General features: G+C 46.1%; 2 protein-coding genes, 1 long non-coding RNA gene and 1 pseudogene across 4 annotated transcripts; 1 reads left to right on the top strand and 3 right to left on the bottom strand.

Moving 5' to 3' along the window:
* Nucleotides 1-2553: 2553 nt before the first annotated feature.
* Nucleotides 2554-3476, top strand: LOC125541539 (small ribosomal subunit protein uS2-like; annotated as a pseudogene). The gene is made up of 3 exons (XR_015611271.1): nt 2554-2698; nt 2950-3210; nt 3321-3476. The product of XR_015611271.1 is annotated as a small ribosomal subunit protein uS2-like (transcript).
* A 29227-nt stretch (nt 3477-32703) lies between these two features.
* LOC147960984 (uncharacterized) lies at nt 32704-33361 on the bottom strand. Its single transcript, XR_015610214.1, has 3 exons — nt 33263-33361; nt 33044-33148; nt 32704-32906 (listed from the first exon to the last, which is right to left on the bottom strand). It is a non-coding gene; the product is annotated as an uncharacterized LOC147960984 (long non-coding RNA).
* Nucleotides 33362-45640: 12279 nt separating this feature from the next.
* On the bottom strand, nt 45641-46330 carry LOC147960983 (uncharacterized). Its single transcript, XM_087533614.1, has one exon. The coding sequence runs from the start codon at nt 46328-46330 to the stop codon at nt 45641-45643; it is 690 nt and encodes a 229-aa protein (XP_087389740.1).
* An 891-nt stretch (nt 46331-47221) lies between these two features.
* LOC147960982 (uncharacterized) lies at nt 47222-48280 on the bottom strand. The gene has a single exon (XM_087533613.1). The coding sequence runs from the start codon at nt 48278-48280 to the stop codon at nt 47222-47224; it is 1059 nt and encodes a 352-aa protein (XP_087389739.1).
* Nucleotides 48281-72089: the final 23809 nt, after the last annotated feature.

The following is a 72089-nucleotide window of genomic DNA, read 5'->3' as shown; positions in this document are numbered from 1 at the left end:
GTTTGTCATTCCAAGATGCACCTTTGTACACAATATGAGATCATTTGAACAAACTATGCCATGAATGTGGCCACAAGATTGACCATTTGGCTTGAAAGCCATGAATCTTCACACGTGATAGCTCATTTCTGAGAACACTTTTTTACAATAATCATCGTATTACAAGTTTATTATTTTTTCTGGTAACTTGGTCACATGTAATGACACAATGCGAAGGTTTTCCATTTTTTTTGAATTTTTTATGCCTGTTTCAAAATGCGGTCAAAACGGCGGGCTTGACCGTTCCTAGCTATTGGTTGAATCTTGGAAAACTTTTGATGTTTCTCTGATGAAGTAGATACTTATGTAACTATAAATGATTTTTGGAAAAAAATAAAGAGCAAACTACAAGGCAGCTGCAGTTCAAATTTGACCCACTTCGAGCTAAGTCGGCATAAATTTGTCTTTTTCATGAGATGTGGATCAAAACTTTTTACACCCAACCATTTGGTCAATTGTGCATTAAATATGGCCTAGTATTTTAGAAAAATGATTTGGTCCAATTTTGTAACAAATATATGGTAGGTCCTTCACAAAAAAAACTCATTCCGGGCACTAAGAAAATGGAAAATGAAATTTCTGTGCAAAGAAAATGAAAACTCCCTTAGGCAACATTGTTTGGAATTCCAAGATGCACCCTTGTGCACAATATGAGATCATTTGAACAAACTATTCCATGAATGTGGCCATAAGATTGATCATTTGGCTTGAAAGCCATGAATCTTCAGAGATGATAGCTCAATTCTGAGAATACTTTTTTAAAATAATTGCCATAATACATGTTTATTTTTTTATGGCAACTTGGTCACATATAATGACACAATGCAAACGTTTTCCCTTTTTTGATCATTTTTGAATTTTTTATGCCCGTTTCAAAATGCGGTTAAAACGGCGGGCTTGACCGTTCCTAGCTAGTGGTTGAATCTTGGAAACTTTTGATGTTTCTCTGATTAAATAGATACTTATGTACCTGTAAATGATTTTTAGAAAAAAATAAAGAGCAAATTACAAGGCAGCTGCAGTTCAAATTTGACCTGCTTCCAACTGAATCGGCAGAAATTTGTCTTTTTCACGAGATGTGGATCAAAACTTATAACGCCCAACCATTTGGTCAATTATGCATTAAATATGGCCTAGTATTTTAGAAAAATGATTTGGTCCAATTTTGTAACAAATATATGGTAGGTCATTCACAAAAAAAACTCATTTCACACACTCCAAAAATGGAAAATGAAATTTCCGTGCAAATAAAATGAAAACTCCCATAGGCAACATTGTTTGTAATTCCAAGATGCACCCTTGTGCACAATATGAGATTATTTGAACAAACTATGCCATGAATGTGGCCATAAGATTGATCATTTGGCTTGAAAGCCATGAATCTTCAGAGATGATAGCTCATTTCTGAGAACACTTTTTAAAAATAATTGTCATATTACAAGTTTATTATTTTTCCTGGTAATTACTTAGCCACATATAATGACACAATGTGAAGGTTTGCCAATTTTTTAATTTTTTTTTGAATTTTTCATGCACGTTTCAAAACGACAGGCATGACCGTTCATAGCTAATTGTTGAAACTTGAAAAAATTTTGTTGTTTTTGTGATTAAATAGATACTTATGTATCTATAAATGAATTTTCGAAAAAATAAAGAGCAAACTATGAGGGAGTTGCAGTTCAAATTTCACCCGCTTCCTGTTGAATCGGCGGAAATTTGTCTGTTTCACCAGTGGTGGATCAAAACTTTTGACACCCAACCATTTGGTCAATTGTGCATTAAATATGGCCTAGTATTTTAGAAAATTGATTTGCTCCAATTTTGCAAGAAATATATGGTAGGTCCTTCACAAAAAAACTCATTTTGGCACTCGAAAAATGAAAATTGTTTTTTCCTGCAAAGAAAATAAAAAACCCTTCGTCGATATTGTTTACCAATCCAAGATGTAAACTTGTGCAAAGTATGAGATCATTTTTTTGAATTTTTCATGTGAAAAATAGAAGAAAAACAAAAAACACAATTATATGTGCTCTATTCTCATTGGTGGAATTCGTAGTCACACGAATCAATGACATGGCGCCCATCCATCCATCCATCTCTCCATCCCACATCCATACATCCATCCATCTACAGAAATGAAAAAAATGAAAACGAAAAACCCACCCGCAACCACCTACCCAAACCCTAACTCAGATCCTCGACCCCCCTCCTCCCATCGCACTCCTCCTCCTCCCCCCATCTCCTCGCCGTCGCCACCGACGGCGCCCGACTCCAAGCCACCGATCCACCACCGTCGTCCCTCAGATCTGTCGCTGTCCGCCTTCGCACGGCCTCCACCTCCAGCCTCCGCGCGCACCTCCACCTCCAGCCCCACCCTCTCCTTCCACTCCCCCGCGTCGTAGCTCGCCCTCCGCGGTCGACTTCGACTCTGCCCCAACCTCAACTCCGGCGGCCCCTTCGCTCTCTTCCTATGCCGACTTGAGCTGCTCATGTCGTGGCCAGATCCGACCAGTCATGGCGGCAGCGGCTGGAGAGGCCCCGCGGGCGCTGTCCCAGAAGGAGCAGGACATACAGATGACACTTGCCGCCGACGTCCACCTCGGCACCAAGAACCGCGACTTCCAGATGGAGCGCTACGCCTACAAGCGCCGCTCCGACGGTACGTCCACGCTCAACCCCTCTTTTCCTACCAAGCGCTTGTCCTCCTCATGGATCTAGCTTTACCTGTGTGCCCCCAATCTGCCGTTGGACAGTAGAACTGCCTCGACATCACGCGCCTGTGCTGGTCAGAGTTGATCTGCTGCGGATCGTGATGCTTGCTGGTGTAGTTCTCGCAGGTGTTCATGCTTCTATACTTCTTTGAGATGGACTGTGCAATGTGATGCATTCTTTCTGGTTTGTGATTCCTAGGCATCTACATCATCAATCTTGGCAAGACGTGGTAGAAGCTCCAGCTCGCGGCGAGGCATCGTGGCCATCGAGAACCCCCAGGACATCATCGTCCAGTCCACTCGCCCCTATGGCCAGCGCGCTGTCCTCAAGTTTGCGCAGCACACCGGTGCCAACGCCATCGCCAGGAGGCACACCCCTGGTACCTTCCCCAACCAGATGCAGACCTCCTTCAGCGAGCCCCGCTTTCTCATCCTCACTAACCCAAGCACCGACCACAAGGTGAATCTCTTTGCCATGCCAAACTACTGCAGTAGTAGGATATACTAGTAGTGTGCGTTAGATACAGCTATGTTGATGACGGAGTCATTAATCTGGTGTGTTATGTGCATCCCATCAAGGAGTCTGCTCTAGGGAACATCCGTACCATTGCCTTCTGTGACACTGACTCTCCCATGCGATACGTCGATATCGGCATCCCAGCAAACAACAAGGGGAGGAACAACATTGGCTACCTCTACTGGCTCATGGCCAGGATGGTTCTGTAGATGCCCGGAGATCGACCATCCTTGCATGATGTATGGTTCTGTTAGTTGATATTTGAACTTCTTCTTGCTGTGTTTTGCTGCAGATGAATGGAGCTACTGCTTGGGACATTGCGTCTCAGCATTTGTTCAGTGGGTTTGACGCATAGTTTCAGTCAGTCCAAAGTGATTAGCTGATTCTCTAATGCAAAGCTTGTAGGGTTACCTTGTACTGCTATCCTATTCCTCCCAGCATAGAAGTGAAGTGTGTAGGATTGTTATTATGCCCCTGTATTATTTTTTCAGTCCTAACCAAGCTCATATTTATTTGACCCTTGCATCTGGTTACTATTGATTGCTCAGAACTAGCTGTTGTAGTTGACCAAGTTACTTAAAGTCAGCTGATTGAGCATGCCAAATGATATTTCTACAATAAATTTCTTGGGACAAATCATGACAGACTGTGAGTGTACTCTTTGATGATGCTTTCTTCAGAAAAAGAAATCATGGATAGATAGAGTAGGCAAACAGTGGGCTTCCTTTCAAGTTAAATTAACTAATCATCATTTGGCTCATCAATTTTTTATTTCTTTTGTGACATTTCTACCCTGTTAATAAGCATCTGTTCCCTTCTATTATGAATTGATTGCACATGATTGGGCTGTGCTTCCTTTGTTACATTCAGAATAGTTTGATGTTAACGGTGATTGCTCAGTTTAATAAAGTATAACTGGCAGAACTTCTACAATTGCACTCAAGGTTTACTACTACTAATAGTAGAATGTATGTGATTGCTCTGTGTTGTTAATATCAAAGACTCTCATTTTGACATAGTGTCTTTTTTTGTTTAAACATGCTTGCTAAGTTGTTTACTAATGTTGCTAAGTTGTTTAAACATGCTTGCTGCTAGCTTTGAAGTTGATCTGAAGAACCATTCATGCATTCACACATTCATGCCCTGGCCCGACCCCTCGCTCGTCTCCCAACTCGTTTCGTTCCCTTGGTGGCTGCTATTGTTTCGTGTCGGATTTTGATTCTGTTTGGTTTGATGGTTTTGTTTCTGTTGTGGCGGCACAGGCTCACGGTGAAGAAGGGCAAGGCCAAGCGCCTTCATCGTCTTCATGTGAGTTCCCCGATTCCATTCGTGGTTTGTCTTCATGTGTTGATAGTTTGTGTGCTCTGACTAGTAAATGTTAGATCTTGCGTGTTGAATGGATCGCCGTCGTAGTAGAATGATATTGTTCTTTTAGCACAATGTGTTGAAGTTAAGTTGCAGGACATGCAATTGTGCCATGCATATCCATATTATGTCTGTTGTCTTGTATGAATACCTCATTTTAACATGTACTAGTTGAAATGTGTTTATCATTCTATAAAGAATTGTCCTTTATCGCTTTACTCCTTTTTTGAATGGAATGTTCATAATATATTGGCTCCAGTTTTTCTAATTATTCTAAGCTGATTCATGTAACAGGGTGATCATGGAAGGCATGCAGTTGTTCTGTTAACCCAGTCCTGGCTATGGCCGTCCGATGAGTCCAACATTTGATCTCTATTGAAGGAGCACGCTCCGTGCTGAAGAAGAAAACACTTGTAAAGCTTGTAACATTACTTGGAGAGCTTGTAAAGTACTATAGAGCTTTGCATTTATAGAGCTTGTGAAGCACTGTATATGTTAGAGCTTGTATTAGGTGTCATTTGTAGAGCTTGTACTGAATCTGGCTATTGTTATTTGATTTATTATGTGTGTTTTCTGCTTGCCTATTTAAATATTGGTTATTTTCTTACTATCAAATTCAAATATGATGTAAAATTGAAATATGAAGAATCTGAGCCTAATACCTGGGACCCACTTATCAGAACCTGACAAGTGGGACCTGTTTGACTAATGGACCCATTTTATAAAAAAGAAAACTAAAACCGTTGGTGCAAAAAGGCCATGTCCCAGAAAATAAAAAGGCTGAATTGCTGGGCTCGGCCCATGTAGCTAGCGAAAATTGACAAGAAATATATATATATATATATTATAGACACCTAATCGGACCGGGCTGATTCTTATCCACGTCAGACTGCCACGTTGGATCCTACGTGGCTTGGGGAGGCTGCTAGTGACCAAAATTTTGGTCGAAGAACCAACGACCTTTTACAGAAGGTCGTTAATTTCAGTTTACGACCGCCAGGTTTTGACCTTCTGTTTTTGGTCAAAAAAAAGGTCGCAAATGAAAAACTATGACCTTTCAGCGGCCAATAGTGAGGGTCACAAGTTGACATATTTCTTGTAGTGGGTGGTCTTGTTAACATTCTGTTGCCAATTGGGCTTGTACTCTACCCGAGTCTGCTGCCAGGTACGAGCCTTCTGCACTGGTTGCCCATCCTTCTTTGGCTCAAACTTACGCTTGTTGTCGTTGTTAGCAGGCGTATTATCTGGTATAAGCTTGTGCTCTCGTTCAGCAATGAAAGCCTTGTTCACGAGAGATTGGAAATCTGTGAAATCAAACATACTCAGAGTACACCGGAGTTGCGGATTTTAGCCTTCAAGAAATCTGTCAATCTTCCTTTCTTCGGTGGCCATGTCATAAAGGGAGTAACGGGCCAGATGATTAAAATTTTGAAAATATTCACCCACCGACTAACTTCCTTGGATGAGTGCAAGAAATTCACGCTGCTTAATCTTCATGACTCTAGTAGGGATATGATATTTCCGGAACTGATCCTTAAATTTTCCCAGGTGATTTCTTCATCAACATGCCACATGGCTTTTGCATTTTCCCACCATATCGCAGCAGCGCCATCAAGGTAATGAGTTGAAAATGGAACTTTATCATTTTCTTTAGTACGAGCAATCTCAAGATTTTTCTCAATGGTACGCAACCAATTGTCTGCATCCAATGGGTCAACAATCTGTCTGGAACTGGGTGGTTTGGTCCTTTGAAAATCTAACAGCTTTGAGTAATGACCGTTCTGATTTCCATTCTGTCGAACCATAGCTTGCACACTTCTTAATATTTCAATCAGATCATTGTTCCTTCTTTCCTCAAACATACGCAGAATTTGTTCGGTGGAGGGCGCATTTGGCAGTGGAGGCGGTGGCGGAACATACGGCTCGGGAGAATGTCCTGCCTGTCGTGCAGAACGACGAGCAAGAGTTTCCTCATGAACGTTGCTACCGCTGCCTCCCCGCGTCATCCTATTGTGGATTTTTTCCAAGACAACGCAGTCGAGATGAGATCCAAGAATAAATTTGGGGAAAAGCCAGCAACAAATCCCGGAAGAAAACAAAAGAGCGAAGAAACTACGGCGAATAAAGTCCCAACATAATTATACATAGACTCATACATGAAAGATAAACAACATGCCAGGTTCAACTACTCTCATACAGGCAACGAAACATCATGACGCGTGCGAATACATCTATACATCATCTGGACGACTGCGAATACTCAGAGGTACTACTGCTCTGCTGGTGCTGCGGTGTCCTCCCCTGAAGCGGACTCGGATCCTGAACTGACGAGGTTAGCGGAAACCTCCGGGTTAAAGGTAACACGACGAAGCTGCCTCGAGGGATCTCCCTCAAGGGTAGGGGTAGGATGAAGCATCGGGGCTACAGGAGTAGTGAGAAGTGAAACCCACTCGGCAGGAGTACTGAGAGGGTTCACCGTCGACGTGCCCGAGCTACTCGGGAGAGTAACCGGTGAAACAGGGGAACTAGAACTAGCTGGAATATAAGGAGTAAATCCCAGAGTGGATGGAGAAGTGGCAGATCTAGTAGTGACCAAAGCAGCGGCTAAAGCAGTACGGGCACGAGTCAGCTCTCGAGCCAGCTCTCGAGCAGTGACATAGCGAGCAAGGTGGCTAGCAACACTATCAGACTCCGGATCAATGATAGGGAAACAGACATGAACATTGTCGTGCAGAAAAGGGTAGTAATAGAAACCTGGGTGGTTCTGCATTCCGACCTGGTTGTAGCGAAGCACGACAAGGACGTCGAATGCAGCAAACTGGACAGCCTGAGAAGTGATAGAGGCATAACCGCTCCAAGAAGTACGAGTGTAAGAGCTGGAATCGGAACTAGTGCACAGAGTAACCACTTCGTGATACTCATACACTGAATCAGCTAGACGCTCCCGGTACACACGATAGACTGGATCGTCTCCGAGGGGGTATAGCCGACGCCACATGTTGCGAATGAGGTGTGTTGACATGTACGACATCAGCTGCAACTGGCACGGATACGGCACCGGAGCCATCTACACTCACAACCATTAGCAGGTTAGCATAAAAAATATAAATCAGGTGCATGCAATGCAACAACCAGCTCCAAATGTTACCGGCACTCAACTTAAACTCGTGCCTAGCGTCCAGTTAACACGTCATAGTCTAGCGTGGCCTACAGTCAGCGCGGCTCTGACACCAAGCGTCGTGGCACCCCGGCTCAGAGCGCCCGGTTTACCATGCATTGCCAGCACAAACACCATGTCTTCTGGCAACACACAACATCTTGGTATAGAAAATAACCGCTTTTATTGATGCTAGCGGATCAGAGTTTATATTACAACAGGGGTCGAGGCCAAACGGCACACACGGTCCGGCTGAACAATACGTACATTATTTAGTGAACATAAAGGGGCCTCGATCATAACAACTATGCGGTAGCGGAACAACGTCGTAGCGGAAACTCCATAGCACAGGGACACCAATGTGGACACGATCTAGACTCGAGCAACACTCCTTTCCAATGAGACTTTCCTTAAATCTGGCATGACATGCCAGGTCAGTACATTGAATGTACTTGCAAGCTCACAACAGGAATAATCATAATGATAAACAATATAATGATAATTAACCAATTAATAATGCAATAATGTTCCAACATGCTGTGATCATGCTCTTGTGATAAACGTCCCTCGGGACCGACTTACCAACCGTGATCGTTCTCGGATCACAAACAAACCACCATCGTGGCCTTGACAAGAGTAACTCGCGATCCTTACGGCGATCACACCCACGACCAATATTTGGTCTCGAACATCTCGATGGCCTTTCCGCCATCATCAACAGTGCAAAGTTCATAACTTAGTATGCAAATTTATTAAACGTTGACTCATGGTGGGACCTACTATGAGGCGTCCGTGACCGTGGACTCGGCTATCGATAGATTATACATTCTACAGAGGTAGCACACTATACCCACACCACGGAACCCATGGCCTCGCACTCCCATTCGGGTGGACCAACGGCATTCCGACGAAACCCCTCCATTACCATGACACTCTCCTGGCCACTCCGACCCAATCCCCAACGGGCTAGTCCTGGGTGGCCCTGTGTCTACCAAAGACACAACGACCACCATCGTGACCAAAACAATCCCACTTGGGGACCCGGTACCATAATCTCAACAACGGTCACACAAGGTTATCCCTGCTTACCGGGCCAGGGTAAGCATGCCCATAACCTTCCCTAGTTGGAGGCACCGACTAGAGGCATGTCAATGGACCGAAGCAAGGCCTTCCCACAAAGGCAAATGTGGTTGCACTGGGAAAAACTCGATTCAGCGGCACCATGACCCAGTCAACGATATATTCAAGTTGAGTTATAGTCAGTTTCAACGTCAAATGAAAATGACTGGTGTCATAGCATGCCATGAAATGCAATACTACACATGCATCACATATTAACGAAAATGACTGATGTTAACCGTATTCACACTAAGCATAAACATCAACAACTTCTATTACTTTCCTGGTCAGGGTAACTCTCACTTTAACAAGATATTTTGTAGCAAGTTTTATTATTTTTCTCATGCAAGAAAATAACTTCGATTAATTTCCCATATGCATAGCAAAAATTATACTATCATCACCACAAGAAAATCCTAATTTCTTTACCAACCAAGTTAGGTTCAAACATTCTGTAAATCAAGCAAAGTGGCTAAACAAGCACTTAACAGCAAAATTTACTATTTTATTTGTTCAAGAAAATAACTATAAGTAATTACTCATATGCCTAACAAATCATTTTATCATTACCACAAGTAGATCTTAGCTTTTGTTACCAACTAAACTAGTTTCAAACATTTTGTAGATCAAGCATAATAACTAACAAACACTTAACAGAATATAAATAACATAATAGTTATTTAAATGCATGGATTAATCATTTCATTCAAGTAAGAAAATCATAAATATTGAAATGACACCATGAAAATGTTGTCGTGGCTTGCCTTAGTGCAGATGAGGTTCACAAGCCTTCTGGTGATCCTCAAGACAAGCCTCACCCTCTGAAAATAATTTTAAGCACAAGAAGAAAAATATCAAGAACACTTCTGAAAATCACCAGAAATTCTAGACGGCTCAGAAAAATCTCATTTTTGGTGAGCTGCTAGATTTCTTTGCAAAGAACATAATGCAAAAAGAATCAATTCATTTGGACTTATGGTTGAAGAGTTATAGCTGTTTGAAGCTCTCTGGAAATTAGTTGAATTTGAATTTAAATAAAACAGACTAGGGTGGTGACGTCGAAGGCGTAAAGCCTAAGGGCACCACCACTCGTACCGCTTCGCGTGCGTACAGAATGGCTGACTAGCGGGCCCCGCTAGTCAGGTGAGGTTGAGGGGGAGAAGGAAACAGAGGGGGTTGTGGCTTCGATGGAGCTCTCGCCAGCGACAAGGGCTCCTTGGCCAAAACGAGAGGCAGGGATCAAGAGAGGGGATGGAGGCGCACCTTCCCGTACCCGTAACGTAGCTAGGGGTGGTCGGACGGCGTCGGAATCGACCTCGCAAGCGGAGGTAGAGAGCGGTGGTCGCCGGAGATGAGGAAGACGGCGAGCAGAGGCAACTTCAGGGGCTCCAGGGGGACGGAACGGCTTCAACGGTGAGAGGCGGAGGCCCTGGAAGGATCGCCCGGGCCTGGGAGGGGCTGGAGCTACCGCGACGACCTAAGGGGGTCGCCGGTGAGCTCGAGCTCGGGGACGGCGGCCCGCGGCCTGCCCGGCCGGGCTACGGCTATCTACACGTTTGTGGAGTGTGTGGGAGTGGAGGATGGTGCTCGAGGAGCCTGGGGTGGCTCCTTTTATAGGCGAGCGTCGGGGGTGGATCGGGGCTGCGCCGGCGACACCTGGATGCTGCGCTCGGCGATGAGCGGCGTCAGTGAGAGGTGGAGAAGGCAACGCAGCTCACGCGGGGACTGTGTGCGAACGGGGACGAGCACAGGATTAAGAGGAAGGCGACGCGCACAGTGCAGAGCACACTGCGGCGTTGGCCGGACTGTGCCCGTGCGCGCTGCGGTGAGCTTCGGCGTCGGTGAGCGCCAGGGGGAAGTTAATGGCGTTGAGACGAGGATGGTGGCAAAGTTTGGCACGCTCGGGCAAACGGGGGAAGCGAGCATGCGCGAACAGAGCGCTCGGCGGCACTCAGAGCGCGTCGACAAGCATGCTGGCATCATGGACACGCGTGGCCACCGTGTGAACTCTTCCCTCAGGCCGACCAACGTGCAAAGATCATGTCTGGCTTGTTGTTCGTGGTAGTTTTGAAGATTACCACGCTTTGGTTTGGCTCCAGATGCAGTAGAGAAGATTTTACAAACCATGTAAGTTTCTGATCAGCAATTTGAGATGTTACCAAGGTCAAATGGCTGGGAGTTGGGGGCTTTGCTTTGGAGGCTAGCCATCATCTACTAAGGTGATGATGCACAAGAAAATTCAGGCACAATGGAGCAAGTATAATGGTAGTTGCTGTAGAAACCACCATTTCTGTCCAGAACAGAAAATATTTTCTGTAGCAAAAATATTCCAAAAAGTGATGAAATATTTTTGCTTAGGAAGGTGCCCTAGGGTTTAAACAATATTTGTGAATTTTCTCAGATTTTAGTGGGCAAGAAAAATTAGGGTTGCTTTGGAGCTCATTGAACTAGCTAGGGTTTTAGAGAGGAAAAATGAATATTTTTCATTTAAGAAAAATATTCCCAAGATTATTCTGAGGTGGATCAGAAGGGGAATGATGATTAGAGAGGGGAATGATGCACTTGGGAGAAAGCCAAGGGTACCCAAGTGTTTAAGTCCATATGAAAAGATTCAAAAACTCCAAATTTCAAACTAAAGCCAAATGAAAATCAGGCAAATAAGAGAGGGCAAAAATCAGGATGTTACAAAGAGCGACGCAAGCAACCAAATAACGTGCTGACTAGTTCTCCCCTCATGCATGGAGCCTAATGCAGGCAACCAAACTACTTGCAGATGTTGGTTTTCACCCTGTATTTGCCCAACTAGGCCCAACTGAGACAAGTATTCAAAATGCCCTAAAACAGAGATGTGAACCAAACGCGTCCTAAATGAATTTAGAAAAACTGAGCATCATTGGAGGGTGAAAAGAGATGTAGTTTGAGATGACCGAGTTCTACCAAACTACCATGCTATTTATGGATAGCCAAACGAGAATGAATGAAGCGCCATGCCTAGATTCGCGGTTCTGTAAATGCAGTTCACTGTTATTGTCATCTTAAAATTCGTTCGACAACAATTGTAAGAGAATAATCAACTAAAATGCATTCTTCATTTTGTAGGGACAAAAGTGTACATAAGACCATCTACAACCGGCCGCCCCAAACCCTTCTCAAATGCCCGGGCGGCTCGCCCGGTCACGATATTTTGACCCAAATGGATGCCTCAAACGGGCCTCAACAGCCCAGGCTGACCGGCATCCCTCATATTCAACCCAAATATGGGGTGGCCAGGCGTGCCTGGGCACGCCCGCCACGTCGGACCCGGTCCATACTGACCCACCCAACCCCACATATATTCGTCTCCGTCCGCTCGGCGGAGCAAACCCTAACCACCTCTCTCCACTCCCCTCCGCCACCCGAGTTCACCTTCATCGGTTTTATGCCTTCTCCGGCATTCCAAGCAGTGGATCGGACTTCGACCAGTCCAGATCCGTCGACTGGGGTGTCATCCCGTGCGGGTTGCAGGAGGCAATGGCAATCCGCATTTCACTCCACCGCTCCCGAGAGGATAATGCCCGACCGACGGACGGATCTGTGTGCTGCGACTCCTTAATGTCAGCTCACCGAACGCCCGGGTCCTCTGGTCCTAGATCCTCGCCGTCCCGACAGCCGGAACACCTCTCCTTCCCTATCACCGGTCGGGCAGACTATGAGTCCGACTGGGATTGGGCGACCCGCCGTGGGAAGGAGAGGATAAGGGCTGCCGAGGCCTATATCACGGCGAAAATGGCGGTGGCGGAGGCAGCTGATGCGGCGGCGTTGGCGGACGCAGAGGAAGAAGCCATCCACGCCCGCATTGTGAAGAAATGGTAGCAGAGGAGCACGTGCGCCCTCGCCCGGTGGCAGAATCGGGCGGTCCGTGCCATGGCCGGACTGCTACCGACGGAGGAAAAGGCAAACAGTGACGGCGAGGACAGCTTCGGCGACGAGTAGATCCGGCTCGATCCGTACTGCGTCTTCGACCGGTACTTCCGTGAGAAGGACGGCAAGGGCGCCGGGAAGGGCAAGGGCAGCCGTGGATGAACTCCACCATAGCCAAACACGCCAAATTTTGGTAATCTGTTGGCATGTTTAGTTTGTAGTGATGTAGTAGTTGGCCAATGTGTGTGCATCGACGTAGTTGCATGAGTTTGTATGGATTTCAGATATGATAATTGAGGTGTCCGGATGTGGAAGACATTATTTGAGGGGTGTCTGGTCAACGCGTCCGCGGGCGTTTGAGGAGCCGAATTTGTCAAATCCGGTTGTAGATGCTCTAACATATTTGAATATGTGGTTGTCAGTTGTATTCCCTTACTACATGAGCAATGGAGTTTTAGCACTTCCCATAAAATATATGATTTTTTAAAGAAAAATATACCTATGAATTTGAGGTTGCTACAATGAAGTGTGGTTTTTAGGCTGACTACGGTGCAATTTGAGATGATCAGAGGTTTACCGGAATTTCAATCTATACTACTGTTCGCAGACGAACACGTCACCGTGTACCCTCGAAGCCGGGGGTGATGCACCGCAGCTCGCGTCAAAGGAGGTTCGACCGGCAGCGCGATACGCAGGACAACCGGCAGACGCTTTTGTAGACCCGAAGCCCGCTTACCCGGGAGGGACCCGTCAGGGCTCGCGACGGCTATGGGCTGCTCCAGGTCGATTTGCTCGCCCCTAGAGCCTCGTGATTCCGCAGCCCTCCGTCATTAAGAACTAGCGAAGAACGAGAAGAAAGATACAAGGGAGAGATAAAAAGTAGATGAACACGAAAAAGTAGTAGATGTGTTTATTCGATTGGTGTTGTTCAATCGGCCATCACCCGCAACATATATAAGAGGCGGCTGGACATCCCGTACAAGCAAATGATTCATCTAGGCTTTCCTTACAAAAAATTACATCAATTCACGTCCTAGAGTCCTAGTTCTACTCCAACTGAGATTCAGTCTGAATCTGGCCCAACTTCTGTCTTCCTCTTTGCGCGGGCCGCCGAGCTTGCATATGACCTCCGATCAAGATGGCCCAAGTATGAAACTTGTGCGCCTCGACGAGACGAACAATTCTTATGTTGAGCACTTTTCCAAATAAGACCATCTTGAATATTCCGCGAAGTCATCTTTAATATCCAGTCGGACTCGGTCATGTAACGGACTGGATTGTCCGAGTCTCGTAGTGAACTTACAGGCCGTATACTATCTCATATGATAATGACTCCAAAATCAAAGTTCACCATTTTGACGATGCGCACAACTTCCGTGTTGATCACTTTTCCATCCGAGGTCATCTGGATTACCTTTCGGGCACATCTTCAGTTTCACTCGGATCCGAACTCATCCACTCGGATATTAGAGTTTTCCGTCCGACTGGACCTTTTCACTCGGATGTTAGAGTCTTTCACTCGGAAGACAATTTTTCACTCGGATTACTATAATTTCACTCGGAAGACAATCTTTCATTCGGATGACTATATTTCGCTCAGAAGGTAATATCTTACTCGATCGTCAAGTTTTCATTCCGACGGTAATCTTTTCACTCGGAATAACTTCACTCAAATGATAATTTCACTCGGATTACTATATTTTCACTTGGAAGCCAATCTTTTACTCGATCGATAAGTTTTTCACTCGACCTTTTACTCGATCGGTAGGTTTTCACTCGGATGGTAAACTTTTCACTCGGATTTCCCGACTGAAAACACAGCCTCATCTTGATTTGCCTTTCCAGGTTGCATACGACCTCGGATTGAGACAAATTTTATATGAAAAATGATCGTCTCAACGAGACAAAACTTTTTCGTGTTGAAGGTTTTTCGATTCAAGGCCGTCTTGATGGCCGAATTACTCGCGCAACCTATCAGACAAGTGTCTGGCACCTCGCGCCATATTTCCGTTGAGGTTCGGTCTGCAGTGTATTGCCTCTAACTTTTGCATATGAACTCGGATTGAGATGATTTATATATCAAAATCGATTGCCTCGATGAGACGAAGACAATCCTTAAGAGTGCTCCTTCATCCGAGGTCATCTTGAAGACGTGATTGGCCAAAAACCACTCGGAACATTGAATTATGCCACTCGGAGTATAGTTTCGGTCCGTAAGATAAAGTCGAATGAATATAACCGAAACATCAAAGTGGTTCCACTCGGCGACGTGAATATTTTCATGCTGAAAACCTGTTCACTCGAGACCATCTTCATTGCAATCTGTATCTTGCCAAAATCAGGTGTCAACACATGCCCCCCTGTTTTCTGGCAGAGCTTGCGTGCCAGAAAATACCTTGCTTAGGGTAATGTTTAAGCACGATGTCAACACTCCATCGGCCGTGCATGTTGAGTATGATAATTTTAATCGTCCATATGCTCATGTTTGTTGCTCCTTTGGTAGACCATCTTGGATAATAGTTGTCTGAAAACAATAATTGGATGTCACAAAGGCTTCCACGTAAGTTTCTTATGTCAATCCGGACCTTGCATTTGTCTAGGCATTCCCTGGGAATATTAGAACCCTTCAACGAAGACGGTTGCCGAACGATTATGACCATGCACCTCAAAGTAATACCGTCAACTGTTCGGTGACTCAACTCGTTATCAAAGTACACCATCAAGCCTCTGCCGAACAACGTCTGTCTCCTAACTTGGATCCTGCAAATAGATAACATTTGGAGTCGGGGCTATTTTATGCACTAGACCCTTGATTGGTGGTCGACTCAATAATTAAGTCGGCCTTGCCGGTATTGGCAAACACTGAGCATCGGCTATGCGAGTAGGAAATCAACCATGGTGAACACAGTTAGCCAGATGCCGGGTTTGCCAACACAATGAATTCTGAGGGCGATATGCAAATATCGGCCATGCGTTCTTATCTCAAAAGTGCTCGGGAGTTCGTCCACCAAAGTGTGAATAGCCGAAATAAGTCAGATGTTTCGGCTGAGGATAAATTCCATAGCGTTGATTTTGATGGTACGATTGAAGAATATGGATGAGACGCCTCCTGGAGTCTCCTATATGAAAATTGTCGTCCTCGCCTATGGGCTTTACACTTGTACTTCCTTATTTCTGCTGGCTTCGCAACAGGAGATGTGATGCCGCTCTTGACTCGAGGATTTCCCTTAGGAACCCGGGCCATGTTCTTCTTCTCCAGCTCTTTGGCCCTAAGCTGTTTTAGCTTCTTCTGTTGCGAATATGGTAAGCCGAGTGGGCGTCCCGGCTGGGACTTTGGTTTATGCACTGGCAAATTCTTCCTGACTATTGGATCCTTGAAATTTACTTGCTTCACTTTCTTGTCCTTAGCAGCCAACATAGGCTCGGCTGGCTTTTTGTCATTTGGAGTCGGATCTGAAATTGCACTCTTGCGGCCATCCTTTTCGTTCTTTTCTTTTTAACACTTGTTGCAATAGAAGGTCGGACATCATTTCTATTTTGACTGCTCCTCTTGGGAACCCATGCCATATTCCTCTTCTCCAACTCTTTGGCCCTGTGCCGCTTCAGCTTTCTTTCTTTCCAATGTGATAAGCCGAGTGAGCATCCCGGCTGTGATTTTGTTTTGTGCACTAGAAACTCTTTCCTGACCTTTGGCACTTCCAGCTTGGCCTGTCCAGACTCGATGATTGGGTCCTTGAAAGTTACCCGCTTCACTTCCTTTCCATTAGTTGCCAACGTAGACCCGGCTGGCTTTTTGTCGTCCGAAGTCGGATCTGAAACAACACACTTGCAGCCATCCTTTTTTACTCGGTACACTTGCTTGACCACGTCCATCTTCTTTGCTGACCCCCAGACCGATTCTTTTTGGTTGAGTCGGTCTTTCACATGTGGTTGTTGAAAAAATGATGATCCTCTCGGAGATGCATAATTTTGGTGATGTGGTTTAGAATATGATGGACGGTGTGCCCTTGATTTATACTTGTTCCATGATTGATCTGAATAATAGACAACATGGGGAGGTATCCATGACATCGGCATTGGTGGCCCAAAAGGAGGATATGGAGTCTGTTTGCTCAACTTCTTCCTTCGCCAATCCCGGGCCTCAAATTTATGCCTTAGGGGTGACTTCGATGCTATTGTTTCACTCGGCCGATAAGCACTCTTTGCCTCACTTATCTTCTGATATTTTTCTAATAACTGCGTGAAAGTGACTTTCGGCCTTTTACCTTTGTGCTTACCATTGCCTTTGCTTTCTTTAACTGTGCGTGCATCGGTCTTTGAATTTTCTTGTTGCCCCCCAGTGCTAGATGTCGCCATTGTAGCTTTGATGGAATTCCCATCTTCAAGATTTCTGTTGATGCACTTTTTAACCATATCCTTGCTCAAAGACTTGACTCCATCATCATTGGTGTGTACCTATTGACCTTTAGGTGAATCGGCTTGAGATAGCCGAGTCAACATTTGATCGCCATCAAAACCAATCTGATCCGATTGTTCATATGATCGTGCCTCAACAAACTTCAATCATCTCGATTGTGCGGCTTGATGAATCACGTTTTTGTCTTGGATATTCTCTTCAAACAAACATTGAATTTGTTCTTGTCCTGATGGCTCGACAACATGATCAATTATAATAGGATTAGTCGACGATGCACCAACGATGTGATCAACTATGCCCGGACTGAAGGTACACTGCTCGTCCATTAACTGATATTGTGATACTAGCTCTGAAACAAAACAACCGAGCAGTGCTGGCTTAGCGTCATCCGACTCGGCTATGCATTGATTTTCATCCTCTTTTCTGATGCTTTTGAATCGGCTTCGAAGGACTTTGGACCTGGCTTTACGTTTCTGCAACCAAAATAATTACAGAATATACGTCTCGTCCGAGACCAAATGTTAGCCAGGCATGAAACAAACAAAGTTGTCCATATGAATACAAAGTTCAGTTGGCATGACAAGAACAACTTTGGTTTTGATAAGTTGTCGCTATTAGCCTCTATTATTGATACCATGTGTTGACTATCATGATTAGTGACAAGATCATTCCTACCAAATAGATTACTCATTTCAATTGGTCTTTCAAAATTAATTAGAATCTTACTAATAGGTGCATCAACAATATGATTTTGACCGAATCGAAAATTGAGTAAACTATCTGCTAGGTGTACCTTTGTGAAGACATTGGAAGGAGAAGATGCTTGCACCACTGGAACAATATATTGCTCCACTTCTGAATAATTCTCCAATGCCTCTTCCTCTTTTTCTGGATCTGGTGCCTCATCACTCGGATTGCCCGAGTATATTTCACTCGAATTGCCCGAGTATATTTCAGTCGGATTGCCCGAGTGGATTTCACTCGGACGCTCTTTGTCAGTTGAACTTTGCTCGGCCGCATTTTCTTGGTCTTGATGTTCATTGTTAACTGAACTGTGTTCAGCCATATTACTGTGTTCTTGATGCTCATCAATATCTTTAGCACGAAAATCATAGGGTAGCATGTAAGCTCCCTTACTTCCAGAAAAATGAGCACAACCAATTTGTTGCATTTGTCATTCCTTTGCTCAGCCAAGCTTGCATCTTCTATTTTGGTACACACGGCAATAGTTGGCTTGATGCACTCGGCTTTAGCCGGTGATGCACTCGTCTGGAACGATGCACTCGGCTGGCATGATGCAATGCACTGGGCCTTAAACATCCCGGTGCTCAATCCGGTTTCAACCAAATCCACAGTATTAGCCGAGTGAATCCTTTTTTGCTGGTTTGCTTGCAAAGCTTCTTTTTTATCTTGCCTCAAAAGTGTAGAAGGGCCAAAATGGTTGCTACATGGAGGAAGGCCCTTGACGTATTCTTGCAAATATCCATCTCCACGCTTCTTCTTGAGTGCTTCATAAGCATGCCGATATTCTGCTGGTAATTCCTCAAGAGTTGGAGTAGTAAATTCGTTGACGCTATTCCCTGTGAGCTTTGACTTGATCTTGTCCACTTGGGCCACATGTTTTTCTTTAAACTCAGCCCTGCTTGGATCAGCTTGCCCCCCAATATTTTATGATCTTTCGGCAATGAATTGATGTTGCTGATATTTTTCGATTGTATAGGGGGTGTATAACATGCTGCAATGATACTTGAACACATGTGCACTGTTGTTGAATATTTTCTCGTGCCAATTTGATCAATCGGTAACACTTCATCTTCTTTCAAAGCCCTAGCTTTTATTGCCTCATAATCAGGAACCAAACCTTTATCATGTTGCTCAAGGCAAAGAGCGGTAATCTTCTTATTTTGCGCTAAGCTTTTTAACGCAGCCAAAGTCACCTCATCTCCTGCAATATTAGACACATACACTCCTGTAGAATCTCCATTCACTCGGCCACACAAGTGAGCCTAGTCATGAATACTTTTAGTTGCATATGATGCTGAACAATTAATATCATGAGGTGTATTATATGATGACCGAGGATAACCGGCCAAATAGCTAATGGAAGCATGGCCGATTGCCTCATTCATCGGCATGTTTGGGGATAAACCCGCATATTGCGAGTTGGCTGCCGATGGATAAAACTGTGAGATGCCCTCCTGCACATGAGGTGTCATATATTGATCACTCGAACAAATCGTGTTGTTCACCGGCATATTGAAAGATGTTGCCGATGCACGAAAGTTCAGATTCATAAGTTGCATGCCGCGATTATGTAAATTCCAAGTTTCTCCAACGGAATAACTAGTCGGCCTTTGCTCGTTAGGGCTAGCCGACATGACATGTCCATTGAAAGATCTAGCAACATCAACATAATGGCTATTTGCATCTATGTAAGGAGATTGATGATACATGTTACCGTTGTAGATTGCAGCTGCTCGATGACGCTCTCCTCGTAGCAAGAATAGGCTGGAGACGTCACCAGCGGAGTCACAAAAAAGTGTGTTCACACACGAACACGTCACCGTGTACCCTCGATGCCGGGGGTGATGCACCGCAGCTTGCGTCGAAGGAGGTTCGACCGCCAGCGCGATACGCAGGACAGCCGGCAGACGCTTTTGTAGACCCGAAGCCCGCTTACCCGGGAGGGACCCGTCAGGGCTCGCGACGGCTATGGGCTGCTCCAGGTCGATTTGCTCGCCCCTAGAGCCTCGTGATTCCGCAGCCCTCCGTCATTAAGAACTAGCGAAGAACGAGAAGAAAGATACAAGGGAGAGATAAAAAGTAGATGAACACGAAAAAGTAGTAGATGTGTTTATTCGATTGGTGTTGTTCAATCGGCCGTCACCCTCAATATATATAAGAGGCGGCTGGACTTCCCGTACAAGCAAAGGATTCATCTAGGCTTTCCTTACAAAAAATTACATCAATCCACGTCCTAGAGTCCTAGTTCTATCCCAACTCGGATTCAGTCTGAATCTGGCCCAAGTTCTGTCTTCCTCTTTGCGCGGGCCGCCGAGCTTGCATATGACCTCTGATCAAGACGGCCCAAATATTAAACTTGTGCGCCTCGACGAGACGAACAATTCTTATATTGAACACTTTTCCAAATAAGACCATCTTGCATATTCTACGAAGCCATCTTTAATATCCAGTCGGACTCGGTCATGTAACGGACTGGATTGTCCGAGTCTCGTAGTGAACTTACAGGCCGTATACTATCTCATATGATAATGACTCCAAAACCAAAGTTCACCGTTTCGACGATGCGCACAACTTCCGTGTTGATCACTTTTCCATCCGAGGTCATCTGGATTACCTTTCGGGCACATCTTCAGTTTCACTCGGATCCGAACTCATCCACTCGGATATTAGAGTTTTTCGTCCGACTGGACCTTTTCACTCGGATGTTAGAGTCTTTCACTCGGAAGACAATCTTTCAATCGGATGACTATAATTTCACTCGGAAGACAATCTTTCATTTGGATGACTATATTTCGCTCGGAAGGTAATATCTTACTCGATCATCAAGTTTTCATTCCGACGGTAATCTTTTCACTCGGAATAACTTCACTCAGATGATAATTTCACTCGGATTACTATATTTTCACTTGGAAGCCAATCTTTTACTCGATCGATAAGTTTTTCACTCGACCTTTTACTCGATCGGTAGGTTTTCACTCGGATGGTAAACTTTTCACTCGGATTTCCCGACTGAAAACACAGCCTCATCTTGATTTGCCTTTCCAGGTTGCATACGACCTCGGATTGAGACAAATTTTCTATGAAAAATGATCATCTCAACGAGACAAAACTTTTTCGTGTTGAAGGTTTTTCGATTCAAGGCCGTCTTGATGGCCGAATTACTCGCGCAACCTATCAGACAAGTGTCTGGCACCTCGCGCCATATTTCCGTTGAGGTTCGGTCTGCAGTGTATTGCCTCTAACTTTTGCATATGAACTCGTATTGAGATGATTTATATATCAAAATCAATTGCCTCGACGAGACGAAGACAATTCCTTAAGAGTTCTCCTTCATCCGAGGTCATCTTGAAGACGTGATTGGCCAAAAACCACTCGGAATATTGAATTATGCCACTCGGAGTATAGTTTCGGTCCGTAAGATAAAGTCGAATGAATATAACCGAAACATCAAAGTGGTTCCACTCGGCGACGTGAATCTTTTCATGCTGAAAACCTGTTCACTCAAGACCATCTTCATTGCAATCTGTATCTTGCCAAAATCAGGTGTCAACAACTACCCCTTCCGGATGGGAATATAAGGCGAGCGCGGGTTCTTAGGTCTTTGTTTAATTAGTTAAAAATGTGGTGTATGTCATAAAAATGTTTTTAGATTCATCGTCTAATGAAGTTTCTAAACATATATTTTTTGTGACATACTATTTAGCGTTTTGCTAGTTAAATTGACCATCTAAATTCTCGTGGCAGACTTACTGTTGGGGAACGTTGCAGAAAACAAAATTTTCCTACGGTTTCACCAAGATCCATCTAGGAGTTCATCTAGCAATGAGTGATCGGATTGCATCTACATACCTTTGTAGATCACACGCGGAAGCGTTCGAAGAACGGGGATGAGGAAGGCGTACTCGACGTGATCCAAATCACCGGAGATCCTAGCGCTGAACGGCGGCACCTCCACGTTCAACACACGTACGGTCAGCGTAACGTCTCCTCCTTCTTGATCCAGCAAGGGGAAAGGAGAGGTTGAGGAATATGGCTCCAGCAGCAGCACGACGGCGTGGTGGTGGTGGCGCTGCAGTACTCAGGCAGGGCTTCGCCAAGCACTATGGAGGAGGAGGAGGTGTTGGAGAGGGAGAGGGAGGCACCAAAGGCAAGGGTGAGAGGTCCTCCCTTCCCCCCACTATATATAGGTGGCCCAGGGGGGGCGGCCCTAGGAGATCCAATCTCCTAGGGGGGGCGGCGGCCAAGGGAGGAATCCCTCCTCCCCAAGGCACCTAGGAGGTGCCTTCCCCTTCTAGGACTCTTCCTTTAGGGTTTCTCCCACCCTAGGCGCATGGGCCCTAGGGGGAAGTGGCGCCCCAGCCCACTTTGGGCTGGATCCCTTCCCACTTCAGCCCATGGGGCCCTCCGGGATAGGTGGCCCCACCCGGTGGACCCCCGGGACCCTTCCGGTGGTCCCGGTACAATACCGGTGACCCCGAAACTTGTCCCGATGGCCGAAATAGCACTTCCTATATATAATTCTTTACCTCCGAACCATTTTGGAACTCCTCGTGACGTCCGGGATCTCATCCGGGACTCCGAACAACATTCGGGTTACTGCATATACATATCCCTACAACCCTAGCGTCACCGAACCTTAAGTGTGTAGACCCTACGGGTTCGGGAGACATGTAGACATGACCGAGATCGCTCTCCGGTCAATAACCAACAGCGGGATCTAGATACCCATGTTGGTTCCCACATGCTCCTCGATGATCTCATCGGATGAACCACGAGGTCGAGGATTCAAGCAACCCCGTATACAATTCCCTTTGTCAATCAGTATGTTACTTGCCCGAGATCTGATCGTCGGTATCCCAATACCTCGTTCAATCTCGTTACCGGAAAGTCACTTTACTCGTACCGTAATGCATGATCCTGTGACCAGACACTTGGTCACTTTTGAGCTCATTATGATGATGCATTACCGAGTGGGCCCAGTGATACCTCTCCGTCATATGGAGTGACAAATCCCAGTCTTGATCTGTGTCAACCCAACAGACACTTTTGGAGATACCCGTAGTATACCTTTATAGTCACCCAGTTACGTTGTGACGTTTGGTATACCCAAAGCACTCCTACGGTATCCGGGAGTTACACGATCTCATGGTCTAAGGAAAGGATACTTGACATTGGAAAACTCTAGCAAACGAACTATACGATCTTGTGCTATGTTTAGGATTGGGTCTTGTCCACCACATCATTCTCCTAATGATGTGACCTCATTATCAACGACATCCAATGTCCATAGTCAGGAAACCATGACTATCTGATCAACGAGCTAGTCAACTAGAGGCTTGCTAGGGACATGTTGGTGTCTATTATTCACACATGTATTACGATTTCCGGATAACACAATTATAGCATGAATAAAGACAATTATCATGAACAAGGAAATATAATAATAATGCTTTTATTATTGCCTCTAGGGCATATTTCCAACAGTCTCCCACTTGCACTAGAGTCAATAATCTAGTTACATTGTGATGAATCGAACACCCATGGAATTCTGGTGTTGATCATGTTTTGCTCTAGGGAGAGGTTTAGTCAACGGATCTGCTACATTCAGGTCCGTATGTACTTTACAAATATCTATGTCTCCATCTTGAACATTTTCATGAATGGAGTTGAAGCGACGCTTGATGTGCCTGGTCTTCTTGTGAAACCTGGGCTCCTTGGCAAGAGCAATAGCTCCAGTGTTGTCACAGAAGAGCTTGATCGGCCCCGACGCATTGGGTATGACTCCTAGGTCGGTGATGAACTCCTTCACCCAAATTTCTTCATGCGCTGCCTCCAAGGCTGCCATGTACTCCGCTTCACATGTAGATCCCGCCATGACGCTCTGCTTGCAACTGCACCAGCTTACTGCCCCACCATTCAAAATATACACGTATCCGGTTTGTGACTTAGAGTCATCCAGATCTGTGTCGAAGCTAGCGTCGACGTAACCCTTTACGACAAGCTCTTCGTCACCTCCATAAACGAGAAACATTTCCTTAGTCCTTTTCAGGTACTTCAGGATATTCTTGACCGCTGTCCAGTGTTCCTTGCTGGGATTACTTTGGTACCTTCCTACCAAACTTACGGCAAGGTTTACATCAGGTCTGGTACACAACATGGCATACATAATAGAACCTATGGCAGAGGCATAGGGGATGACACTCATCTCTTCTATATCTTCTGCCGTGGTCGGACATTGAGCTGAGCTCAATTTCACACCTTGTAACACAGGCAAGAACCCCTTCTTAGACTGATCCATATTGAATTTCTTCAATATCTTATCAAGGTATGTGCTTTGTGAAAGACCTATGAGGCGTCTTGATCTATCTCTATAGATCTTGATGCCTAATATATATGCAGCTTCTCCAAGGTCCTTCATTGAAAAACTCTTATTCAAGTAGGCCCTAATGCTGTCCAAGAGTTCTATATCATTTCACATCAAAAGTATGTCATCTACATATAATATGAGAAATGCTACAGAGCTCCCACTCACTTTCTTGTAAACGCAGGCTTCTCCATAAGTCTGCATAAACCCAAACGCTTTGATCATCTCATCAAAGCGAATGTTCGAACTCCGAGATGCTTGCACCAGCCCATAAATCGAGCGTTGGAGCTTGCACACCTTGTCAGCATTCTTAGGATCGACAAAACCTTCCGGCTGCATCATATACAATTCTTCCTTAAGGAAATCATTAAGGAATGCCGTTTTGACGTCCATTTGACATATCTCATAATCATAGAATGAGGCAATTGCTAACATGATTCGGACGGACTTTAGCTTCGCTACCGGCGAGAAAGTCTCATCGTAGTCAACCCCTTGAACTTGTCCATAACCCTTATCGACAAGCCGAGCTTTATAGATGGTCACATTACCATCTGCGTCTGTCTTCTTCTTAAAGATCTATTTATTTTCTATGGCTCGCCGCTCAACGGGCAAGTCAGTCAAAGTCCATACTTCGTTTTCATACATGGATCCTATCTCGGATTTCATGGCTTCTAGCCATTTGTCGGAATCCGGGCCCGCCATCGCTTCTTCATAGTTTGAAGGTTTACCGTTGTCTAACAACATGATTTCCAAGACAGGGTTGCCGTACCACTCTGGTGCGGAACGTGTCCTTGTGGACCTTCGAATTTCAGTAGGAGCTTGATCAGAAGTATCTTGATCATCATCATTAACTTCCTCTCTAGTCGGTGCAGGCACCTCAGGAACATTTTCTTGAGTTGCGCCATTTTCCGGTTCAAGAGGTAATACTTCATCAAGTTCTACTTTCCTCCCACTTACTTCTTTCGAGAGAAACTCCTTCTCTAGAAAGGATCCATTCTTGACAATAAAGATCTTGCCTTCGGATCTGAGGTAGAAGGTATACCCAATAGTTTCTTTAGGGTACCCTATGAAGACGCATTTTTCTGACTTGGGTTCGAGTTTTTCAGGTTGAAGTTTCTTCCCATAAGCATCGCATCCCCAAACTTTTAGAAACGACAGTTTAGGTTTCTTCCCAAACCATAATTCATACGGTGTCGTCTCAACGGATTTCGACGGAGCCCTATTTAAAGTGAATGCGGCAGTCTCTAAAGCATACCCCCAAAAAGATAGCGGTAAATCAGCAAGAGACATCATAGATCGCACCATATCTAATAGAGTGCGATTACGACGTTCGGACACACCATTACGCTGAGGTATTCCAGGCGGCGTGAGTTGTGGAACTATTCCATATTTTCTTAAGTGTGTGCCAAACTCGTGACTCAAGTATTCTCCTCCATGATCTGATCGCAGGAACTTGATTTTCCTGTCACGTTGATTCTGAACCTCACTCTGAAATTCTTTGAACCTTTCAAAGGTCTCAGACTTGTGTTTCATTAAGTAGACATACCCATATCTACTCAAGTCATCAGTGAGGGTGAGAACATAACGATAGCCACCGCGAGCCTCAACACTCATTGGACCGCACACATCAGTATGTATGATTTCCAATAAGTTGGTTGCTCGCTCCATTGTTCCTGAGAACGGAGTCTTGGTCATTTTACCCATGAGGCATGGTTCGCACGTGTCAAATGATTCGGAATCAAGAGACTCTAAAAGTCCATCAGTATGGAGCTTCTTCATGCGTTTGACACCTATGTGACCAAGGCGGCAGTGCCACAAGTATGTGGGACTATCATTATCAATCTTACATCTTTTGGTATTCACACTATGAATATGTGTAGCATTACGCTCTAGATTCATTAAGAATAGACCATTCACCATCGGAGCATGACTATAAAACATATCTCTCATATAAATAGAACAACTATTATTCTCGGATTTAAATGAGTAGCCATCTCGTATTAAACGAGATCCTGATACAATGTTCATGCTCAAACTTGGCACCAAATAACAATTATTGAGGTTCAAAACTAACCCCTTAGGTAAATGTAGAGGTAGCGTGCCGACGGCGATCACATCGACCTTGGAACCATTACCGACGCGCATCGTCACCTCATCCTTCGCCAGTCTCCGCTTATTCCGCAGCTCCTGCTTTGAGTTACAAATGTGAGCAACTGCACCGGTATCAAATACCCAGGAACTACTACGAGTACTGGTAAGGTACACATCAATTACATGTATATCACATATACCTTTCGTTTTGCCGGCCTTCTTGTCCGCTAAGTATTTAGGTCAGTTCCGCTTCCAGTGACCACTCTCCTTGCAATAAAAGCACTCAGTCTCGGGCTTGGGTCCATTCTTTGGCTTCTTCCCGGCAGCTTGCTTGTCGGGCGCGGCAACTCCGTTGCCGTCCTTCTTGAAGGTTTTCTTACCCTTGCCTTTCTTGAACTTAGTGGTTTTATTCACCATCAACACTTGATGTTCCTTTTTGACTTCTACCTCTACTGATTTCAGCATTGCAAATACTTCAACACATTAGGCTCGTGCACATGTACGACCCCTATACTTTTGAAGCAAAGATGGAACGTACACCGGTACACGTACATTACCTTCTAACTGCAAGATGAAAATAAACATACCTTCTAATGGCTTGAGAACGTTGTATTGGATTAGTTAATTGATTGCTTCACTGGAGAAATTTAGCCCTCGAGAGCTCATTTCAAGGGACAAAACGTGCACGCGCATGTATGTACAACGTACCGTCCGCGTCCGGGCAGCGCAACTAATGTGCACCAGTGACTGCACATGTCCTCGGTTCTGTGTACTGTATGAATGTATGATGATTTGTACGTGGCCAGGGATCTTCACGTGAGACGGTGAGAATACAAGAGATCGTCCAGCCTTTTATTGATCAAACCATTACTGTTACTATTGGTGCTACAAGTACCTTGAGGAAAATCGGAAAAGAGGTGCTGGTACAAGTACATCATAGCAGTAGATCAGTAGTGCACCCTGCGCCCGAGTTTATTAGTCACTCTCGTATTTTAAGCCAGATTCTGATCATCGATATGGATAATATAGTAGTATAACATATACTATATCATAAAAAATACCTTCAGGTTTGTATTCCATGATGTTTCAGATGATATAATTTTTGTGACATATAGTTTGCACCGTATTAATTCAATTTACAGGTTAAATTTTAACCTAAAATAAGAGGGGACATAATAAATTCGGACGGGGAAAGTATTGGCAGAATATTCTGTTGTCCTAGCTAGCTACCATAGGGATCTCAAAATATGAATGCTAATTAAATTGCACTCTTTGCATTGCAGCTAGCAGCAGCAAGATCCTCTTGGGATCTGAGAGAGCATACATGCACATGCCTAGCTTTGCTAGGGGGTTGCCTAATTCTCGTTTCTCATCACGTAGTAGTACTACGAACTTATTATACTTAAATACCAAAGTTAGTGCTCAAAAGGGTACACTCGTGATGAAGTGATAATAGTATGATCATAGATATATTTTCACACGCCTCTCAAAAGGGAGCCGAGTTCCACTATATTTCATAAGGAACAACAATTTGAAATACAAACTAAGTTCAATATACACTACCATGAGTAAATTGCATCGTTAATATATTATTAAGTTGGCATGGAGACCGGAAAGGTCCAATTCTTACATTGAAGAAGAAGAAACAAGACAGCATATGTCCTGAGATTTCTTCGAGCAGAACAGTTTTTGTAATTGGGTAGATGAACCCTTTAGATTCATTTTGTTAAATCTCGAGAACCATCGATGTAGCTATACCTTAAATTAATAAAGATAGCCATGATGACCTTTTTCTAGAAGAAGGTTGAACAGTGGTATTAGTTTGGTACATCATCTTTCAAAAAAAATTGAACACAGTACAAGATAGCTGGCTGTAGGCTATAGTATGCTCTTATTACTACTCTCATATTTTAGGTAATATTTTGACCATAAGTTTTGGACCCCGATAAATTTTGAATGTTCGGATTTTAATCATGACAACCCGAATGTTTTTCATGACAACTTTATTTCACGCGAGGTGGCAAGTTTAGTTGGTAAATATGACAATTTACAGAAAAATTGCCATGTTTGCCAAATAAACTTGCCAACTCACGTATACTTGCCTTGTTTTCCAACTAACTTGCCACCTCCGGTCAACTAAAGTTGCCATGAACAACATTCAGTTTGTCATGCTTAAAATCCAAATATTTGAGATTTATCATTTCCATAGGTTTAATAACAAATAAAATATATAACTTATATGTAGCAAAAACAATACTAGTCAAATATGAACCCAACAATATTTTTTTTGATGATATGCACTAGTCAAATATGTGGTTCAATTTTCACCGAAAATACAATGGGGACCCAAATATGATGGGGACAAATAATCTCAGACGGAGATAGCAGTTGGCGTTTCGGCCAAAGAGAAAACAAATTGTTGGATGATATCCTCATGATGATGATTGATATCCACCCGAGCTCAGACACAATTGTACATGAACGTACTTGATACGTTTTCGAACAAGAGCGAAAGTACTTGATACGTTTTTATGCAAGTAGCCATTTAGTGGTGTACTGGTGTGCACCAGGGAGCGATCTACTGTCTGCTCTGCCGTGTACGTACCCGTTCCCAATTCTATGATATCTGATTCAGTGCAAGCTGTCCATGTACGTACACAAGATCTCGATGACCCCAGGATAGATTATATACGTTGTCGTGAAAGTAACCTCGATTAATCAATCACCAGTACTTGTGGTACTGCTAGTCCCTTCGACTAAATCTGACAAAAGGTATTCTACGGGAGTAGTACATCGTAGCAGTAGATTACTAGCTTGTGTATTTTCCTAGTATACGGATCTGAAAATCTAAATGCTAGAATACACTCTTTGCATAGCAGTTAGCAGCAGCAAAGGGTATCCTTGAGATTTGATGAACATGCCTCTTGAGTTTTTCTTTTTTTGAAAAGGAGGATAGTCCCTGACCTCTGCATCTGGACGATGCATGTGATCATTTTATTAATTATTCACAGATGCCATATAAAATAATACATCAGTCAGTCTGAAGCCACCATCTAGGTAACACTTGTTGCTACTATTGTTTCATTGATGAAGATGTGCCAAATTTCTGGGCCTAATACCAAATGAACATCGCACCAAATCCTAACATCTAAAGCCGGATGTCCCAGCCAAGCCACACACAGAGACTGGGTCCCATACCGGACTGACGCACTCTCAGAGGTTGCCGGCGCCATCTTCCACCGGTCCATCTCCAGAGCAGAAACTGGCCCGTCAACCTTGCCTGGCCTGTCGTCGACGCCACCACGACGCCAACCAACTCCACCATCCTGCACTTATCCGTCCACACGCGCCCGTCGCCGAACCTCCTCAGCACCATGATACTAGGATCCGCCGTCGGCCTTGCGGTGGATGGCACACCGCTCTTTGCCAGCGACTTGCCTAGCTAATTAAGTTTTCATCTCTCGACGCGTGCGGCAGCACGAAGAGAAACCGAATTCCGTGCTAAAAAGGAGAACATCGTGATAAGACTAGCCACAATGGGAGTAATTTCAGCAGTAACTTTAAGTCCAACTCAGCAAATTCTTCTATGTGGCAATGAGTTAATGAAGAGAGAGGTAGTTCTAGTAACTTAGCTAGTTACTGTAACATCACATGTCCCAATGCAATATGAGTCTATAATTTAATAAATAAAGCTTTGCATGACACCACACCTATGTTACTACCCACTATGGATGTAGTAATATAGTCTAGAAATATGTATATGTTACTAGTGTATGTTACTCTCCACTGTGGCTAGTCTAATACAGCTGGTACTACTGCATTTGGGCTGTAGTGAAATTTTCATATAATACGTTTGTCATAGAGTTATCTTGTGAAAGAATAAGTGGAAGGACGGCAGAATTGTTGCCTCTCTTTTTTATGACTATTAAAAATATTTTATGGCTTTCTAATTCTCACCCACCTCTTGAAGTATATATTGCTATAAGAGTATCTTCAATGTCAACCCGCAAACCTCCCGTAATGGTCCGGACCATGTTGTTCAGACCGCGGAAATCATCCAACGCAGGCCTGTATCGGATCGTGTGGCGGTCCGAACGTGATTTCTTCTGCAAACCGGAGACAAAACTATAGGAGGTTTGCGGGAGTCCAGACCAATCCCAAGCCTGTTTCTGATCGTTATGGCCCATCAAAAACTCCTCACCCCTCCCACGCGTTTTCAGTTAAGGTCACTTCAGAGTGTCAGCGTCCGCATTCATGCCCGTCTCGAGCGGACGCAATCGCTCACTGACGCCGACATTGAAGCAGCGCGCCGGCCGAGATAGCCGTGCGAGTTGTATAATTACTGTTACTGGCCGAGATAGCCGTAGCAGCACGGTGTACAGTGCCTAGCTAAGTGGTGCAGTAATAATATCACGAGCGAGCTCATCACGTACTACTACCTAGCTACAAGTGGTCACGTGCATGCATGAGCAGCTGGTTGACGGACACATCATTCATGCATGCATCCAAAGCTAGCTAGGGTTCGCGACGGAACGATCCCATGCATCGATATAGGTTTAAATTGCATGATGGGATTATGTATATGTATGCCTGGGTGTGCACACGTACTTTGCTTGTGCGTCTCGAGTTCAACTGGTGTTGTGTAGCCACGCCAGCGTCTCGACCGCTCACAACGGACCACATGATGCAAGTTGACAACTTGTCAATTTCTACGTGCGTCGGCATAGAGCTTGAAAGATAGTTCAGGAAAGGGTACCGATTGTAGTCTGCATCAACGATATTTGAAAGACGAAACATTTGTCGGTTTCGTGATTCGCGGATGGCAGGTATGGTTTTCTCTTTCGACGCCTTAGTCCTGATGCGATGCTATATCTGGAGTTCGATGGCGTGTCCAGAGTGTTGCCGCAGTCTGATTCGTTCAACGGTAAAGGTTTCACTTTTGGTGAGCCACCTTCGAGGTCTGCAAAGTTGCATGTCAATGATGGAGCCGCATCAAACTTGGGTGAGGAGATGATTCGTCATTATATTTTTTTAATGGTGTCGGAGGCAGGTGACGAGTGCTGGTGTCAAGCTCAGAGATATTCTACTGTCATTTCTGTTTTTCATATCGATCTTTAAGTGACTTATATTTTATGACATGAATAAGACATGTATTACCATATAACAGAAAAATATACAACCTGAAACAGACGTCTTGGGATGGAGCCAAGAACGTCGCGGGGACAGTTGCTTGGCAAAATGACAAAGCCATACCATATGTACAAATATCGATGGTATCTTTATCCGGGAGAAACTACCATCCAAAACTAAGTAGTCGATGGCCGCACGAAAAAGATAGTTTTTTCGCGAATACGCAAAAGCTTTGCATATCTTTGCATTGATAGATAGAGTAACAGTACAGTGCGGTGTTACAGATCAGAGACAGGGCGGCTAATCGACTCATACACAAGGCTGGCGAGCTTCATGGCCGTGGCACAGCGGAGCGGCCGGGTGTGCCTCCCAGCGACTCCATCATCTACGCTTGTGGTATGCGGAGGGCCAAACCCATGGCGCCGGCGCGTGCCCAAAGGCGCGCCTCTTCTTGAATCAAATGCACGGCTCGTCCTACCGCTGGCCGATCGCCCTCAAATAGGCAGTCGTTGCGGTGCTTCCATAGGTGCCAGGCGGTGAGTATGGCGAGGGAGGCAAGTCCGCGTCGATGGGCTGTTGTGGTGCTGGAGATGGCCGAGGATAGCCAGACGGCGAACTCGTCGTCCCACTGGTAGAAAAAGGGCTTATAGTCCCGGTTCGTAAGGGCCTTTAGTCCCGGTTCCGGAACCGGGACTAAAGTGTCGGTACTAATACCTCCCCCCTTTAGTCCTGGTTCAATCCAGAATCGGGACTAAAGGCCCTCCACGTGGGCAGTGCGTAGAGCCCAGTCAGGAGACCCTTTGGTCCCGGTTGGTGGCACCAACCAGGACCAATAGGCATCCACGCGTCAGCACTTCTGTGGCTGGGGTTTTTGTTTTTTTTGAAAGGGGGGGGTTGGGGGTTGGGGGTTTTGGGGGATTAATTTAGGTGTTTCATATATTGTGTTAGCTAGCTATAATTAATAGAGAGAAGTGTCCTCTGTTATATCCGTGCTTGGTCGACGCTACGTACTATACATACGTATAGAGAGGACTAGACACGCTAGCTAGCTAGTAGGCAAACGAAGGAAACAGAAGATCGTCATGAACATATATGCATACAGAGAGAAGTGATATCGACCACCTCTCCTTCTCCGAGAGATTGGTCGAACAACAAGTTCTCGTATATCTATCTGACACTACCGGCTACATATATACAATAATTATCTCCTACAAATATAATCATACGGACTCAGGGTCCACATAGAATTCTCCGTCTTCAGGGATCACGTGGTCAAGAAAGAATGCCGCCAATTCCTCTTGAATTGCTCGCATGCGAGCTGGTGCTAGGAGTTCATCCCGCTTCCGAAACATCTAATTTGAAGAAGGGGTTCAATACATATATATATATATATACATATATATATATATATATATATATATATATATAAATGAAACTCAACACAAATGATGGTAATAAAATAAAATTGTGAATGTTGTTATTTACGTACTTCATATTGTTCGTTAGAGTACCCGCCCCGCTCACAGGTCGTGTGGCGGATGGACTCGCAGATGTAGTATCCACAGAAATCATTCCCTTATTCCTGCCACAACCACTTTACAAGAAATAGAGGTCAATCAAACTGATAAGCAAGAATGCTAAATGGTATTGATGAAACTAGCGCTTGAATCACTAGGAGATGCGCGGAACATGCTACTATAGTATTTACTTTCGGGTGTCTAAATTCCAGCTCCTTCGGCAGTCCCGGAACTGTTTTGGTGAATTTTCTCCAAACCCTGCCGGACAAAGAAAACAATTACTTGATATCAGGAAATGAACAAAGTTACTGATATGGTGGATAATGATCGATTTAACTTACTTCTTGAGGATTTCAGTCATGTCCGCATACTCCTGGGGATCTTTTCGTTTAGAGTCCAAGACGGTTACTACTCCCTGCTCAAGCTTAATCTCTAGGAAAATATAGTGGAAACTGCACACACATGCATAACTCATGAATTACATTACTATAACCTTGACTAATATATAAGGGAAACCGAATACGCACAAGACAGTAACACTCACCTGAAGTTGTAAGGAAAGAGTATTATATCTTTGTTTTGATTTATTACGAACGATCGTAGCAAGTTGGCCTCGGTAGCCGCGGCATGAAGTTTAACCTGAGTTGCATCTATGAGATATGTGTTAATGAACCCAATATCACCGACTTGTCTTTTCTTCAATTCGGCGATCTTCAATCTGCATAATATAGTGAGGATGATTATAAATACATGCAATGAAAGAGCTAAGCTATATAGAGAAACTTAATGACAGAAGTAGTACTACTTACAGACAGTAGCAGGCGACCGTTGTTTTATCGAGGGCCAATTGATTGAAAAATGATAGAACTCCTCAAATGGAACAGGCAACAGATCAATTCCAATGAGGTCATGCTCCTTTTTAACTTTCACATACAAAATACTCCTTCCCCCAGAGTCTCTGCAGATTTTCAAGTACCAATCATGCAATCTTCGCATCATCGTTGATAGAGATCTTTCATCTTTGATGAGAGGCTTCCCGTACTCGTATCTTTGTATCTGCACGTCCATGGGTTCATAATGTACTTCGTTGGGCAGGTAATCTGCAAGATTGCTATAACCGGGCACCATCCTCGGATCATTAGCGACGTTGTGGCTAGGCACCTTGAGCGGGGGGCACGATTGCTTCGCTTGTTCGCCGAGCTGGGCAATTTGTTTCCCAGCTCGTCATTCTTTCAGCCTTTGATCACTGACAGTACTTCCCGACCGCTCCGCTTCGGCAAATTCCTTTCCAATAATGCGGTCATAGTTTCCTTTCGGCGGATCAGACTTCGGTGGTTTTGTCAGGGCAGCCAGAGTGCGCTTCACTTTCACCCGATCTACCTTCTCCTCCGGAGGTGGATGTTTCTTTGCTTTCACCCCTTCAAAGAAGTTCCTCACTTCTTCTCGCGCGATCTCGGCGTTCTCCTCTAGGGTCCTCTCATATGGTAACTTCTCTAGAGTCTTCAGAGAAGGACCGAATCTGTATGTCCTCCCGCCTCTAGTTGTACTGCTAGACGCCGACCGAGCAGACGGAGCGGTTGTCTTCTTTACTTGCTTAAGAGGCAGAGAAGAAGGACTACGACGCGCCGGAGCAGCTGGAGCGGCGGCAGGTCTCTTCCGCCCTTGCTGACGAGGCGGAGAAGGAGGAGGCTGGCTGCTCGGGCACGTCGGCGCAGGCGGAGAAGGAGGCGGAGTGCCGCCACGCGCCGGAGAAGGAGCCGGCCGAGGGCCCCGATCGTCACTCGCCGGAGGAGGAGGCGGTGGAGGCGGAGTGCCCTGACTCGCCGGAGGAGGAGGAGGAGGCGGTGGAGTCCAGTTCGGAAGGTTGATGAGCTCCTTCCGCCATAGGCATGGAGTCTTCAGAGCAGACCCCAGCCGAGTCTCCCCTTCACCGGTAGGGTGGTCAAGCTGGAGGTCCTCAAATCCCTCCGTTATCTCATCCACCATCACCCTAGCATATCCTTCTGGAATCGGCCAGCAGTGAAAAGTTGCGCCGGGTTCAGTAGGATAAACAGAGCCAACAGCCGCCTTGACCTTCAAATTCATCCATTGCGTTATAAGGTGGCAATTTTGAGACTCCGTTATAGCATCCACGGGATAGCTGGCAGGAGCCGTCAAGGCATGCTCCAGCTGAAGCAGCTCGGTGGAAGCCACGCTGCTTCTGCGCTAAGATGGCGGGGTAGCTTCGGGGGAGGCTTCGGCAGTACGTTTGCTGCGATTTGCTTCTCGTTCCTCTATCGCGTCTACCCTTGCTTGCAGCGCCTGTATTTGGGTCTGCTGCACTTTTTTCCTCCTCTCATGGGATTTGTAACCGCCTGCGTCCGGAAACCCAACCTTCCACGGAATGGAGCCTGGCGTGCCTCGTGTCCGTCCAGGGTGCTCCGGATTCCCGAGGGCCATTGTGAGCCCGTCGTTCTCTCTGTCTGGAAAGAACGTCCCTTCCTGCGCTGCTTCGATATACTGCTTAAGCTTACTGACTGGTATGTCCATTTGATCGTTCGTCCAAATGCACTTCCCTGTTACAGGGTCCAGGGTTCCGCCAGCCCCGAAGAACCAAGTCCGGCAACGGTCTGGCCAATTAATTATCTCTGGTTCGATCCCTTTATGAACCAGATCATTCTCAGTCTTGGACCACTTAGGCCGGGCTGCGAGGTAGCCACCTGACCCCGTGCGACATCTTCTTACACTTTTCTGATGTCTTGTGGGCCACAAATGCAGGCCAGTGATCTCTGATCTTCTCATATCCGCCCTTGAATTCTGGTGTCTCATTATTTTCGACAAACTTATTCAGCTCTTTCTTCCACCTCCTGAATAGTTCTGCCATCCTCTTCAGAGCAAAAGACTTGATTAATTTCTCTTTAACTGGGTTCTCTGGATTAACCTCGGGCGGTAGGGTGAAATTTGACTTCAGCTTAGTCCAAAGATCATTTTTCTGCATATCATTGACATAAGACACCTCAGGGTCTTCTGTAGCCGGCTTAAACCATTGCTGGATGCTTATCGGGATCTTGTCCCTAACCAGAACCCCGCACTGAGCAACAAATGCGCTCTTTGTCCGGAGGGGTTCAATAGGTTGGCCGTCGGGCGCGATTGCTATGATCTCAAACTTTTCATCCGAGCTCAACTTTTTCTTCGGGCCTCGTCTCTTTACCGAAGTTGTGCTCGATTCGGAGGACTAGAAAAAAGAACAAAGACTTAATTAATATGTGTACATACCAAAACAATGAATGCATCAATCAGCTAGTCAGCATAGGCTTAACTAATATATATACCTGGCCGGACTTGGTTCGGTCACCGGAGCCGTCATCACGGTCTCCTTCTTGCACCGGCATTGGGTCACCGGAGCCGTCCTCATGTTCTTCTTCCTGCACCGGCATTAGGTCACCGTAGCCAGCTTGTTCACCCTCTCCTTCCAGACCATCGGTTTCATTGAGAAACAACGAGATGGCATCACTTCCTTCTGCGATTATGTCCCTCAACAACGCTTCTTTTGTTGCTTCGTCTAGGGCGGTGTCCATAGTTTCTACAAATATTTACAACATGGCAATTATTATTCAAACATGACAGATGGATATATTAGTGCCAAACGTAGAACTAGCTACCTAATCATAGTAAGCTATCGGGAGGGGGTATATATCGACAACGACGACACTACATCTATGTCCCTCGACGACCCTCGTTCCCGATAAAAAAAGAGGAAGAAGAAGAAAAAAAAGAGGAGAAGAAAGAATAGAGGAGAAGAATCTCCTCTATTCTTTCTTCTCCTCTTTTTTTCTTCTTCCTCTTCTTTTTTTTATCCTCTTCTTCCTCTCATGTTCGAGAGGATCGCCGAGGGGTCGGGAGGTTGCCTAGTGTCAAAGGATTCAACAAAACCATGTCTTCATCATTAGGCGAAAGTAACATGTGCATGATGGTACGAAGCTCTTCAAAGTTGTTCTGGAACAGAGTCCCAGATAGGATAATTCGCTTTTTGGTACAAAGTTCAGAAAGAGCCTTCCGAATATCGCTATTTGGAAGGCCTTTGCTGAATTCGTACCAAAAGGCGGATTATTCTATCCTGGACTCCACTACAGAACAACTTTGCAGAACTTCGTACCAACATGCCCTGGCTACTTCCGGCTAATGATGAAAGCATGGATTTCTTCAATACTTTGACACTAGGAAACCTCTCTCGATCCCTCGGTGATCCTCGACCCCTCGAACCCTCGACGACCCTGGAACCCTTGACCCCTAGACGACCCTCTTCTTCCTCTCATGTTCGAGAGGATCGCCGAGGGGTCGGGAGGTTGCCTAGTGTCAAAGGATTCAACAAAACCATGTCTTCATCATTAGGCGAAAGTAACATGTGCATGATGGTACGAAGCTCTTCAAAGTTGTTCTGGAACGAAGTCCCAGATAGGATAATTCGCTTTTTGGTACAAAGTTCAGAAAGAGCCTTCCGAATATCGCTATTTGGAAGGCCTTTGCTGAATTCGTACCAAAAGGCGGATTATTCTATCCGGGACTCCATTCCAGAACAACTTTGCAGAACTTCGTGCCAACATGCCCTGATTACTTCCGGCTAATGATGAAGGCATGGATTTCTTCAATACTTTGACACTAGGAAACCTCTCTCGACCCCTCGGCGATCCTCGACCCCTCGAACCCTCGACGACCCTGGAACCCTCAACCCCTAGACGACCCTGCTGGAACCCTCGACCCTCGACCCTATAGAACCCTCGAACCCTCGACCCTGAAACCCTCGACCCTTGACCCCTTAACGACCCTCGACCCTCTACCCTAGTTCCCGACCCTCGACCCCTCGGCGATCCTCGACACCCTCGTTCCCGATAAAAATTAAGAAGAAGAAGAAGAAGAAGAAGAAGAAAATAGAGGAGAAGAAGAAGAAAATAGAGGAGAAGAAGAAAGGAATAGCTAGAGGAGAAGATCGAAGAAAAAAAAGAAGAAAAAAAAGAGGAGAAGAAGAAAGGAATAGTGGAGAAGAAGAGAAAATAGAATATTCTATTTTCTCTTCTTCTCCACTATTCCTTTCTTCTTCTCCTCTTCTTTTTCTTCTTTTTTCTTCTTCTTATTTATTTCTCCTCTTCTTTTCCTCTCCTCTTCTTCTTTCTTTCCTCTTCTTATTTTCTTCTTTCCTATCCTTCTTTTTCTAAAATTGTAACTTTTGCATATATAAAACTCTTCTAAAATTGCAACTTTCTATATAAAACTTTCCTATCGGGAGGGGGAGAAGATCGAAGAAAAAAAAGAAGAAAAAAAAGAGGAGAAGAAGAAAGGAATAGAGGAGAAGAAGAAAAAATAGAAAAAAATTTCTATTTTTTCTTCTTCTCCTCTATTCCTTTCTTCTTCTCCTCTTCCTTTTCTTCCTCTCCTCGTCTTCTCCTTCTTCCTCTCCACTAACATAAAATGCACTAACCTAAAATGCAACAAACATAAAATGCACTAAATCAATAAACTAACCTAAAATCAGTGATAAAATGCACTAACCTAAAATCGATATCTACTAACAACTTAAAAAAATTAGTACATATATGAAAAATGCATATATGAAAAAAAAACATCATCATATCATCAACAGAAAAAAACATCATCATATCATCAACAGAAAAAAAACATCATCATATCATCAACATCATCATATCATCAACCTAAAATCAGTGATAAAAAGGGCGCCGGCGGCCGGACCAAAAGTGGCGGCGTGTGGTCGGGGCGACGGCGACGGGGTTAGGGAAGGGGCGGCGCGCGGCGGGCGTGGGGCGGGGCGGGCTCGGGGACGGGGCGGGGCGACGACGCGGGGACGGGGCGGGCTCGGGGACGGGGCGGGGCGACGATGGGCTCGACGACGGGCTCGGGGACGGGGCGGGGCAACGGCGGTGGGCGCGGGTCGACGGCGACGGGGTCAGGGAAGGGGCGGCGCGGGGCGACGACGGGCTCGGGGCGGCGCGCGGCGGGCGCGGGGCGACGACGGGCTCGGGGCGGCGACGACGACGACGAACGGCCTGGGGGCGAATGGGAGCGGTTGGCCAAAATTTCACAAGTGTTGGCTTATATAGCCAGAGCAATGGTCCCGGTTCGTGACACCAACCGGGACTAATGCCCCTCTTTGGTCCCGGTTGGTGCCACGAACCGGGACCGAAGGCCAATTTTCAGCAGCCGAAAGGGCGGGAAGCGGCGGCCTTTGGTCCCGGTTGGTGGCACCAACCGGGACTAAAGGGGGGCATTGGTCACGGTTGGTGCCACGAACCGGGACCAATGCCCCCTTTAGTCCCGGTTGGTGCTACCAACCGGGACCAATGGCCTTTGCTGCCCCGCGCCCAAAAGTTTAGTCCCACATCGCTAGCTGAAGGGCGCCGGCACTGGTTTATAAGCGCGGGTGTGCCTCCCCATTCGAGCTCCTCTCTAATGCAGGCTTTCGGGCCTAAACTTGCTACTGCCTGTGGGCCTATTGGGCCTTCTGCGGGCCTGAATCCTGGCCCATGTAGGGTTTCTAGTCGTATTCAGGCCGTGGAGGCCCAGTAGGAGGCATTTTTTTGGTTTTTTCTTTTTCCTTTTAGGTCACAAAAATTATAAACTTTCTGTTAGTGCCATTAGTTTTAAATTTTGAATAGTTTAAATTTGAATTTTTAAAAATTTGTGTGAATCACTAGTTTATGAATAACTTTACTATAAAAATAGAATTTTTTCTATTTATTTTTTATTTATACTTACAACTAAATACTTATAGTTTTTTAGTGATTTCTTTTTGATTTTAGGTCACAAAAATTATAAACTTTCTGTTAGTGCCATTAGTTCTAAATTTTGAATAGTTTAAATTTGAATTTTTAAAAATTTGTGTGAATCACTAGTTTATGAATAACTTTACTATAAAAATAGATTTTTTTTTCTTCTTTGCTATTTATTTTTTATTTATACTTACAATTAAATACTTATAGTTTGATTTTAGGTCACAAAAATTATATTATTTTTGCTATTGAAGAATATTATAGTTTTATTTTAGTTGATCATAACATAATATTTTAATTGATTGTTTTTATTTTCATAGAAGTTTTTTAGTTCATTCTGTTTGCTATTAATTCATTCTTTGAGCTAAATAACTCTGAAATTGGAAAGCATTTCAAAATGAACTCTGAAAAGGTTGAAAGTTGGCATGGTATCATCATTTCACCCACATAGCATGTTCCAAAAAGTAGAGAGGGTTATGACAAAAACTTGATGCACTTCGTGTACAAAATGGACAATCACTTTCGAAGTATCAAAGTTTCAAACCATAAGACATGAAAGCATTTCAAATGAACTCTGAAAAAGTTGAAAGTTGGGATGGTATCATAATTTCACCCACATAGCATGTGCATGTACAAAACGGACAATGGTAGCATGTTAGTCTGTTACAAATTTGGCATGGTATCATCATAATAGTTGTGGGAGAAAGTCTTCACTTTTTCTTCGCTTCCTTATCTTTTCTTTTTCTCGGTTTGGTAGACATGTCCTTCACATAGATAACCTGTGCCACATCATTGGCTAGGACGAACGGTTCATCAGTGTACCCAAGATTTTTCAGATCCACTGTTGTCATTCCGTACTGTGGGTCTACCTGTACCCCGCCGCCTAACAGATTGACCCATTTGCACTTAAACAAAGGGACCTTAAAATCAGGTCCGTAGTCAAGTTCCCATATGTCCACTATGTAACCATAATATGTGTCCTTTCCGCTCTCGGTTGCTGCATCAAAGCGGACATCGCTGTTTTGGTTGGTGCTCTTTTGATCTTGGGCGATCGTGTAAAATGTATTCCCATTTATCTCGTATCCTTTGTAAGTCAATACAGTCAAAGATGGTCCCCTGGACAACAAGTACAACTCATCACAAACAGTGTTGTCACCTCTGAGATGTGTTTCCAACCAACTGCTGAAAGTCCTGATGTGTTCACATGTAATCCAGTCGTCGCACTGCTCTGGGTGTTTGGAGCGCAGACTGTTCTTGTGTTCATCGACATACGGGGTCACCAAGGTAGAGTTCTGTAGAACTGTGTAGTGTGCTTGAGACCAAGAATATCCGTCCCTGCATATTATTGAGTCTCTTCCAAGAGTGCCTTTTCCAGTCAGTCTTCCCTCATACCGCGATTTAGGGAGACCTATCTTGTTAAGGCCAGGAATGAAGTCAACACAAAACCCGATAACATCCTCTGTTTGATGGCCCATGGAGATGCTTCCTTCTGGCCTAGCGCGGTTACGGACATATTTCTTTAGGAGTCCCATGAACCTCAAAAAGGGGAACATATTGTGTAGAAATACGGGCCCCAGGATGACAATCTTGTCGACTAGATGAACTAGGACGTGCGTCATGATATTGAAGAAGGATGGTGGGAACACCAGCTCGAAACTGACAAGACATTGCGCCAATCACTCCTTAGCCTTGGTACGATTTCTGGATCGATCACCTTCTGAGAGATTGCATTGAGGAATGCACATAGCTTCACAATGGCTAATCGGATGTTTTCCGGTAGAAGCCCCCTCAATGCAACCGGAAGCAGTTGCGTCATAATCACGTGGCAGTCATGAGACTTTAGGTTCTAAAACTTTTTCTCTGGCATATTTATTATTCCCTTTATATTCGACGAGAAGCTAGTCGTGACCTTCATACTGAGCAGGCATTCAAAGAAGATTTCTTTCTCTTATTTCGTAAGAGCGTAGCTGGCAGGACCTTTATACTGCTTCGGAGGCATGCCGTCTTTTTCGTGCAAACGTTGCAGGTCCTCCCGTGCCTCAGGTGTATCTTTTGTCTTCCTATACACGCCCAAGAAGCCTAGCAGGTTCACGCAAAGGTTCTTCGTCACGTGCATCACGTCGATTGAGGAGCGGACCTCTAGGTCTTTCCAGTAGGGTAGGTCCCAAAATATAGATTTCCTCTTCCACATGGGTGCGTGTCCCTCAGCGTCATTCGGAACAGCTAGTCCACCGGGACCCTTTCCAAAGATTATGTAGTGTAAATCATTGACCATAGCAAGCACGTGATCACCAGTGCGCATGGCGGGCTTCTTCCGGTGATCTGCCTCGCCTTTGAAATGCTTGCCTTTCTCTCGACATTGATGGTTGGTCGGAAGAAATCGACGATGGCCCAGGTACACATTCTTCCTGCATTTGTCCAGGTATATACTTTCAGTGTCCTCTATACAGTGCGTGCATGCATGGTATCCTTTGTTTGTCTGTCCTGAAAGGTTACTGAGAGCGGGCCAATCGTTGATGGTCACGAACAGCAACGCCTTAAGGTTAAATTCCTCCTGTCTGTGCTCATCCCACGTATGTACACCGTTTCCATTCCATAGCTGTAAAAGTTCTTCAACTAATGGCCTTAGGTACACATCAATTTCGTTGCCGGGTTGCTTAGGGCCTTGGATGAGAACTGGCATCATAATGAACTTCCGCTTCATGCACATCCAAGGAGGAAGGTTATACATACATAGAGTCACGGGCCAGGTGCTGTGATTGCTTCTCTGCTCCCCGAAAGGATTAATGCCATCCGTGCTTAAAGCAAACCATACATTCCTTGGGTCCTTTGCAAACTCATCCCAGTACTTTCTCTCGATTTTTCTCCACTGCGACCCGTCAGCGGGTGCTCTCAACTTCCCATCTTTCTTTCGGTTCTCACTGTGCCATCGCATCAACTTGGCATGCTCTTCGTTTCTGAACAGACGTTTCAACCGTGGTATTATAGGAGCATACCACATCACCTTCGCAGGAACCCTCTTCCTGAGGGGCTCGCCGTCAACATCACCAGGGTCATCTCGTCTGATCTTATACCGCAACGCACCGCATATTGGGCATGCGTTCAGATCCTTGTATGCACCGCGGTAGAGGATGCAGTCATTAGGGCATGCATGTATCTTCTCCACCTCCAATCCTAGAGGGCATACGACCTTCTTTGCTGCGTATGTACTGTCGGGCAATTCGTTATCCTTTGGAAGCTTCTTCTTCAATATTTACAGTAGCTTCTCAAATCCTTTGTCAGCCACAGCATTCTCTGCCTTCCACTGCAGCAATTCCAGTACGGTACCAAGCTTTGTGTTGCCATCTTCACAATTGGGGTATAACCCTTTTTTGTGATCCTCTAACATGCGATCGAACTTCAGCTTCTCCTTTTGACTAATGCATTGCGTCCTTGCAAAGACAATGACCCGGCGGAGATCATCATCATCGGGCACATCGTCTGGTTCCTCTTGATCTTCAGCAGCTTCACCCGTTGCAGCATCATTGGGCACATCGTCTGGTTCCTCTTGATCTTCACCAGCTCCCCCCGTTGCAGCATCACCGTATTCAGGGGGCACATAGTTGTCATCGTAGTCTTCTTCTTCGCCGTCTTCCATCATAACCCCTATTTCTCCGTGCGTCGTCCAAACATTATAGTGTGGCATGAAACCCTTGTAAAGCAGGTGGGAGTGAAGGATTTTCCGGTTAGAGTAAGACCTCGTATTCCCACATTCAGTCCATGGACAACACATAAAACCATTCTGCTTGTTTGCCTCAGCTGCATCGAGAAACTCATGCACGCCCTTAATGTACTCGCGGGTGTGTCTATCACCGTACATCCATTGCCGGTTCATCTGCGTGCATTATATATAATTAAGTGTCCAAATTAATAGAAGTTCATCATCACATTAAAACCAAAGTGCATACATAGTTCTCATCTAACAACATATAGCTCTCCAGAGCATCTAATTAATTAAACCATACATTGAAACTATGTAAAACATTTCAATGCGAAAACAAATGCGATCATAATCGCAACCAAGGTAACAATTGATCCAACGGCATAATGATACCAAGCCTCGGTATGAATGGCATATTTTCTAATCTTTCTAATCTTCAAGCGCATTGCATCCATCTTGATCTTGTGATCATTGACGACATCCGCAACATGCAACTCCAATATCATCTTCTCCTCCTCAATTTTTTTTATTTTTTCCTTCAACAAATTGTTTTCTTCTTCAACTAAATTTAACCTCTCGATAATAGGGTCGGTTGGCATTTCTGATTCACATACATCCTAGATAAATAAAATCTATGTCACGTTGGTCGGCATAATTTTCATAAACAATAAATGAACCAATAGTTATAAAGATAATATACATACCAAATCCGAATCATAGACAGGACGAGGGCCGACGGGGGCGGATACCAAAACCATCGCACTATATAAGATGCAATAATAAATGTAAGAAAATGATACAAGTATCTATCTAAACATACAAGTAAGAATATTTTTCCTTTGAGAAAGAAGATAAGAACAAGAGGCTCACCACGGTGGTGTCGGTGATGAGATCAGCGCGGGTGATCGACGGCGGTGAAGACGGGGACGGGGCGTGACGGACCGCTAAATCTAGACAAATCTCGAGGAAAATGGAGCTTGGAGGTCGAGCTTCGAGAGGAGAAAGCTTAAGTAGTGTGGCTCGGGCATTCCATCGAACACCTCATGTGCATAGGAGGTGAGCTAGAGCACCACAAAGCCCTCTCCCCCTCGGCCAGAAAAAACAGAGCACTGTGCTCTGCTCTTGCGCGAGGGGGTATATATAGGCACCTCATTGGTCCCGGTTGATGACATGAACCGGGACTAAAGGGAAGCCTTTGGTCCCGGTTCAAGCCACCAACTGGGACCAATGGTGGTGGGCCAGGAGCGAGGCCCATTGGTCCCGGTTCGTCCCACCAACCGGGACCAAAAGGTCCAGACGAACCGGGACCAATGGCCCACGTGGCCCGGCCGGCCCCCTGGGCTCACGAACCGGGACCAATGCCCACATTGGTCTCGGTTCTAGACTGAACCGGGACTAATGGGCTGAGCCGGCCTGGACCATAGCCATGTTTTCTACTAGTGTCCTGGTCAGGGATTGTGGTGGTGCAATGACACCAGGAGAGCACCTCATGCCATACCTGGCGGGAGAAGGAACATCCCGCGAGCAGATGCTGCATGGATTCTGGCTCTTGGTCGCATAGAAGGCAGCGCGGTTCATGGGGTAGGCCATGACGTGCAAGCCGATCGGCGGTCCAGCACCTGCCCTGAAGTGCAAGCCAGATGAAGAACTTGATGCGTAGAGGTGCCCATGATCTCTAGGTGATGCGCCAGTGCGGGTCTATGGCGGAGCCGGCGAATAGGGCATGATAGCAGGAGCTGGCAGAGTATGCTCCGGTGCTAGTCCAGCGTTAGGACAGGCGGTCCGCCTCATCGGTCAGGGTCAGGTGGCGAAGCCGTCGCCAGAGCGAGACGTATTGCACAGCCATGGCCGCGCCCATGGCCCCTTGGATGTCGGCGATCCACGTCCGGTTCACCAGGCCCTCCAGCACCGTGTGTGCCTTGCGTCGACGCTTGGACATCCTACAGTAAAGCAAGGGTGCGAGCTCAAACATGTTGTGCCCGTCCAGCCAATGGTCCTCCCAGAACTTGCACGATACGCCATTGCCAAGCGTCCAGGTAGTTGATGCCCTGGACCTCCGGGCAGCATGGGATGTGGAGGTGCTACCACGGCCATGTGGCATCAGTTCTCTATAGCCAGAGCCACCGTGCCCGAAGCGAGATGCCAGCGCGCTGAAGATCCGGGATGCCGAGGCCGCCAAGGGAGATGGGTCTGCAAACCCGGCGCCAATTGACCAAGTAGTGTCCGCTGCTCACGTCTTTGTGGCCATGCCATAGGAAGCTGCGGATGAGGTGGTTGATGCGCTTGAGAATCGGCGGGTTGATGGTCATTGCCAGCATGATGTGAGTGGGCATGGCCGAGAGCACGTGGCGACACAGGGCTTGTCGATCGCCCCGGGATATCATGGATGCCCACCACGGCGATAATCTACGCTCCAGCTTGTCGATGATGGGTTGCAGGGCGGTGGCGCTGGGCTTGTGGATAGACAGCGGCAGGCCAAGGTAGGTGGTGGGGAATTCCTGAAGCGGGCATGCAAAGTTCGCGGTGATCGCGGCTCGGTCCGCGTCCGCGCACTGGATGGGAGAAGCGGCACACTCGACGAAGTTGGTATGCAGTCCCGATGCGTCCCCAAAGATCCGAAATAGCTCACGGATGGCATCCAGGTCTTGCTTGTCCGGTCGGCAGAAAATGACAACGTTGTCGGCATAGATGGAGACGCTCGAGGCCATGTGCCGCTCGGTTAGTCGTTGTAGCACGCCCTGGCTAGCCGCCCGGTAGATGAGGTTGTTGAGCGTGTAGATCACCATGATGAACAGCATGGGGGAGACGGGGTCCCCTTGCCGCAGCCCAAAGCGATGGGAGATGGGCGGCCCGGGGGCGCCGTTGGTGAGGACGCGTGTGCTGGCCGTGCCAAGAAGGATGCATATCCATTCGCGCCACCGGTGGCCGAACCCCAGGTGTCACATAGTCTCCAGAAGAAAAGCCCAGGACACGGAGTGGAAGGCCCGCGCAATGTCGAGCTTGAGAAGGACCCGCGGTCTCTTGAGGTTGTGGAGTTGTCGCGCGGTCTGTTGGACGAGCATGAAGTTTTCGTGAATGCAGCGGCCAGCAATGAACGCGCTCTGGTTGGCGGAAATCATTTCTCCAAGATGGGGCATGAGGCGGAGCGAGAGGATCTTGGCGAAGAGCTTGGCAAAGAGATGGATCAGGCTGATCGGCCGGTAATACGAGTGCGTGCTTGCGTCTTGCCTCTTGGGTAGCAAGAGCAGGAGTGCTTCATTGAGCCGCTGAAACCCATGGCCATTGAGGGAGTAGAGCTTGTCAAATGCAGCGACAAAGTCATCCGTGATGATCGTCCATGAAGCACAGAGAAATTCCGAGGTAAACCCGTCGGGGCCAGGGGCCCGGCCTTTCGGTAGCTGCCGGATGGCACCCCAGATCTCGTCCTCCGAGAACGGGAGCTCCAGATCGTGCAGCTCAAACGATCGAGGGTCGAGAGCATCGAGGTTAATGGAGGTGGCGCGCTCACTGCTTGAGCCAAGAATCGTCGTGAAGTGGTCAAACGCCGCCTCGGCTATCGTTGCCTGCCCTAGCATAGGGTTGCCTGCGACCCACAGCCGGAATATGTGGTTCTTTCACGCGCGCTGAGCAGCATGAAGGCGGAAGAAAGTGGAGCTCGTGTCGCCGGCCTTGAGGAAGTTGAAGCGCGCTCATTGCCGGGCGAGAGAGCGCTCTAGCGACGCTAACCCCAAGTACGAGGCTTTGAGCTTCCATCGGAACCAGGCCTCGACGGGTGATAGAACTCTCATGTCCTGCGCGGCATCCAACCTCACGATGAGCTCCCGAGCCACGAAAAGTTGCAGGGAGACGTTTCCCACTGTCCTGGAGCCCCAGTGCTGCAGGCACCTGGCGGTGGCACGCGGCCTTGTGAAGATGCGCCTGAACGGGCCTGGCTCGTGGGGTGTGGAGGACCAAGCCTGCGCCACCGTGTCGTGGTATTCCGGGAGGGAGGGCCAGAACCGCTCGAAGTGGAAGCGCCTATGCTTGGAGGATCGAGGGAGGGCGTCGATGTAGAGCAGAGCGTGATCCGAGGCCGCAGATGACAAGCAACTGAGCATGTAGATTGGATGATCGGACGCCCACCCAGCAGTGCAAAGCACATGATCAATGCGCTCAAGTGTCGGGGTCTCGCGCTCATTAAACCATGTGTAGCGGTGGCCATGGCGATATAAGTCCCTTAGCCCCTCATCCGCAATGAAGTGCCGAAATCGGCGCATGGATGCTCGATGGAGGTTGCCATTGCTTTTGCCCTCTGCGGTCGCGATCATGTTGAAGTCACCCCCAATAAGCCAAGGGCCGGCGCAGCAGGATCTCATATCGTGAAGGTTAGAGAGGAATGCGATCTTGTCTTGGTCTTGTTGTGGCCCGTAGACCCCAGTCACCCACCAGTGCGGGCTGCCGTCTCGTGGGGACACCAACGCGTTGATGAAGTGGTCGGCGATGGTGGGGTGATAGAGGGAGACGATGTCGTTCTGCCAGGCGAGTAGGATTCCACCGCGCGTGTCCATGGCAGGAAGGAAGAAGTAGTCGGCGAATTGAGCACCCACCGTTTCGCAGACAAGGGACGACGAGAAGGCAGAAATATTTGTTTCTTGGAGGCACACAATACATGGGCTAGCGGAGAGGATGACGGAGGGGACGGCGCTGCGTTTGGCGGGGCAGTTGAGGCCTCGCACGTTCCAAAAGATAACACATTGGTCGTACTCCATAAACACACATAGAAGTCCTCGGGGGTCCGTGACCGCGTGAGTCATGCTTTATGCTTTCGCAATGAGGGCTGAGGGGGCCTGCACGGCCTCAGATGGGTTGGCTGGCACCTCCCAACCATGGAAGTCTGCGAGCACGGTGATCGTCTCAACGGCCAGGGGACGGTCGAACATGTGTGCATACTTCTCGAGGATGGAGTCAGAGATGGGCTCATCCTCCTACAGCTGGCCGAGCCGTCGAAGCAAGACCCGCTTTGCCTTCATTTCAGAGTCGAGGCCCCTATCCACCTTAGCAATCCACCCACTGCGCCTTGGTGTGTAGTACAGGGGGATGGCGTTGCGTCATCGACGCGACGTTGGAGGGGGAAGCAGTGGCACGTTGGGTTGCTGCACAGAGGAGATGAACCGCTCTAGCTGCTCCCAGGCCGTGCGATCGGAGCAATCGGCAGTCTGGATGGCGCCCGGATTGCATGGGGAAATCATTGCATGGGATGGATGCGTCGTGTGCATCATGTGGGCGGGTTGGCCCTTGGGACCCATGAGCATGCGCGGTGCTGGTAGGTCTGTGTGCCTCGGGATCTTACACGGCGCTGATTGGTCCCTGGTTCTCGGGGGCATGCACGTCGCTGGCTGGCCCCTGGGGAAGTGGGCACATAGCACGCTGACAGGGGGTGGGACAGATAGCTCCTAGGAGGCAGCCATTGGCAGGGCCTATTGGTGGCCACAGGGCGGTGGGGAGCTGGGATTAGCACAGCAGCTGTCAGCCTGCCCCAAACTGTCAACCGTAGGATGGGCAGAAGGAGCTCTGTCGGGGGAGCGCAGGGCATCCATCACTGTCACTGACCCCGAGGGTGGGTCTGACATGCCGTGGTTGGGCACAGGCTGCCGACGCGAGGCAAGCCTGTGTTGGTCTACACCAGCCAGGGGAGGCAGCACGTTGTTATCCTGGAGCGACGAACTCGTTAACTGGTTGACCATTGAGGCTATGGCCCGCATATGAGCGTCTGCAGCGGGCACAGCGCTGGGCCCCTGTGCCATAGGAGTGACCCGTTGGGAAAGAGAGGGCCCGGAAGCAGGCACGTGGGCAGCGGATGGGTGTGGGGCCCAGGATTCCTTGCCAGCCGCTGTACGAGAGGCGCAGTGCGGCGGCGGCGTCGGTGGCCGGACTGCCCAGGGTCCCGGCGTCCTGACTTGGGTGCCTGGCCGGAGCGCGGTGGGAATTCATGGCGCCGAGGCCATTTGGGGGGCAGGGGGACAAGTCGTTGCCGTTGCCGTCATGGCCGTCACCCGGCGAGGGCGGCCTGGCGGCGGGAGGCATCGGACGTCGGAAGTCTTCGGAGGCGGTAACGAAGATCTGCACCGGCCTGCGAATGGTGTGCCTGACGAAGCGCTCTGCCCGGTCGGGATCGGCATCCGCGTTGACGGCATCCGTCTCCGGGAGCAGCAAGTCAGTGGACCGGGGGATGGCGTCGGGGTTAGCGGTCCACGCCGAGAACCGGAACCTGGACATGTCGCTGCCATCGCGGGTGGAGGGGAGGAGATGCTCAATCTCAAGGAAAGGAGCGAGCATGGCCTCGACGGACGACCGATGCCATGCCTGGTCGGGGAGGCCGGCGATCTCCACGTCGACGCGAAACCGTGGCTGGACTCGCTCGCAGCCTGCGGAATGGCTCAAGGGGTGGACGATGAGACGGAAACGCGGCGAGCGCACCGGCCGCAAGGCCACCCTGGCGCGGGCCTCCGTCGTGGAGAACTTAAGGAGGAATTCTTCGTGGCCGCGGCTATGGACGAAGAACTCGTCACCAGCAAGGTGGAATCGCTCGTGCAGCAGCGCCGCCACGTCTTCGCGGCGAACTCCGGAGCAGTTGCCAGCCACGGTGGCGGTGAGGGCACGCTCGCTCAGCTCCTTCTCGGTGGCGACCAACCTGGCCGTGCACCGCAGGTAGCAGACAACCGACGCCGGGCGGAGGGCAGGGTGGCCGGAGAGCACGACCGGCGTCGTGCTGGATGCGGTGGAAGGGCACTCGCGGGGCGAGCGCGTCTGTGACGTCTGGGCGGGCGAGGACCGACCCCCACTCCCGGGGGACATGGAGTGGCTGGGGCCGGCGACACTCGCGCCCGAGGCAGCAGAGGCCGTCGAATGGGAGGGGTGACCCGTCTACGGAGAAGACACGCAGAGGCGTTTGGACGGCGCCTCGGTGGAGGAGGAGGCTTGGGAACGCGGGGCAGTGCAGTCGCGGGCCACATGACCCGGGAAATGACAGTGGCGGCAGCAAATGGCGCGGCGGCACTCTGAACGGGGGTGGGTAGTGCTGAAGCAGCGCGGGCACTCGCCCGGTGCAGCCACCGGCGGGGGGTGCCTAGGCGGGGCTGGATCTTGTTGGCGACAACGAGGAGAGCGGTGGCGCGGGCGCTTGTGGCCGCGGGCCGTCTCCCAAGGCTACTCGGGGCCGACGCGGTGGATCTCGGAGCGCAGCCCAGGGCGCGTGGTCGGCGGCGACCCGCCCTCAAAGGACACGAGGGGCTCGTCGCACAGCACGGCGCGGTAGGATCGCGGCGCATCAGGGCTGATGGATCTAGAGGCTGAAGGGCTGGAATCCATCCAGCGGATCCAGCGGAGCTCGCGGCCGCGTCCACCGACAGGGAGGGGCGAGCCCATCCAGGCACGCGGGAGCGGGGAGGGGGAAGGGGGGGACTGAGGAGTGGGCGGCGGGGCCGAGGCGGCCGCCGTTCAGCTTGGTAGTCGCCGGGGCCGAAGTGGCCGTCGGCGAGAGGCGCGGGGCATGGGAGCTCAATTCCTAGCTACCGACGGAGGCCAACAGATACAAGTAATAGAATATGCATATATCTCTGCACGTACATACGCACGGGATAATTCTTTTTCTCTGTCGCCTTCTAGTTTAGCTTTCCCTTGTCAGAAGAGACCAAGAAGGGGTCAGAAGCAGGCGCGCTTGGAGCTGCGATCGAACATGGGAGCAGAGCACCTTTGCACTGGGCACGGGGCATCGATCGCACATGTTGCCGCCCTACTCCAACCACTTTGGCCTCTCGCCGGAATTTCGTATCCATGCATGAGAGTGTTGTGTCGGTTGCACCATAATAAGTGGCTCCTCGTTCTCCAGTCATCCACTGATATACAACTAAAATGAATTAATCATGAAACCAACAAACCTACCGCTGCAGTGACAAACTTGTATACTAGTTCGTTACTGACACCATTGTCACGAATGAATCGAGTTCACTCGACTCTTTTCACATCTGCTAGGTGTTAGATTGATCTCTCTCCCGTTCGAGCCTAACGGGTCGAACGTGCCCTTGCATCGCGCCCTGATCGGGGGCACCCAACCAAACCATGGTTGGTGGGCCCCTGTCGCCAGCGCAATATAAAGAAGTGGGGTTCCGGGGCACGCATCACGAGGTCTACCGTGCACCACAACACCGCCAACACACCAATCCGATCTAGGGTTGTGCTAGGCCGATGGGAAGCTACGCCGCCACCACCTCACCCACACTCCTCTATCATCGTGCGCCACAGCACCACGATGGCCTCTGGCTCGAGCTCGTCAGCCAAAGGAGAAGGTAGGTTCACAGGATGATCTAGCCTACTCTGATCCAAAGGATCTATCAATGGTATCAGGCCATGCTAGGCTATGATTTTCAGTGCAAAGTATAAACAGAGAAAGAAAAAAAGATCCCTCCAGAAGAACCCTAGCAGGGCAGAGAAAAGCAAACAAAAAACCCCTAAAAGTTCACCGGAGTAGGGCCTCGGGCCTCGCCGGCAAAGAGCGCCGCCGCAAGGCCGCGCCGTTCCTCTCGATCCGGATCCGCATCGACAAGCCGAGGCATCGGATGAAGAACCTACCCTGAAACGGAGCAAAGAGCACCGGACAGCCACGCGGTCACCGGCAAAGGGCGCCGCCGCTGAACCGCTTGACAGGGAAGGCGTCGCCGCATCGCCACAACGTTGTCGGGCACGAGGGGAAGAGAAGGCCGTCGGGCTTCTCTTTTTTATCTCTGCTAGGTGGCGGTCGGAGGAGATGAAGAAGGGAGTCTCGCGCGGCGCGGAGGCGTCTGACGCCTTCGTCGGCTTGTGATACATCTCCAACGTATCTATAATTTTTGATTGCTCCATGCTATATTATCTACTGTTTTGGACTATATTGGGCTTTATTTTCCACTTTTATATTATTTTTGGGACTAACCTATTTCCCCTAGGGCGCGCCCCTTGCCTCATGGGCCCCTTGAAGCTCCACCGGCGTACTTCTTCCTCCTATATATATCCACGTACCCCCAAACGATCAGGGACGGAGCCAAAAACCTAATTCCACCGCCGCAACTTTCTGTATCCACGAGATCCCATCTTGGGGTCTGTTCCTGAGCTCCGCCGAAGGGGGCATCGATCACGGAGGGCTTCTACATCATCATCCGAGCCTCTCCGATGAAGTGTGAGTAGTTTACTTCAGACCTACGGGTCCATAGTTAGTAGCTAGATGGCTTCTTCTCTCTTTTTGGATCTCAATACAATGTTCTCCCCCTCTCTCGTGGAGATCTATTCGATGTAATCTTCTTTTTTGCGGTGTGTTTGTTGAGACCGATGAATTGTGGGTTTATGATCAAGTCTATCTATGAATAATATTTGAATCTTCTCCGAATTCTTTTATGTATGATTGGTTATCTTTGCAAGTCTCTTCGAATAATCAGTTTGGTTTGGCCTACTAGATTGGTTTTTCTTGCCATGGGAGAAGTGCTTAGCTTTGGGTTTGATCTTGCGGTGTCCTTTCCCAGTGACAGAAGGGGCAGCAAGGCACGTATTGTATCGTTGCCATCGAGGATCACAAGATGGGGTTTTTATCAAATTGCATGAAACTATCCCTCTACATCATGTCATCTTGCCTAAGCCGTTACTCTGTTTTTAACTTAATACTCTAGATGCATGTTGGATAGCGGTCGATGAGTGGAGTAATAGTAGTAGATGCAGGCAGGAGTCAGTCTAATTGTCTCGGACGTGATGCCTATATACATGATCATACCTAGATATTCTCATAACTATGCTCAATTATGTCAATTGCTCAACAGTAATTTGTTCACCCACCATAGAATACTTATGCTCTTGAGAGAGGCCACTAGTGAAACCTATGGCCCCCGGGTCTCTTTCTCATCATATCAATCTCCATCACTTTATTATTGCTTTGCTTTTACTTTTTACTTTGCATCTCTATACCAAAAATACCAAAAAAATATTATTTATCATCTCTATCAGATCTCACTTTCGTAAGTGACCGTGAAGGGATTGACAACCCCTAAGCGCGTTGGTTGCATTGAGCTATTGTTTCTGTGTAGGTACGAGGGACTTGTGCGTGGCCTCCTACGGGATTCATACCTTGGTTCTCAAAAACTGAGGGAAATACTTACGCTACTTTGCTTCATCATCCTATCCTCTTCGGGGAAATCCAACGCAGTGCTCAAGAGGTAGCAGCTTGCCGCCTGCGCGGCCGGACCGCTGCTGGAGATCCGCCGCCGCGGAGCGAGATGCAGGGAGAGGTGCGTGGTGAGGAAATGAACTAGGGTTCCCCCTGCTGGCGCTGGGCACCAGTTTTGATCCGCCGATCCGCGTGCGTGACCGTCGGATTTGATCCGACGGCCAGGATTGGGCGGCGCCGGCACAGTGGGCCTTTTGGGCCAAAGAGGAGGCGGCCCAGGCCGAGGGAAGGCCGGCTCACGTGGCGCGCCTCAGAGAGCAAGTCGTGGGCCGTTTTCCCTCGCTGTCGGCCTCGCTCGCCAGGCCCACGCGGGGGCTCAGCTCCCGTTTCAATTTTTTAGTGTTTTTGTCCAGATTTTGGGTAGATTTAAAATAGTTTTTCTATGCAATTTTTTCCAACAGAAATTTTTGCTTAGAAAATAGTAAAGTAAACAGAAAAAGTTTCTAAAAATGAAAATGGAAAATTTTCAGAAAAAGAAATGTTCATGAATTTTACAAAGAAAATAATACAGTTCATGAATTTTTATTTAGTCAAAGAAAAGCTTCTGTAAAATGTAAAATTTTCATGAATTGTTTATACATGTTTTTTCCGCTGCGTAAATAATTAATAGTGCTCTTTTATAAAGTACATAAAAGTTTAAAAAGAATTAAGGTTTTAAGAGCATGTTAAAGTGATTTTTAAAATGAATATGATTATGTTATTTTTTATGACCAACGTTGTTAATAACATGATCATGTTTTATTACTAAAATTAAAGGTGCATTTATTTCTAATATTTTGCCTAACGGTAATATAGATTTAATTGCCTAGACAATTGTATGTTTAATTTGACCAACATTAGATTAATGCATGTGATTGTATACTAATCTCACTTAAATTGTGATTTTAGGAGGCTTTCACTTGATGAGTTGCCTAAAAGAGGTTTCGATACTTAGAGGTGACAATTACATTGAGTGAAGGAAGAAAGTAGAACTAGCATTTCTCTGTGCTGAGCTGGACTGCGTTGTGGACACTCCATAGCCGGTCAGACCTACAAAGCCAGTAAGAGCGGCCACTGATGATGATGCTGTGTGGGATAAAAAGAGGGGGGATTATGCTCCTTTGGAGATGTCATACTCAATAGAAAATCAAAAGTGGGTCAATGCAAACAAAAACTGCATGGCATTTATAAAGAATACAATTGAGAGCACCATTTTGGGCACCATTGCAGAGTGCACTTCCGCAGAGGAATTGCTTACAAAGATAAAGAGCCAGTTGACTGGCTCTTCAAAGATATATGCCACCCAGGTGTTAAAGCAACTGGTGACAGAACACTACACAGGTGGTAGTCATGGAATAAGAGAGCACATCCTCAGGATGAGCAATATGGCAGCAAAGCTCAAGCCCATGGATGAGGATCTGGAGATCAAACCAAAGCTCCTAGTTCATCTGGTCATGGCTTCACTGCCAAAGGAGTTTGAAAGTTTTGTTGTAAACTACAATATGTCACCTGGAACATGGGACATTGAAAAGACAATAGCAATGTGTGTCCAAGAAGAGGGCAGACTCAAAGCCTCACATGGTGGTTTCTCTCAACTATGTGAAGGATCAGAAGAAAAAGAATTGCAAGAAGAACAGCAAAAGTCCCCCCCTCCAAAGTCACATGGTAAAGCTCCCTATCAGCATCAGAAGAAGCCTTTCCCAGTGGACAAAGACACATGTCTCCACTCTAAGAAGACAGTGCATTACAAGATCAACTACCCTGATTGGCTAAAGTCAATCATGGCAAAAATAGGTAACAATATGGTTTCATTTGTAAATGAATCCCTGTATACACAGTTTTCAAAATCCACTTGATGGATTGACTCATGAGCAACTGTTCATGTTGCAAATTCTTTACAGGGATTTGATTCGACGCGGACTACGCAAAGAAGCGAAAGACGGATTGAAGTGGCAAACAGAGTTGAAGAAGAAGTTGAAGCTGTCTGTGACATCTCCTTAGAGTTAGTTGATGGATTCAATCTTCTACTTAGAGATGTTTTATTTGTTCCATCATTTCATGGAAACTTAATTAGTGTTTCTTGGTTGGACAAAGATAATTATGAATGTTATTTTGGACATGGCAAGTGTGCCATATGGCTAAATAATGCTTATGTGGTTGATGATTTACTACACGATGAGCTTTATTTGTTATCACTTCGTGAAAAAGTTTATTATGTATGCAATGTGAAAGAACTTGTTTCCGCGTCGAATAAAGAACAAAAGAAAAGAAAGAGAACATTCGACTCATCGAAATTATGGAACTGTCGCTTGGGCCATATTTCCAAGGGGAGAATAGAAAGATTAGTCAAAAGTGAAATTCTTGCTCCGTTAGAATTCTTGGACTTAGAAAAATGCATAGATTTTATTAAAGGAAAGTATATAAAAAATCAAAAAAGGAGTAATCCATAGCACAGGCACACTAGAAATCATCCACACTGACATTTGTGGACCATTTCTGCTAAAAAGTGTGGATGGATATGACTCGTTCATAACATTCACAGATGATTACTCTCGCTATGGTTATATTTATCCAACCAAAGAAAGATCGGAAGCGTTGGGTAAATTTAAAATATTCAAAGCTGAAGTTGAAAATCAGCATGATAAAAGAATAAAGATAGTAAGGTTTGACCATGGGGGAGAGTACTACGGTCGGCACACTCCATATGGCCAAGTCCCTGGACCTTGTGTGAAGTTCTTGCAGGAGACTGGCATAATAGCCCAATATTCAATGCCGGGCGAGCCTCAGCAAAATGGAGTAGCTGAAAGGCGCAACCGTATACTTATGGATATGGTGCGCAGCATGTTGAGTTATTCCAACTTGCCATTGGGATTATGGATGGAGGCACTACAAAAAAATACACTTCCGTGATGATACGTGTTTGTCACAGTAGGTCGCGTTTTTTGTCATGCATGTACATCCATGACAAATTTATGACACAATCAAGATAGTCATACCTGTGCTGTCGTAGAAGTGTTCCATGACATTACCAAAAATATCATACCGACACGTGGCATCCACCGTAACTGAACGTCGTTAAGCTATCGGGTCGGGTTTCGGATCCGATAACCCGTTAACAGCCCCAACCAATGGGGATTTTCCACGTGTAAAATCATCATTGGCTGGAGGAAACACGTGTCGGCTCACTGTTGGGACAGATGTCATCCGCTCATTGGACCAAAGGCACCTATGATACGGCGACACATGGCACGACCCAACAAAGGCCCATTCCTGTGAAAAGGCCGGCCCGTTTGACTTGGTCAAAAGGTGGCGGGTCGGCCCAGGGAAAACCTGTTAACGGCCTGTTCGCATATAGCCCATTTACAGCCCGCTAACCCAGGGCCCGTTATGCCCTTTCCGAATTAGGCCCTGTAGCGTCATCTGGGTCATCCAATATGATTCAGCCTGTTTTAACTTCCGTCCCATGTGTGGCCCATGACTTCTTTCGGCCCATATGAGGACCTTTGTAACTCTTGGCCCATTAACGGCCCGTGGTGAAACTGACCCGTAATGAACAGTGTATCACTTTATACCCATTAACGGCCTGTTATTCCATTGGGCCGTTTCCAGCCCAAGTTATCTTTCGGCCTTCTCAGGGCCCATTGATTCTTGGCCTCATTTGCAGCATTCGGTTACATACGGCCCGTTACTGTCATTTTCTGCTTGTGGGCCAAATTCAGCCCGTCGTTACAGTCGGCCCGTTTGCGGACCGTTAATACGTTGGGCCGTTTTCATGTCAAAAAAAACCCGTTGGGCTGTTTTCATAGAGTTATAAAATATGGTCTATTAACGGCCCGTTATGGTCCATGAATAGTACGGCCCATGATTGGCGAAATGATGATACGCCCCGTAGAAGGCCCATGGACCCTACGGCCTGTAGAAGGCCCATGGACCCTAAGGCCCGTATAGAAGGCCGATGGATCCTACGGCCGGACGAAGGCCCATGGATCATACGGCCTGCGGGAGGCCCATGGTTACAACAGTCCGTGTGTTGCCATGATTATTTTGGCCTAGTTACCAAAAATAGGCTATTGTGGCCACTAGAAAAAAACAGAAAAAGAACTGCAGTGACTACAAGCAAACAACTAAACAAGACAAAAAGGAAATAAATAAGCAAGCAATTAACGCTAGCCTATTACCGCTATTACACATATTACATCCACTCGGCATCAAAGTTCGCCACCAGTGCAAATATAGGGAACAAAGCAGCACATTACATACACTGGCCGTCAAAATTGGCCACCAGTGCAAATAAACGTGACCGCAAAACAAGAGCATAACTGAAACAACTTCAGAAGAGCTCAAGAAACGTTATCATGGGTATCCACCATGCTGGCAATAAGCTTAGCAAGATGATTAGCTTTGTCCTGTTTGGTGCTAAAATCCTCCAACGCTTGCTGTTGTACCAGAAAGTATGCATCTGAATGCTCCAGGGACTTCCGCAGTCCTTCCGCTTCTTGTCGCAGCACAATTGATCGATGTCTTTCTGCTTGTAGTTGAGACTCAAGAAACCGAACTGATTCAGAGAGTGAGTTTGAATAGCTTGTGCAAGCGGTAGTGGCCAGTAACTCGAACACTAAACCAAGACAGGTGGGATTGTCTCCCTGTCTTCAAGATTGTCTTCCTTAGCTGTTTTATCAGCTTTTTTGGAGACCAACAAGGATGTGTCACTATCCTGAACCTTATCTGCATGACTTCCTTTACCATTGCTTAATAAGACACTCTTCCCCAATATTCTGTCAGCATTCTAAAAGAAGAAACAAGCAGACACATAACAAGTTTAGCATGTACTAGTATATGAAACTCATTTCGGTGAACTAGTTCATTAGTAAGGTGGACAGGGTTAAACTACCAAGTCTTCTATTGCCAAGTACTAGTACATAATAAAAGCATCAAACAAACATATATCTATGTCCTATGGTCACTGCATTGTCTTGCCAAATCAAAATAGAGACACGGTTCAAATCATATCAGTTCAAGACAAAGCAGCAGTGAAAGAATACAAAGCGTGGGAAACTACACGGCATAACAAGATTTCAGATGGGTACCACGGGTCTACATGTACAACAACTCTATTGGCTCTGTTCTGATGCTAGTAATGTGCATGATATGAAAGTCAATTGTATACACAATTGCAAGTGAAATCAACAGAGCTATTGATAAGAGAAAACCTGTTAAAGAAACATGCGTGAACATACCTGCTGTGCCATTGGAGTTTCGATTGGATCCTTCAATTTAAAAATAAGTTTGTATGAGTAAATACAGTGATACAAGAGCAAATCAATCATAGTTAAAAAAGGCGCGCCTAAGCGAGCGCTTAAGCGCCTAGGCTCTAGGCGTTGGCAAAACGCATTGCGCATAACTACGCATAATCTATGCATAACTGCGCATAAGCATGCGCTTTGGTCTGTAAAGTGCAAGGCGGTGGCAAAACGCACAATTAACGCCAAGCGCTTTTTTGAGCTATGATAGCAATGGAATCTTAAATTAGAACAGTTGTTATTCAGGTTTAGGCACTTGTTCTACATGAACAGAGTACAGTAAGGCACAAGAATATAATACTTAAAAATAGAAAATTAGCTCATAGACCTTAGCACATTCTTGGTTCGGGACCAGTATAGAACAAGGCGTTCCCAGTCATCGTCCAGTAAATGTGTCTCAGGAGAACGTAAGGGAATTTGATGAGTTTCTTTGCCGATGAAGTATGTTTTCTTTAGGTAATTCCGATACTGCCAACAAGCATTCTTGAAGATAGCAGAGGTATTAGCACAGGTTACCTCATCCTGAGTTTCCAAATCGGTCCTTCTCTATAGAGAAAAATGGGAAAATTTGTTGTATTATAACCATCATGGAGGTAGGATGTATGGGACGAACCAAAGTAATTGCCATGAATAACATTACTTACACATAACTCCTGGACAAACACCTGCAACTGGCATTTTCCTTCATCTTCAGTATAATATTTCCAAGATGGGAAGATACGCACATACAATTTAACAACATCAAATGCGATATATGCTAAACTAGGACTAGCTGGTTGTGCTTCCTCCACAGGAATAGGCGTACTAACTGGTGGAGTTGGGGTTCGCCATGATAGTACTGGCCCTTTGGGCACTGGAGCTGCCTTACTAACTGCTCTTTTTTGGGAGCTCTATGGTGGAGATGGTGTTGTGTCAACAGCAACTGGGTTACTATCGGCTGGGGTTGGGGTTAGATTGGGTGAAGCTGGTTCTCTGTTCATCGCAGTAGCGGTACAATCTGCGAGAGTTTGGGTTATGTGTGGTAGGGCTGGTTCTTGTGCATGTACAAGTGGGGTGCTATCTCCACCAAGAGGTAGCACTATTTCATTTGAAGACCATGTTTTTAGTCCGCTAGATACTGGCATCACCCGCTCCAATTCAAATGGCTGATAAACAGGAAACATAGTTGAATGTACAAACATTGTATGAGAGACAGATGCAATAAATAGTGTGGAAAAAAGAGGGCATGAAATAGTTGACATGTATATTGTTTAACTAAAACGAATAGCATGACATAATTTCACATATATGATGTCTATCTAAACTGGATAGCATAGCATAACATAATTCAAAGATATGATGAATAACTAAACATGATCGCATGACATAATTCACCTACATGTTATGTAAGTAATCAGGATCGCATCATTTAATTCACATATGTGATTTATATACTAAACAGAGGGCATTCAATATGATGTCTGAACTAAGAACATGGTGTTGAATATTGTGTATATGATGTCTAAACTATGCAATGCAAGACACCGTATGCATGATATGAGCAGTATAACTGTGCCAAGTCAGAGCATACACCTCAGTGGGGGAATAGGACTGGTCATCTATCTCTGAATCCATCTCTAAGGAGCTATCGGGACCCAACAAGAGATCTGCTTCGACAGGTAGCACTGTCTGCTCTGAAGGCCTTGTTTTCACTCCAGATGTAGTGACCAGACCTCAACCAGTCTGATCTCTGTGCATCAGTGTCATCCCTGGATCAATAATGCTGACACGCACAGTACTTGAAGGATTTATAACAGAGTAGCAATCACACACTTATTACATCAAACATCTCAAAAGAGAACTTATTACAATAAATATGTCTTAAGGCCATCTAACAACGGTAACAGCGGAAGGCTTGGAAGATAAGCGAGTCCATCAACTCCAACGGCATCACTGAGTATAGAACCATGACCTAAAGGCACCTTACTCATCGTTTGAAAAGTCTGCAACATGAACATTCCAGCCCGAAAACGGGTCAGCACATGGAATATGCTGGCAGTGTAACACATTGAGAGTAATCAAAGAATAAAGCTATACTACATGCATATATGGCTGGTGGAAAGCTCTATGGTTACAGTTCTACGTAAAGCCAAATTTTCCCTACTGCAAAGGAATAAATTTTATTTAACTATCATGGTAGTTGTTAAGCATTGAGAGTGTAGACACCCTCTCAATCCCAATTAAGCATCATCATTAAAACCCAACAATATTAATTAAAGTAACATGATGAGATTCACATGATAATCCAAGTACTAGATACTCAAGACGTCCATAATCAGAGACATGGCTAACCATGATTAGTTTATACACTCTGCAGAGGTTTGCGCACTTTTCCCCACAAGACTCGATCTCCTCCGTTGGGATTCTCGCACTACATGATGTTTGAGAAACGGATGACCGAGACATAGTCTTTCAGAAGCGCTAGCACCTTACGATCGGGTAGACAGTACCAACCTACATCCCCTACATCTGCTAGTCTACCACTGTAAGAGTTCGCACGACTTAGTCAACTATGCTAGAGCCCATGGTAGCTTGTGGCTGCACACGGAAGTTTCTATTATAAATAATCTCATGATCCCCTTTGAGCCTGCGTGGCGGTCCATAAAGAAAAATAGGCAACCGCTGGAATACCCAGGTGCCTCAATCCACCCAGATGTGTGTTTAAGTTGCCACCTTAAATAAACCATTAATTTACCAATCTCACATCTGTCATGGATACACTCACCCAATCCACGTCTACTAGCATAGCATGGCAATATAAGCAAACGTAGAAGTAACTCCCAAGGGTTTGATAATAAAACAGGTAATAGGTACTACCTCATCTACTTCCCAAAACCCACAATTTAATTAGATCATAATCATGCAATGTTTGAGGATTGATCTAATGCAATAAAAACTGGGTAGTAAAGAGATATGATTAAAGTGTTACTTGCCTTGTTGATGATCCGCGAAACCTAGAGATTCAAAGTAGCAAGCGGCGCACTCCGGGTACTCTATCGCAAACAAACAAGCATACAATAAGTACTTATCTAATGCACAGGTAAAACTCAATTAAGAGATCTAACCAGAAAGTTCAACTTAAGAACTCTGGTTGGCAAAAAGAATCAAATCGAACGAAACAACGAAAGTCAAACGGCAAAAGAAACAAGATTCATTTACTAATCTGGATCTAAGTCAAATTTTACATCAGCAAAATCTTATTTCAGTTAGTTAAACGGAAAGAGGGTTTCGAGACGAAACTCCAGGCGCTTGAATAGCCTGATTCCGATAAACGAGCGAAAACTTATACTAGAACGAAAATCGGATCAGAAATCGCGATCAGAAATAATCACGGAAAATCCGAGAAAAAGAAAAACGACGAACAGATTAATGAACGAACATTTGTTTTCTGGAACTAAATGGTGAACGCGTCCGTTAAAACGAACGAACGAGCGAACGCTCGCTAAATAAACTAAATCGGAAATAAACCGATCTAAATAAAAAACGGATCTAAAAAAATGAACGAAACCCAACGGAAAACCGAACGGTTTTCTCAAGGAAAACCGCCGGCGGCGGGGCGGTAGTCAACCTCGGCAGGGCGGCGGCGGCTCTGGCGGCGGGCGTCGGGGTCGGCGGGGTCCGGCGGCGGCGGCGGCGGCTCGGGCGGCGGGGTCCGGCGGCGGTGGCGGCACGCGGCGGCGGTGGCGGATTGGGGCTAGGGTTAGGGTTTTTGGCGTGGCGCGGCTTGGGCTGATGGGCTCGGGGTGGCGCCTTATAAAGGCCCGGCCGGACGGAGTCCTGGCCGAACACGGCCCAAAGTCGGTTCGCGTTTTTTTAATAATTACACGCAGAGAAACAAATAAAAGAAATAGTAAACAGAATCCAAAAATCCCGAAATAAATTTTCCCCGGCTTCTAAAATCAAGCCGGACAAGATGAACATTTATTTGGGGCCTAAATGCAATTTTGAAAAATGCGCATTTTTCCTAAATTCAAATAAAATAGCAAAAACTCCAAAATAAAATCTTATTTGATTTTATTATTAAATCCTCAATATTTCTTTACTTTGGGAAAGTCATTTTATTCCGTCTCTCATATTTTTATAATAGAAATAATTGAAGATAAAATAAATAAAATCAAATGATCCTATTTTCAAAATTTGAGAAAACTCAAATATGAAAATAACGAAATCCCCAACTCTCTCCGATGGTCCTTGAGTTGCGTAGAATTTCTTAGGATCAAACCCAAAAGCAAATAAAATATGATATGCAGTGATGATCTAATGTATAACATTCCAAATTGAAAATTTGGGATGTTACAAACCTACCCCTTAAGATGAATCTCGCCCTCGAGATTCGGGTTGGCTAGAAAATAGGTGAGGATGGTCCTTCAGCAGATTTTCCTCTCGCTCCCAGGTGGCTTCATCCTCTGTGTGGTGGCTCCACTGAACTTTGCCAAAATTGATAACCTTGCTTCGGGTGACTCGGCTGGCATACTCAAGAATCTTGACTGGTTTCTCCTCATAGGTCAAATCACGATCCAACTGAATCGCTTCCAGCGGCACTGTATCTCTCAGCGGTATATCAGCCATCTCAGTGTGGCACTTCTTCAATTGGGAAACGTGGAATACATCATGAACTCCTGACAATCCTTCGGGCAATTCCATCTTGTAGGCTACTTCTCCCGTACGCTCCAAAACCTTGTATGGTCCTACAAAACGTGGCGCTAACTTTCCCTTAACTCCAAAGTGCTTAACTCCTCGAAGTGGAGATACTCGAAGATAAACTCAGTCTCCAACTTCGTAAATTGTTTCCTTACGTTTAGAATCTGCGTAGCTCTTCTGCCTGGACTGGGCTACCTTGAGCCTGTCGCGAATCAATTTCACCTTCTATTTAGACTCCTTAATCAAATCCGATCCAAACAACTGGCGGTCTCCAACTTCATCCCACGACAATGGGGTCCTGCACCTCCTTCCGTACAAGGCTTCGAAAGGGGCCATCTTCAAACTGGATTGATAACTGTTGTTGTAAGAGAACTCTACATATGGAAAATTGTCGTCCCAACTAGATCCATAATCTAGCGCACAAGCTCTCAGCATATCCTCCAAAATCTGATTGACTCTCTCGGTCTGTCCATCTGTCTGCGGATGAAAAGCTGTACTGAACTCTAGCCTGGTACCCAAAGTTTCGTGCAACAGATTCCAAAACTTTGAGGTAAACTGGGTTCCTCTATCTGATACAATGCTCCTCGAAACTCCATGCAGATATACGATCCTGGTCATGTATATCTTTGCCAACTTAGCACTGGTGTAAGTAGTCTTCACTGGGATGAAATGAGCTACCTTTGTCAAACGATTGACTACAACCCAAATCGAGTCATAGCCTGAACGAGTTCTGGGCAAACCTGTGATAAAATCCATGCCTAGCTTATCCCACTTCCATTCGGGTATTGGCAATGGCTGTAACAATCCTACTGGCGTCTGATGCTCTGCCTTTCCTCTCTGACATACATCACAAACTGCTACATACTCTGCAATATCCTTCTTCATTCCAGTCCACTAGAAAATATCCTTCAAATCCAAATACATCTTGGTATTTCCTGGGTGAATCGAATATGGTGAATCATGGGCCTCCTGCAGAATTAACTTCCTGATCTCCGGGTCATTGGGCACAAAAACACGGTCTTCAAACCATAGGGTATCGTGCTCATCCTCTCGAAATCCTTTAGCTTTTCCTTTGCTCATCTTCTCCTTTATAGAGGCAACCTCCTTGTCAGTCTTCTGAGGTTCTCTGATCTTATCCATCAAGGTAGACTGAATCTCCAATGCTGCTACATAGCCTCTCGGAACTATCTCCAAACATAGCTCACGAAGGTCCTCGGCTAACTCCTTCGGTAAATCTCCCGTCATTAGTGTGTTGACATGCCTTTTACGGCTCAGCGCATCGGCTACTACGTTAGCCTTTCCGGGATGATATTGCAATCTCATGTCATAATCCTTGATGAGCTCCAACCATCTCCTTTGCCTGAGATTTAGCTCCTTCTGCGTGAAAATATACTTCAAACTCTTGTGATTTGTGTACACTTCACAATGGTTTCCAATGAGAAAATGTCTCCAAGTCTTTAATGCATGCACTATGGCTGCTAACTCCAAATCATGCGTGGCATAATTCAACTCATGAGGCTTAAGCTGTCGTGAGGCATATGAAACAACTCTTCCCTCATGCATAAGCACTGCTCCAAGTCCTCGACGTGAAGCGTCGCAATACACCTCATAATCCTTGTTCTGATCCGGCAAAATCAACACTGGTGATGTAACCAAACGTTTCTTCAACTCCTGGAAACTGGCCTCACATTCCTCAGTCCATTTGAACTTGGTATCCTTCTTCAACATTCCGTCATTGGCTTCGCAATCTTTGGGAAATTTTCAATAAATCTTCAGTAGTATCCCGCGAGTCCAAGAAAACACTGGATCTCTCCAACTATTGTTGGTGCTTCCCAATTTGTCACAGTGACAACCTTGGTGGGATCTACTGCTATACCTTCTCCGGATATAACGTGTCCGAGGAATCCAACTTCCTTCAACCAAAACTCACATTTGCTAAACTTGGCACATAACTGATGTTCTCTATGCTTCTCAAGTACCAAACGCAAATGCTCCTTATGCTCCTCTTCATTCTTCGAGTAAACCAAAATATCATCAATGAACACTACGACGAACTTATCCAAAAACTCCATAAACACTTTGTTCATCATGTCCATAAAATAGGCAGGTGCGTTAGTCAGACCAAATGACATAACGGTATACTCGTACAGCCCATACCTGGTGGTAAAAGCCGTCTTAGGTATATCCTGTTCTCGAATCTTCAACTGATGGTATCCTGATCGCAGATCGATCTTGGAAAATACCTTAGCTCCTTGCAATCGATCAAACAGATCATTGATCATCAGTAGTGGGTACTTGTTCTTGATTGTTACTTCATTCAATCCTCGATAATTAACAACCATCCTTAACGATCCATCCTTTTTCTCCAGTAGAAGTACTGGCGATCCCCAAGGCGAAGAACTTAGGTGAATATAACCTTTATCTAGTAACTCTTTAATCTGCTTCTTAATCTCCTCCAAATCCTTTGCAGGCATCCTATATGGTCTCTTAGATATTGGCCCCGTGTCTGGCAAAAGCTCAATCAAAAACTCAATATCTCTATCCGGTGGCATGCCTGGAAACTCCTCTGGAAATACGTCAGGGAAATTCTTCACCACTGGTACTTCCTCCTGCACAACTCTTGATAAGGAATTTACTTGAGTCCTCTTCGGCACATGCCGGGATACATACTTGATCCTTCTTCCTTCTGGCGTCGCAAGAAAAATTGACTTACTGGCACATTCAATGTTCCCTTCATACTTCGATAACCAATCCATGCCTAATATCACATCCAATCCTTGAGATTCCAATACTATTAGGTCCGAGGGAAATACATAGTTACCAATCCTTAATGGTAACTGATCACACCATAGACTAGCCATATACTCTGCTCCAGGCGAGGTTACTAACATGGGTGACCTAAGGGCTTGGGTTGGCAGTTTATACTTATCCACAAATCCCCTTAAGATGTATGAATGCGATACACCAGTATCAAAAAGAACGAGTGCAATAAATGACTTAACCAAAAACTTACCTATTGCTGCATCTGGTTGAGCTTCAACCTCCTCCACGTTAACGTGGTTCACCTGTCCCCTATTGAAAGCCTTCGGCTTCTTCCCAGAGCTTCCATTGCCATTTCCATTCTGGGCTTCAGGACATTCATTGGCATAATGTCCAGTCTTCTGACACTTAAAGCAAGTGACTTGGCTCAAGTCTCTCTTGGCTGGTGTTGACGGGTTGGTAGGGTTCTGGCCGTTGCTTCTTCCATTCCCATTACCATTCTTGGGGCCATTATGATTGTGCGAGCTTCCTCCCCCATGGGTATGCTGAAAAGGTCCTCCCGGTTTAGGGGTAAAACGCGGCTTCTGCTGAGCTCCAGAATTGTACTTCCCTTGTCCATACTTCCTCTTACGGTTTTCAATCTGCTGCTACTTCCCATCAATCATAAGAGCGCGATCTACTAACTCTTGGTAGTTGTTGAAGCTTGCTACCATCAACTGCATGCTCAACTCATCATTCAGTCCTTCCAGAAACTTCTCCTGCTTAGCTGCATCCGTAGCAACGTCATCTAGGGCATAACGTGCTAGCTTACTAAAGTCATCCACATACTAGCCAACTGTCCGTCCTCCTTCGCGCACGTTGCGAAACTCACGCTTCTTCATGGCCATAGCTCCTACTGAAACATGGGCAGTACGGAAAGCCCGCTGAAACTGATCCCATGTGACAGTGTCGATAGGGTAAGTGGTTGTGAAATTCTCCCACCATGATGCTGCGGGTCCTTTAAGCTGATGTGCGGCAAATTTCACCTTTTCCGCATCTGTGCATCCTGCCGTGGTCAACTCCCTTGTTGTCTTGCAGAGCCAATCATCTGCAACAATCGGCTCGGTGCTACTGGAGAACACCGGCGGATTCAGCCTAAGAAAACGGGTTAAGTGATCAACAGGTGGTGGCGGTGGTGGGTTGTTGTTGTTGTTCCCCTGATTCTGATTCTGGACTAGCAACTGCATCAAGGCATTCTGCTGCTGGATCAACTGAGTGAGCTCCGGTAGGAAAGCAAATCCATTGTCACGTCTCAGAGGCATCTGAGGGTTTAGAAAAGATGAGAATATAGAATAGAATGAGGTCTAGAGAGAAAACACTACCCAAATGCACATGAGGCAAATGCACACAAAATCACTTCATTCAATCAAACAAGGGCATACAATCGGTCTAGGACTATCGTTATAAAAGTGCTTGGACTATGCTATATACATGGTGGAACACTACTACTGTGATGGTGGTCGACTAGAAAAATTGCTCCGATGAAGACTCCATGATATCCGCTGTCATCTAGATCCGAGTCGGTGTCGTCGATGATGATATAGTTCCTCGGGCAAGTGGAATCGTCATCTTCTCCTCCTGGCGCGGGATCTCCCATGAAAACTCCTAGCTTCCTGGTCAGGTCGTCATTCTTCTCCACTAATACTTTGATTTCCTCCATATAATCTCCGCGTGTAGCCTTGAGTTCTTCTTCCAGCTCCGTGATTCTTGTCATCACCTTCTTTAGGTCTATCATGCCTGCACACATCTGGTTCTCCTGGCGTTGAATGTGTTGGTTTAACTCCTAGATGAAAGCTGCAATTGATCTATCCTTCCTGGTGCTGATCATCTCTCATTGCTCATCTCGGCGCCCACAAATCTGGTAGATAGTATCCTTGAGATCATTGCGGTAAACGTCTCCAATACGTCCCATGGTGATGTGCGCTCCCATGCTCTTTCCTAGACTCTAGGTTGGTGCATCAAAGGAAAACTCTATGGGCTCAATGACGGGCATGAACGTCCTTCCTGGAACTTGAACTTGAATCATACAGTGCTCCTCTTCAGGTAAAGTGGCGTTGTAGGTTCCGGTGAAGCTTGGTACTCCGATGTTCAGGTACTTAGTGACTTCCTTCAGGTGGCGTCCAAAGGGTGTATCTTCATCCGGTTGCGTGAACTTGTTCCTTGCATCTGCCATCCTAAAAGAGTAGAAAAGATGAGAAGTCAGAAATGAGAAGAGTGAGTAGTGATCTAGGGCTTTAGCTTAGTGGTCGTGTCCTACAGTCAGCATGTGCTCTGATACCATCTTGTAGCAACCAGACCCCAACCAGTCTGATCTCTGTGCATCAGTGTCATCCCTAGATCAGTAATGCTGACACACACAGTACTTGAAGGATTTATAACAGAGTAGCAATCACACACTTATTACATCGAATGTCTCAAAATAGAACTTATTACAATAAATATGGATTAAGGCCATCTAACAACGGTAACAGCGGAAGGCTTGGAAGATAAGCGAGTCCATCAACTCCAACGGCATCACTGAGTATAGAACCACGACCTAAAGGCACCTTACTCGTCGTCTGAAAAGTCTGCAACATGAACGTTGCAGCCCGAAAATGGGTCAGCACATGGAATATGCTGGCAATGTAACACATAGAGAGTAATGAAAGAATAAAGCTATACTACATGCATATATGGCTGGTGGAAAGCTCTATGGTTACAGTTTTGCATAAAGCCAACTTTTCCCTACTGCAAAGGAATAAATTTTATTTAACTATCATGGTAGTTGTTAAACATTGAGAGTGTAGACACCCTCTCAATCCCAATTAAGCATCATCATTAAAACCCAACAATATTAATTAAAATAACATGATGAGATTCACATGATAATCCAAGTACTAGATACTCAAGACGTCCATAACCGGGGACACGGCTAACCATGATTAGTTTATACACTCTGCAGAGGTTTGTGCACTTTTCCCCACAAGACTCGATCTCCTCCGTTGGGATTCTCGCACTACATGATGTTTGAGAAACGGATGACCGAGACATAGTCTTTCAGAAGCGCTAGCACCTTACGATCGGGTAGACAGTACCAACCTACATCCCCTACATCTGCTAGTCTACCACTGTAAGAGTTCGCACGACTTAGTCAACTATGCTAGAGCCCATGGTAGCTTGTGGCTGCACACGGAAGTTTCTAGTATGAATAATCTCATGATCCCCTTTGAGCCTGGGTGGCGGTCCATAAAGAAAAACAGGCATTCGCTGGAATACCCAGGTGCCTCAATCCACCCAGATGTGTGTTTAAGTTGCCACCTTAAATAAACCATTAATTTAACAATCTCACATCTGTCATGGATACACTCACTCAATCCACGTCTACTAGCATATCATGGCAATATAAGCAAACGTAGAAGTAACTCCCAAGGGTTTGATAATAAAGCAGGTAATAGGTACTACCTCATCTACTTCCCAAAACCCACAATTTAATTAGATCCTAATCATGCAATGTTTGAGGATTGATCTAATGCAATAAAAACTGGGTAGTAAAGAGATATGATCAAAGTGTTACTTGCCTTGCTAATGATCTGTGAAACCTAAAGATTCAAAGTAGCAAGCGGCGCACTCCAGGTACTCTATCGCAAACAAACAAGCATACAATAAGTACTCATCTAATGCACAGGTAAAACTCAATTAAGAGATCTCACCAGAAAGTTCAACTTAAGAACTCCGGTTTGCAAAAAGAATCAAATCGAACGAAACAACAAAAGTCAAACGGCGAAAGAAACAAGCTTCATTTACTAATCTGGATCTAAGTCAAATTTTACACAAGAAAAATCTTGTTTGAGTTGGTTAAACGGAAAGAGGGTTTCGAGAACAAACTCCAGGCGCTTGAATCTCCTAATTCCGATAAACGAGCGAAAAGTTATACTAGAACAAAAATCAGATCAGAAATCTTGATCAGAAATAATCACGGAAAATCCAAGAAAAAGAAAAAACGATAAACAGATTAACGAACGAACGAACGAGCAAACGCTCGCTAAATAAACTAAACCGGAAATAAACCGATCTAAGTAAAAAATGGATCTAAAAAAACCGAACGAAACCAAACGGAAAACCGAATGGCTTTCTCGAGGAAAACCGCCAGCGGTGGGGCGGTGGTCAACCTCGGCGGGGCGGCGGCGGCTACGGTGGGCAGCGGGGTCGGCGGTCGGCGGGATGGGGCGGCGGGGTCCAGCGGCGGCTCCGGCGACGGGTGGCGAGACGGCGGGCGGCGGCTCGGGCGGCGGCGGCGGCGGTGGCGGATTGGGGCTAGGGTTAGGGTTTTTGGCACGGCGCGGCTTGGGCTGATGGGCTCGGGGTGGCGCCTTATAAAGGCCCGGCCGGAGGAAGTCCTGGCCGAACACTGCCCAAAGTCGGTTCACGTTTTTTTAAATAATTACGCGCAGAAAAAACAAAAAAAGAAATACTAAACGGACTCCAAAAATATCCCAAATAAATGTTCCCCGACTTCTAAAATCAAGCCGGACAAGATGAACATTTATTTGGGGACTAAATGCAATTTTGAAAAACGCGCATTTTTCCTAAATTCAAATAAAATAGCAAAACTCCAAAATAAAATCTTATTTGATTTTATTATTAAATCCTCAATATTTCTTTATTTTGGGAAAGTCATTTTATTCCCTCTCTCATATTTTTATAATAGAAATAATTGAAGATCAAATAAATAAAATCAAATGATCCTATTTTCAAAATTTGAGAAAACTCAAATATGAAAATAACGAAATCCCCAACTCTCTCTGAGGGTCCTTTAGTTGCGTAGAATTTCTTAGGATCAAACCCAAAAGCAAATAAAATATGATATGCAGTGATGATCTAATGTATAACATTCCAAATTGAAAATTTGGGATGTTACACTAGATTTTTCCATCTCCCACCCAAATGGTTGATTCACAGGAAGAGTAGTTTAATGTACAAACATTATCGACAAATGGAAATGTAATGAAGAAAAGGATGGGCAAGATATCATTCAAATATATGATGCCTGGTTAAACAGGATGACATTGCACATTTCACATATATTATGGCTGGCTAAAAGACATGAGACCGCATAATTCCCATATATGATATAGAAAGTAAATAGGTGGCATTACAGAACATGTCTAAACTAAGCAGATGACATATATGATGTCAAAAGTAGGCACTGCAAGGCAACATATGCATGATATGACTAACATCATCATGCCAAGGTAGAGCAAACACCTTGGGGGGTAAATGGGAGTGGTCAGCGGCATCTGAATCCGCCTCAGAACAGATATCTTCCTCTGGATTACAATCTGGAGAGGGGTGGGGAGGGTTTGCCCTTGAACCCACCATGGAGCGATGTCTGCATGACATTGTATTGCCACGCAAAACTCTTCTCTTTTTCTCTACATGTTCAGCATGACTGTGTACAATATCTGACATGCATACGAAAAAAATATGGTGAGATTATGTAAGGAGAGCATGCGGAAATTTAGAGTGATGGTAACAACCAGGGGATCGACGTTTTTCTGTTGAACCAAAATAGCCCTAATGGATCGACGTGAATGT

The sequence above is a fragment of the Triticum urartu genome, chromosome 7A, assembly GCF_056163025.1.
Source record: "Triticum urartu cultivar PI428250 chromosome 7A, HENAU_Tu73, whole genome shotgun sequence".
Classification (NCBI taxonomy): domain Eukaryota; kingdom Viridiplantae; phylum Streptophyta; class Magnoliopsida; order Poales; family Poaceae; genus Triticum; species Triticum urartu.
This window is presented reverse-complemented; position numbering and strand designations above follow the sequence as displayed.

Excerpts from the sequence above, each read along its gene's own strand:
- LOC147960983 (XM_087533614.1), bottom strand. The coding sequence starts at position 46,330 with ATGCTGTTCATCATGGTGATCTACACGCTCAACAACCTCATCTACCGG.
- LOC147960982 (XM_087533613.1), bottom strand. The coding sequence starts at position 48,280 with ATGGAGTACGACCAATGTGTTATCTTTTGGAACGTGCGAGGCCTCAAC.